This window comes from Myripristis murdjan, chromosome 9 (genome assembly GCF_902150065.1).
Source record: "Myripristis murdjan chromosome 9, fMyrMur1.1, whole genome shotgun sequence".
Classification (NCBI taxonomy): Eukaryota; Metazoa; Chordata; class Actinopteri; order Holocentriformes; family Holocentridae; genus Myripristis; species Myripristis murdjan.
The window spans coordinates 3,050,911-3,111,858 of NC_043988.1; the positions used below are offsets into that span (position 1 = coordinate 3,050,911).

Here is a 60,948-nt window from a genome sequence, read left to right on the forward strand (position 1 = left end):
CACACACATACACACAGACACACACACACACATGCACACATGCACACACACATTTCCAGCTCTTTAAATAGCTCTGGCCCGGCACCTTTTCTGCTCTAGAGGGTCAGCTATGTCCCCTAAACATCACCCCCTTGGCTTTTTTTCTGTGTTTTGTGATGCATGCTGCAGTAAACAAGCTTATCAAAGAGTAATCTTCAATGTGTGTGTTTGTGCGCGTGTGTGTGTTTGTGTGTTTCAAATCCATGCCCGCTTCCCTGCATTGCACCGTCACCAGTAAGCTCACCGCCTCCTCTCTCCTGTTTCAATCCTGCTGGGATCCATACCATAACGCTCAGATCCTGCAGCCACTGGATCTGCATCTCTGTCTGAGCTTCATTCCGGATGGATCCGGCACATGGAGGAAAACGAGAGCGCGTTGTCATAGCAACGGCACTTGCTACAGACCTTGCATGGTATAGGGAGAGAGGAGGAGTGGCACAGGCTAACATACACACAGTCTGCAAAGCTCATTCACACTGAGCAGCTCCTTTAGGTTTGCGGGAGCCGCTTCTTTGTGCTCTGTGTGGAGAGCCTGGAGGTGCAGAAGAAGAAGCCCACATGTCCTGAATGCTTCAAACAGCAGCTGAAACAAAGAGCCACAGATGAAGACTGTGCTTGCAGGACGAACCGTGAGCTTTATTGTTTTTTTTAAAGGGACAGTGCTGTCCCCAGATATTTGCAGGCCCTAAGCAAAAAAAATCATTGGGGGCTGTCGCCTTTTTACCATGAATAGATCAATGCAGATCCACATTCCCAAAACACCAAAAGATTTTTTTTTTTTTCAATATTTTTTTCCAAAATGTTTAATTCAATTTAGGGTAATTTTTTGGTCATATTTCTTGTAATATGATTTTAAATATATGATTAAAATAATGATAAATATAGTTTTTCATCTGGTGATTCTCTGGTAATTTTTGGCTAATTTCAAATAATTTTTTTTGTAATTTCTTACTGATTTTTCCTAATTTTCTGCTCATTTTCTAACAATTTTAGCTTTTAAATTTATTTTCTTTTCTTCTCTCTTTTTTGTTTGTTTGTTTGTTTGTTTGTTTTACTAATTTTAAGATCATTAAACATTTTGCTGTTTTTTTATTTTCAGGTCATTTCCTAATAATTTGTTCATAGCATTTCCCCCTGTAATTTTTTTTTTTTTTTTAAGAAATCTGGTGAATCTTCTCAGGTTTCAAAGGGTTAATTGAGCTTACAAAAGAAAAAAAAAACTGATCGGTTGTGCTGGCCCTATACTGAGGAAGGCAGGGCCCTAGGGCACTGTGCCTGATCTGATGCTCGTGAGCATACACAGAACAATGGCCTATAGCACAGAATCACTATTATATATTTCAGGGAATTGACAGGGCTGTTGATTAATACCAATAATTTTGTGATTACTGGCTTTTAAAACTCACTGTCTAGAATAATCAAGATACTCCCACCCAAGCACACCTTACCTCCTGGCATTTTGAACTGCTCTTACAGGACTGTGCATGGTGCCACATTAGCCCTGCATTTCTGCTGGGCCTGTTTTCTACCCTGAACAAAATGTGACTTTAAAGGGTTAATTGCACCACAGATCAAGGGGACAGGAGGGGTGAGGGAGATGTTGTTCACTAATGACCTTTTTCTACTGACATGGTGCTGGGCTCTACCCTTCTAGGAACCAGCTTTAGATGTGAATGAATAACAACATCTCTGTGTGAATGCTCTTTAAGGTACGACGGCGTATTAGGGCCATTGTAGGGAAAAAAAAATTATGGAGCCAGAGAGGGTAATATTCCAAGAAAAAACTTGGAGATCAAGGTTGTAAAATTGTGAGAAAAAAAACACAAATTTATGAGAAAAATAGAAAATTCTGTGATTATAAAGTCACAAATTTTCGAGAAGAAATGCTTGGAAAAATACTTTTTTATCTTTTTTTTTTTTTTTTTTTTTTTTTTTTTTTGAGCCAAGGCATGGCTTGACTTTGTGAGGTTGGATCAGCCACACACTGCAGATGCTGCTGCTCGCCGTGTATCAGGCCTGCCACCGCTGATGACCTCATCAAATTCTATTTGCAATGGGATTTAGAAAGAGGGAAATCCTGGTGATTTTAGCCCAGAATCGCAATATAGTTTTCTTCTGAATCGGACCAAGTCACGTCAAAGTCTGTTCTAAGCAATGTTGCAGTGTGCAATGTGATGAAAAGCAATACAAAGGCAAGAAAAACACCTTCCTTTTTCAAAATTGTACAGCTGCAGACCACTGCATATTTATGGTTGGGGTTTTCTGGCCCCAGCCCTAGTACTTGTGTTCATTTTGATTTGATTGTAGGCCTAGTCTTTTGACTAAAGCGCATGTAGTTTTAGTGCATTTTAGTCATTTGAATTTGGTTTTAATTTTAATTTTAGTTGGCAAAGTTTTCAGTGGTTTTGGTTGATGAAAATTAAATTTCTCACCTAATTCTGCAGATTTTTTTTTCTTGTAAAATCCTCATGAAATTGTTAGTGATCTTTATGCTTAGATTAGGTCTACATTCCTAATTACAGTTTGCATTTTGTATCTAGCTTTTATTTTAATACTGTTACTTTAAGATCAAAAGTTAATTTGTCCATAAATCTGTTTCCTTCCAAACTGTGGTCAGGAGTCATGTTTTCATTTGTCTTCTGGCATTTTTGTCTCCTTCCGTGTTTCTATGTGGAGAGGTGTCATTGACATTTTTTTGGTCATAGTTTTAGTCAACAAAATCAACACAGGTTCATCTCAATGTGGACGTGTAGCAGAGGCTTTCTAAAGACACCGCTGTTCCCAGAGGTTCTCATTTCTGCATGGGTGGAGACACAGCCATGGGCACTGAATAAAACACCTCTCTTCTTCTGCTTCCTCCTTTATTATTTGCCTCACCATTGTTTCTTCCCTGTCCTCCAGCCTTTCCCTTTTCCCTCCATCCTCCGTCGACTGTTTCCACCATTTAAAGCTTCAAGTCTGCCAAATGTGGAGGAGGGTCCCCTGCTAGTGGCTGGATATTAACATATAGTGGCCCATTGTGATTGGGTGGAATCCATTGGGACTCATTGGCAGGCTGCACACGCGCACGCACATACACACACATTGAAGGAGGGTAGGTGGGTGGCCAGTTGATGACTCACACACTCTCAGATGACTGTGATATACATCTCCCATCCCCCCATTGACTGACACATGCACACACACACACACACACACACACGCACACACACACACACACACACACACCAAAATATATGCATATATTAGCATTACCGTCTTGCACATGGTTTATAATTTTCTGTGTGTGATTTTGCATGCATGTATGTGTGCATATTGGGCTGATGTTAAGCTTTCTTTTAAAATCAGCTGTGGTCCAGTCTGTGTCATTCACCTCTGACATGCAATTTTAGTTATTACATATTTATCTTAGAATTGATCTATACCACACTGGTTGTATATGGGAAGCTCTTAATCTGAGCACATTCTAATTAGACATTAATATGCTGCATTAATATGTTGTATTTTGCTATTAGGATTACTGTCCTGGGTGTCAGTGGAGTTTTAGTGTCTCACAATGGTTTAAATGCTGTTTCAGAGGCTTTTCCGTTGTGATAACTGAACACTGAATAAATGCAAATTTTGTCTTTTTTCCCCAGCATAGCATAAAAAGGGTAGGATTTAAACATATTGAATATCTCCAATTGGTGGTTTCAGTCCCAAAATGTCAATAGAAATATTGGCTTTGCTAATCAATACCAATGGTTTTCAAAAAGGGGTCCGGGGACTACCAGGGAGTCTTAAAATGAGGAATACTTTAATTTCACTGTAATTTAATGTTGTAGAATTTTTTTTTTAATCTTAACATTTTGAATCTACTTGTCAAGCATGAAATTTAAACAAATTTATGTATTATAATGTATATCTATCAATCTGTCTATCTATCTATCTATCTATAGATACAGATATAGATAGTGACCCTGGAAGATATATATACATATATAAGCTACTGGAGAATGTGACTGACGAATGGTCACCTTGCCACTGTGCTTTGCATCCCGGAGGCTATTGTATACACAACCTCCCCGCCCATGAGCACCACACACACACACACACACACACACGTTATGCAAAACAGCCAGTCATGTCCATATATGCCTGCATCTGCTCTGTAGTATGCATCCCTTTCTCTGGGGGATTTGCTGACTCAATGGGCTGCAGGGGAGGGAGGGGTGGTGGGGTCCCGTGGTGTGAGGGGGTGGATGGGGTTGGCTTTGGGGGGGCTAGGATGCATTTAATTGATTACCCACTTTGAAGTGTGGAGGAGGGGGTGGGGATGTGGCCACTCTCTCCCTCTCTCTCTCCCTCTCTCTCTCTTTCCTCCTCAAACCATCTGCCTGGGGGTCAGCACCCCATCACCATCCCAAAAGACAAGCTTCCCCACCCCCTCAGCCTCACTGGTCAGAGACACCCCCCCCCCACCTAACTTAATGCCATATACACACATACACATGCACGCACGCATGCGCGCGCGCACACACACACACACACACAAACACACAGCTCTCCATCTTTTCCCTCTCTCACCCATTTGCCCTCTGTGACCTAGCTGAGCCTCAAGGAGAGGGATGGGGGTGGGAAGGTGTGTGTGAGTGAGTGTGTGTGTATGTGTGTGTGTGTGTGTGTGTGTGTGTGGGTTGGGGGGCGGGTTTGGACAGTAAACAGTGAGGTGACAAGACAGGATTTTCCCACATAGCTGTATGCTCACACGTTAACATTTTGGTCATTTCTGGCACCTGTGCTGCCGCTGCACAGTATGAAGCACTGCTCTCTCCCATGACTTGTAAATGATAATTACCAAAAAGGCTTAAAAGACTCGGTGGTCAGTGACACCAAAACAGGGGCTTGAAATCCAAAATGTGAGCTTTGCAGAGCTGCTTTGCTCACTTGTGCTTTCACAGGTTGGAGAGTACAAACCGTTTTTAGTCATGTACTCTGTAGCCATCTAGTGGCCAGTCTGGAGAACAGCGGGATGGGACCCCAGCAGGCCTGTCCCATTCTGACATTCTGTACCGTACAAAAATGACAAATTATAAATATTTCCCAAATCTTGCACTTATGAAGAGTGTGCAACTATATGAACAAACAATTGGACTTGGCCTGCTTGAAAAATGCAGAAACTGAATGCATGAATAAAAAAAGGAGGGGGCGAAGGGATGAAGGAAAGAATGAAGGGAGGATGAACAAAAAAGGGAAAGAAAGGACAAAGGAAGGAAAGAATATCTATCTATCTATCTATCTATATCTATATATATATATATAGATAGATAGATAGATAGATAGATAGATAGATGTAGATATAGATAGATATAGATATACATATATAGCCTTGTATATACACTCAGTGTCCACTTTCTCAGCTCCACCTGTCCAGTCTAATGCAGTTCAGGTCAGCAGCTCTGCCATAAATTCTACCTTTTTAATAAACTTTATGTTCAGTTTGTGTTGACATTGTGGAGAATGTGTACATTTAATTCTGTGTTTATTATTGAGGTCGTAGTTTGGAGAGGTCTTGTACTGGACTACATTATATTGAGAGGTGTTTCCCATTTTTTGTCCTCCACAATTTATATACATGAGGGGGGACAGAATATTAGAAACACCTCAATAAAACTAACAATAAAACAATAAAACCACTAACTATGAGCTCAATGCCAAACATATAATTGAATTAATACTTCTATTACTGTGACAAAAAGAAAACCTGTCTATCTATATCGATATCTATATATGTTTACATCTACATCTTTAATAACTATCGATAGCCAGAGATTAGGCACACATACAAATATAAAACCTGTGAATTCTAAATATTACTGCAGGGGATGTTCCAAAACAATGAAATAGCCTCTTCGTTTTAATTATAAAAAAAAAAAAAAAAAAAAAAAAAAAAAAAAAAAAAAGAAATAGCCTCTTCGTATAATTATAAGCATTATATTCAATATATATCTATTGGATAGCATACTTTTTAAAGAAAGAAAAAAGAAAACTACGGCGCATCATTTCAGTGTCGTAATGGAGCTTCCTGTGGCACCGGAAGTGAATCCTCAAAAACATGGCAGCTCTTACAATTTATGCTAGAAAGCAAGTGCATTAGATGTGCCTCTGTAACAGTTATATTTCATGTCAGTTTTATTTTATTTTATCGTTTTCTTTATAAAGGCGGGTCGGTATCGTTAAACTCATTCATATGTTTTGAAATAGTGACAAAAAAACCCGTGGTATGTTTTAAGCGGGAAGTGTTTGGGAAGAGGTTAGCTGCAGGCTAACGCTAGCAAGCCAGCAGAGTGCAGCTGTCCCAACTCCAGCCAGGATGAGGACGGTGCTGATGGTGGCAGAGAAGCCTTCCTTGGCTCAGTCCATTGCCAAAATCCTGTCCAAAGGTGAGTAGGAATTTAATGGTATATATTTTGGGATATCGCAAAGTAAGGAATCTAACTTTAGCAACCGGCAAAGCCCAGTAATCTCCTCACTTTCCGTTGTACCAGACTAATTTGTCAAGTACAAGTCTTAATTGAAACAGTTTGATTGTGGTCAGGTGTGTTACAGTCATTCAGCTCGGGGTAGTGATGATCTTCAAGTCCTCTGAGCACAAAGGGGTTGCACTGTTACTAGCAACGATACGCTTTTCCTTAATTCCGGTAGTCATATCTTGCCATAAGTACATTCACCAGAATTTCACATAACTGAACACAAGCCAAAAAACACACCCCAAAACATGTGTGCCGATTTGATGTGTATTGCAATTGTTATGTGTAATTATGATTTATTGCAGTTTCTGTTTTTTGAATTTGAGATGAAATTGAGTTTGTGGCTGTAAGGTTTGATGAGGCTGTGATTATCGTAGAGGTCACTATGAGTCATTTTATACTATTTATACTATATTATAAATTAAAGTTGTGGTTTTATTGGAATAAAATTCTGCATCATGTATTGGATGTATTTCATAATTAGGAGGGTGCCATAATTATTCTTATGTACATGTCTTAAGTCATTTTTGACAATGTGTGTACTTTTATTGATAAGCAAAGTCATAATATTTGAATGGACTTTGGAGTTACTGTTGATGCAGCACACCGGCCTTATTGGGGATACAATACCAAAACATAAATCCACATTTCACTCTGCCGCATCTTGAAGTTACGACAACCAAGCTGTCGGACGTTGTGTGTGGATGTGGTAAAAACACCATGTAATGTAAAATGTTTTTATTTACTATGACAAGCTGTTAACAGGCATGGACTGAATTTTGACATTGTCATTGTATTCTGGAAAATAATAACAGTTGGATGTATCTTTTGCCGATGCTCCTTCTGAATAAACATACATTCCTAACCTTGGTGAAGTAAATCCTAAATTGACATTCAAGCAGTCCCAATCAGCTTTGTCTGGTGGTGGCACATATACAGGCTATGTTGATGGGCTCAAACTCCAGGGAGTAGCTGGTCTTGGGGAAGCAGCTGGGGTTTTTCTTGAGGACAGGCATTCTCAGGGAGATGGGGATGGTCTCGAGGTTGGAAGCATTGTCCACCCCTGAGCAGGAGTGGCTGGTGTGGCAGTTGGCCTCGTGGATGATCTGAGGCACCCGGTTCAAATCGATGTTCTCCCTTTTAAGATGAGGAGCAGGGACAGATCAAAGCCATGTTGTCATTTAGTCTTTCTTTCACTGCTTTGCCAGTTTGTCAGTAAACATGCTACAAAGTACATCCATATGCAGCAGCATCAGCTTTATTAGGCAAGTATGTTTGCACCCACAAGAAATCCTATCAAGCTTAAATGTGTAGCTTATTTGTGAAAGCCTATCTTTAAAAGCAGTCTATAGCGCAATAGAACTTTGGTGGGGTGTTGGGTTGTATAATTACCTGGAAGATAAATGAGTCCACATGGTGGTGAAATATCCTAATGAGTTGCTCTGTGCTCCCTGCTAATCCAGAGTGCTGTATTTCTGTCTCTCCATTTGCCTCCATGGCAAAACAGCTCCCAAATTTACACTTTTTGTGCATAAATGAACATGAACAAAGTGGATTATGCTAATAAAAACAGCAAGCCTTTGTTCCTTTTTTACATGTAATTACAGTTATTTGTTAAAGTACTATCAGGCTATTTTTTTCATAGCATAACACTACTTTTCCAAAGTTTCTTGCAGACTACCTGCTGCATCTGCTTTCCAATTGAAATAGCAGAATAACAAGAAAAGAACTGTTAAATTTCCTCCAAAAAAAAAAAAAAAAAAAGGGCACCGGGGACGTCTTGGCTTTTTTATAATCTGCTTTGTCCATCTTTGTTTATGTGCTAAACTTTTTATTTTGAAAGCTGTTTTCCGTGCTATGGGAGTGAATGGAGTGATAGAAATATTATATTCTGGATAAGCAGCCCAGGGGAGCACAGGGGAACTAATGAAGATATTTAACCATCATGTGGAGGATCTGTTCCAACCTGGTATTAAAATGCGCCTTTGGTAATCTAAACACAACACAAATACAAGAGTATATCTCATCTGTTACAGGCTCAACCTGATCACATTCAGGCTCAGATTATTTCATTATTCCAGTGGGTTTGAGAGGATTCTCCACTTGGGTAGATAAATCAACCTGTAGGCTAATATTTCTGTGGTATTCCTGTAGTAATTGTAATGTGCACAGACGCATGGCTGCCTATAATAATTCTGTAGTACTCCTATAGTAACTCTATTACATCTAGGGTTAGAAAGAGTGTGTTAAATTGCGCCAGGGCACGAAATTTAAGAAAGGCTGCTGCCTCCAAATTTTATTTGGAAGAAAAAACCCTGCATATTGTCAATACATATTTTAGACACCCCTCAAAATTTCTTACATCATGTTTTTAGGGGAGCTCATGTCTTATTAATGGGAGTTTTAAATTCATTAAACAGCTGCTTTATAGCCGACCTGCACTTCAGTTTGCATTTGATCCATCAGCTGACAGTTAAGCTGCTGGGCTTAGTCAGGTCAGATATTTTGTCTGTTGGGAAAGTGACGGTCGTGTTGGTGTAGGGCAGGGGTGTCAAACTGGTGCCATGGAGGGCCAAGAGGCTGCAGGTTTTCATTCCAACCAACAACTCCACCAGGTGATTTCACTGATTACCCTACCTCCAAGCAGAGAGAAGGAACTAATCAGTGAAATCACCTGGTGGAGTTTTCGGCTAGAATGAAAACCTGCAGCCTCTCGGCCCTCCATGGCACCAGTTTGACACCCCTGGTGTAGGGGGTGTTGAGCTGGACAAGACAGAGGACATCAGGTTAGTAGGTGGTCCTTCAGTGCGTCCTGGGACACGTCTGTTTGCGATGCGAACATAAGCTTCCCAGGCCACCTCTGAGTGTGTCCTGAGAACTGATCACTCAGGACGCATTTAGGACACATTGCTGCTGTTTACACCTGTACTCAGAGGTGTCAACTTGTGCTTGGATTTCAGGACGGATGTTAATACCAGATGGGAACAAGGCCGAATTTTGGTTTAAAATAATTTGAAAGCCTCCACGGTGAGGAGTTACTCACACGTAGCTCCAGGTGGCGACACTGCGTTCATTGATGCGGTGAGGCAGGTTGATCAGCTGGCTGTAGTAGTCCTGCAGGCTGGTGGTGCAGAAGGACTCATCAACACACTGGCTGCCCAGCGGCATGGCCAGGCACTGGTGGAGGGCCAGCAGGCACAGCAGAAACACACGCAGCAGCTGCAGACAGGGAAAACACCTTGTCCTGAGCACTGTACAGCACATTTCCCAGCAGGGTCAGTCCATCTCTGTTCACTTTTAGTTAATTTTCTCAGTTAAATGTAAGTGGGTAAAAAATAATCCCACCTGACCATATTAAATTTGCCTCATATTTTTTATATATAAATTCTAATTTTGCAAATAGCACTCTGGGAAAAAAAATTAGTTATGTGGTAGTCCTGTTTTTTTTTTTTTTTTTTTTTTTTTTTTTTTAATTTATTTGTTTTTAATCACCTTTGTTCAGCATCCAGTGTATGGGGCACTATATCTCAAAGACAGTTTGATTTCAGCCTTGAAATTTTGCATGCAAATTGCCATCAAGATGATGGCTTTGAATTTTAATGGTTTCAATGTATTCAGTGTGTTTTTTTTTTTTTTTTTATCAGCCTCCCATTTTGCTTCCCAAATTTAGCCTCCAGATTTTGCCCCTGATTTCCAACTGCTCCAAAGTGAGTGTAAATTTGTCTTAGGTACTTCAAAACTCACTCTCACACAACATGTTACTAACCCCCACCGATTTAGATTTTTTTTCTTGAGTGCTATTTGTAAAATAACTATTTAAATATTAAATTCCATTTTGTTAATAATTCATATTAAAAAATGTAAGGATAATTGAAGAAGGTCAGAACGTAATGAACTGAAATGGACTGACCAACCGATGTTCGCGTTTGATATTTCTTTGGAGCAAATGTGAATAAAATGTTCACAGCATCAAGTCCTGGCTGTTACAGGAAATAAATCAGAAACTAAGCACAAATCAAACTAACTTAACCTACTACAGAGTATAACCCACAACTAATCTGCTCTTAAAGCCTGACGTGACAGTGCCTCAGCCATCATCATTGTCCCTGTGGAGTCTGGTCTTACCTGGAGCTGTTCCATGGCTGAGTTTGAAGTTATGGATGGGTTTCGGAGCGCTGTAGCTTCTGCCGTGGGGACTTTGGTTTTTGAAGAGCTTGGAGGTGATCTGCATCCTGGACAGGGCTCTATTTATGCTCCATGGCCCAAATGGGATTCCCACCTCCCAGCAGAATGATGCATGGGGGTAGGGGTGCTCACGTCAGACGAGGGGGGCCGGAGGTGAAGGTAGGGTTATTGGTCACTTTGATTGCCATCACAATGGCCTCTGCCAATGTACCTGTCATTAGCATTCAGCCTTGAGAGAGAGAGCCATTTGCGGCAGAGAGGACGTCACCATGTAGCATTCAGCCCAGGTAACAAAGGCAGCCCTCCCCCGCCCCCCAGTCCAACCCCACCCAACCAATCACTGTCACACACACAAATGGGAAAAGAGAGGATTCTCTGCCTCAGCATCAAACTGAACTCTTGTCAAACTCTATTTCTGACTCATGCTACCAAGTTTAGGTCCAGTTTTTGGGTAAGATAAAAATGGAGTCACTGCAAAGTTTTCACAGAGTGCTTTTAAAACTTTACCGTGCAATTAATCAAATGGGGTATAGTACCGTTTTTAAACGGTAGAGTATTGCGATACCTTTCTAGTCTTGGTATACTGTGCACTAACACTATTTAGCTTAGTTGAAATCCACAAGTTATGTTGTTGGTTTACATTATCATATTTGTTGTTATTGTTATGAAAAAAGCTTTGGCCCACGGGCACCTACCTGTCCAACAGAAAACGGACCAACACCATGTTGCTTTTCGTCCTCATCCTCTCCTTCAGTGCTCGCCGGCAGGTCAAAGCCAACCCCAGATTCACTCTTGTTGTTGAATGAGCTTTGTTGACTTGCTGTTTTGCCTTGGTAGATTTCCTTTTTTCCATATCCGTGGTTTTCACAGTTTCCTATTGGTTGTCGTGGTATCGATCAGGCACTTCTGTTATTGGCTGGGAGCTACGCACCCAGTGCCCAAAGTCCGAAGCCCAGAAGAGTCCTTAGCTCAGCAAAGCAAGACAACCTAGGCAGAGGGCAGGGTCTCTGCAGATACACACACACCAACACACACTTCCAGTGGCTCAGAAGTCATGATTGAGAGGGATTATTTCTATACATCTGTACATTGTTTTGTAGGACAGTCTCCTCATTCTGTCTTAAGATCAGAAATCTTAAAAATAAATGAATGCCATTTTTCATCAGTCAAGCATGATCGTAACATTCGGAAACTGAGGTGACACAGCTGTGCTTTTAAAATACCTTATCTATAGCCCTTTCATAGGAACTTTCGGAAGCTATGAGAGGCAAAATGGGAATTTTGCCTTGTATCAAATTCAAACTTGTATGCATGAGATATTACCTCATATGTTTGAGATATATGAGATAAGTATAATTTTATTCCTCCATAGCCGCATCTAACGAATGCAAGGGAATGGTTAATTCTTCTGCCTTTTCTGAGATATCAAACAAATTATTGTTAAAATAAAAGCTGCACTGAATGGGATGCCTGGTGAATGGTTATCAGTTAACCATTAACCTTTTGTGTGCTGTATATCATATTGGGAATGTAAGATTTCTCTCTTAAAGGCCTCTATAAACTGTAATGGCCGCTCGGGCCAGTCACTACAGTGATACACACCACTTTCTATGTGAGAGCAAAGTTTCCATGTGATCATGTGCAGCAAAATGACAATGAATGATGGCGAGCCTGTGTCAGCCCCATGTGGAGGGTGAAGTGGAGTCACAGGGGAAAATAGTTACATTTCCCACTGACTAGCACTAGCATTTCAAGCAAGTCCTTATCAGATTTGATCCCAACAAAAACACTGTTGAGAACATACTCTGAATGTACCTCATTGTCAAATGGAATCGGCCTACAAAATGTCAAACCCTACTTTTAAATGGCTGCATCGATTGACTCTGCTTCCTCCTCTGCTGTCCTTGACCCTCAGGAAATTGTGCCAGTCGCAAGGGGCTCAATGGAGCATGCTCAGTGCACGAGTACAGCGGCAGCTTCCAGGGCCAATCTGTGCGCTTTAAGATGACTTCTGTGTGTGGACATGTGATGAGCCTGGATTTCATCGGTGGGTATCAGTTTTACACCCTGTGTCCCCTTCTCCTACCTTTAGTTGATGGCACTGCCCTCAAGTAATGTCCTTCCCCAAGTGCATTTTGCCCATATTTTGCACATATTTAGGACATCCCAGCTCTGTATGACTGTCAAGTTGACTAAGTAGGTTGCCTATTCGTACAAAGGTCGCTCATTCAGCTTACTATATCAGTATATTAAAAATAGTGCTCTGTTTTACCCAGGGGGACGTCATTTAGCTACACCCTTCTGTGCTCTCCTCATTCTTACTTCAGGTTAGCTAGCTGATGCTCATTAGATAACTTGTGAGTTGATGTTGGACTGTTGCATACCAACAAGAATGATGTAATGCTCTGGCCCTATTCAGACTTGGGTTGAACACTGTGATGGTGATCCAGTCACAGCCGGGCAGCCGAAACAGATCACCATCACAGATCACCACACCTCGCATTGTTATCTCATCTCTAGTGACAACTTATGATTAAAATTGGAATCATGGCTTCATATCCATCCATTCCATTCCTCTGTACCACTCTTCTTTCCCTTCACTTCTTTTTTCCATGCTTTCACTATCTTCCCAGTATTTAAAAAAAAAAAGAGCTTGAGAATAACCTCTCCTACATTAGAGAGGGAAGATACGGACATGCCGATATCCAGTATTTTAAAAAACAAAAAACATATATTAGTAAATCAGTCTAACCCGAATCTCCAAGACGCATCGTACTCACATGTCTCATGCATAGTAAAACTACTGTAAACAGGGTCTTCTGTGTCCTAGCTCTTGCCCAGTGTCTTTTGACACTCAACACTTTTGTGTTAAAGCAATAGAAAGAAACTTCCTGTTGGTATCATAGGCGAATGCAAAGCACAAGCACACTCATCCATCACAATTAGCAATCTTTTGTTGCCTTGTCTCTCTATTCCTAAGATAAGTTTTCTTTTATAGTATATAAGTGTTCATTAGTTTGGATTCCTTTTTCAAGGGAAGTACAACAACTGGGACAAGGTGGATCCTGCTGAACTTTTCAGCAAAGCTCCAACAGAGAAGAAGGAAGCCAACCCCAAACTCAACATGGTCAAGTTCCTCCAGGTAATTTTGCTACCTAATCACTACAGGCTGATTGATTGATTGGTTTGGCCCGTTAGTTACAGTCCTCCCCTGCACACTTAGATTTTTTTCAATTTTCATTCATTTGGTCAAGCTTTGGGTCACTGTGGAAAAATTGGGACATACCTAATTTCCTGTCGGAGATCAGTGAAGTATTTCTGATTCTGACATTCAGTACTTGATATCTGTGAGGAAGGCACCAAGGTGAGTCTCATTTTAGAAAGAGATCGGTATTCTGATATTGCAGCTTTGCAAAATGCAGTTATTATCTTCTCATTCACAGTGATGGATTACCATTACCAACCAAATTAGAAGTATTCAGACTTAGTTTCTATGGCATTTGGAATTGAATGAGCCTGAGAAATATGGCAAAACTAATTTCTTCAAAAATATATTTAACTGTGGTACATGCAAAAAATTTCAACTCATGCTAGAACTGTCCTTTAAAAATGTTACATGTAGAATATTTACCTTAGTATGTGTTTGTCAGATGCACTTTGAAAGCATAGGATAGAGGCTGTAATTGGTTCATGAAATGTGTTGCTGTGTGTTTTTCCCTGGTTATTATTTGTTGTGAAATGCTCAGGATTGACTCAGGGCACAAAGTCTCACCAAAACATAAAGCATATTCACTTTGAATGGCTCCTCTTGTTCTATGGAAACAAATATGCAGACAAGTCTGGATGTGTAACCGTCGGGTATAGCTGTGAGCATAAATTGTCATTGCAGATGAAGGTTCTACAGTCCTTGAATAACCAAGATTGCTATATAATTGAATAATTATATAGAAATATGGTGATAATTACACTGTACCTTTTCAAAAATGCATATCCCTTTCAGCTTGAACAGTCCATAACTTCTCAACCAAATGATGAACAAAAAGCAACCTTTTATAACTCTTACATCATCCCTAGAACTGTATCTTTGATTTATCACTTAAATTATATTTTCCACACTTTTTCTAAAATGCCCGATGTTATCTCATGTCAGGTTGAAGCCAAAGGCTGTGATTATGTAGTTTTATGGTTGGACTGCGATAAAGAAGGCGAGAACATCTGTTTTGAGGTAAGCAACATTGATTTTGATTCTCTTTGTCTTGAGACAAAGAGTTGTTCATCAGTTGTTCATAGCTAATGCAGCTAAGCATCATTGCCTGAGCTTCAATGCAAATCTTTGGTTTAACAATTTGAGCTAGCATATAGTGGCTGTGTTTACATGCACAGGGAATTGAGTTCTTAACTCAGTTACAGAGTAATCTGGTTGTGGATCTATGCATGTAAATGTTATAACAGGGTTAAAAAATGTTAGTAAATTACCATGATGCATTGGCTTAGTCCCATAATGAACAGGTTAATGCGGCATGGAAACATCTTTCTGTAACTTAAGGTTATTTGTCAGCAGCATCGAGAAGGTCCTGCAGATTTCTGTTGTGGTCATCCCTCTTCCCCCTGTATTAGAAGTAACCTGCTGCTTAGTCCAAGAGGGAGGGAGAATATTCCAGTAACTGGTTCATTCGTGGCAACAAAGAGACTCAATCACAGGGTATCCAAGACTTTGTAAACCGTTAAACCTGACTAAGACCTTAACCAGAGAGTGGACAATAGCTGGGTTACCCCATCTGCATCCTTCATCTTGTGAGTGCTCATTCACCATTTCTCATGTTTCCCAGGTTTTGGATGCCATCCAGCCAGTGATGAGCAAGGCGCACTTTGGGGAGCGCAGCGTTTACCGGGCAAAGTTCAGCTCCATCACTGACACTGATATCTGGAATGCCATGAACCGCCTGGGGGAGCCCAATCGCAATGAAGCCTTGTCAGTGGATGCACGTCAGGAGCTGGACCTACGCATCGGCTGCGCCTTCACCCGGTAAGCTGCTGTCCTGAACCACCACTTGTGTCCTCATTTAGGGCTATCACTTTTTTTCACTTTTGCCAAAAAGCCACGAGGCAGGCAGAGCTGCATTGTTTTTTAGGGAGGAGGGAGAGGTGGATGTCTTGACTGAGGCTGGTACACACCCTCTGATTCACAGCTTGATGGAGGTGGAGAGCACACAGAATCCCACTGCATCTTTGCCCCAGAGCAAAAGAGAAAGCTCAGTTGGAAGCTCAGACACACACTGGATTCTAATGAGCTAAATTTACCTCTTCATTTCACACCAAAACATAATCGTGAACTGCTTATGAACACATATGGCAGATTAAAGTGCCTAATGAATGCCCCCTCAATATTTCATTACTGCAGCGGTTCTTAATCCTTGTCCTCAGGAGCCCCAGCCGTGTTGTTGTTCTTTTTTTTTTCTCTCTTGTAGTATACTACAGTCACATGGGCTCTGTTCCCACATGGTATTAAAATGTCTTTGCTAATCTAAACACAAGTGGACAGCTGTCAGTCCGTCCATACACACCTGACATGAACATGTGTCTCGCCTGCCCACTTTTGTTTGGATCTCACTTTCCTGCTCTATATGCAAACATGTAACATTTCAGAGAGAGACGGAGACAGAGAGAGAGAGAAATTAAATTCTTTCTCTGCTAGTCCTCCTTCCATGCAAAAAATGAAAATAAAACGGCATTTAACAGGCAGCAGGCACTCCAGCCTTCAATTACTGAAGACTCATTTCACATCTGTTCCAGGCTCAACCTGATCACGTTCAGGCTCAGATTATTTGGTTATTCCAGAGCCTTCGAGAGGGTTCTCTGCTTCGGTGGATAAATCAACCTGTAATATTACTATGGTATTTCTGTACTAACTGCAACACACACAGATGCATGGCTGCTTATAATATTTCTGTAGTATTCTTATAGTATCTATCACACTTACAGTTAGAAAGAATGTGTTTAATTCTGCAGAAATTTAAGAAAGGCTGCTGCCCCCTGAATTTGTCACTACCTATTTTAGAGAACCCCCAAAATTTCTTGCATCGTGTGTAGGGGATCTTCAGGAGATATTTTTTCTGTTGGAAAAGTGATGGTCGTGTTGGTGTAGGGGGTGTTGGGCTAGACGAGAGCTTAAAGACAGAGGATGTCAGGTGAGTGGGCGACCCTTCAATGCGTCCTGGGATGCATGTGTGTTTTAGGGGTGGGTAAAAATATCGATTCATCAGTGCATTGCAATATATTTTTTCGCAATTCAATGTCGATTCAGAAAAGCCTCTGAATCGATTCAAAACACCTCCGTGTGATTTGCGTTGTACGGACACACTGTACACAACTACAACATGGAAGCAAGTAGCAGCAGCGTTAAGTCGGCGCCTACGACTTTAAAATCTGACGTTTGGGATCACTTTGGATTTAAATGTGTAAACTGTGTGTTAACTGTGCTAGGCAGTATTAAAGTACTGCAGTAATACCACGAACCTGCGCAGCCACCTTAGCCGACACCATACCGATGTTATGCAGCAACCTGTGGCTAAACCAAAACAGATGCAACTCGACACATCCTTTTACGCATTATTACACGAGAGAGTGTGCTTGATGCTGACGGAACTCAGCGCAAGTGCCTCGTTTCTGGTCGCGTTACTGAAGTGACAATAATGACGGTCAAGCACACCCTCTCGTGTAATAATGTTATTATACAACTATTACCAACAAAATAAAATGTATAATCAAAATGTATTCATATTGTGAGCATTTCGCCCTCAAAATATCAAAGTTTTTTTTTTGTTTTTTTTTTTGCTAATATTGTCTCAGTTTCAGCGGAAGACATGAGATCTGACGTTAACTAGCCCTTGTCAGCCAGCCAACCTGGGCTTATCATGTTTTCTAGACATCGTGATTCCCCAAAACTGAATAAATACCACACATAGCAACATAAAACTGCTTTGCTAGCTCAATCATGTAACTAGAATATCCGCTGGAAAAAATATTTTTTTCATGGACTGATAGTTACACTGCTTTCCAGTGTCGGTGCCGTAAAAACATCTTTTAATAAACTCACTGGCAGATGTTTTATTTCAGCTGGGGGTGTGTTACTCCAAGTTAACATCAGCTCCGATTAATATGGCTAAGCAGCAAAAATTATTTGTGCATTTCGACTTATTACTGAATTGATATCGAAGTGTTTAAATCAAATCAAATCAAATCGAAATCGAATTGTGAGGTTCTTAACAATACCCAGCCCTAGTCTGTTTACACCTCTAATGCGATGGGGACACAAATTTCCCAGGCCACCTCGGAATGCGTCCTGAGATTTGATCACTCAGGACGCATTTAGGATGCATTGCTACTGTTTACCCCTGTACTTAGAGGTGTCAACTTGTGCTTGGATTTCTCAGGACGGATGTTAATACCAGGTGGGAACAAGGCCATGGTGTCTGGGACTGATAAATGTATTTACATGGGGGGTTGAAACATTTTCAGATACAACTATAAAAAGTTTATTGTCTGCAGGTGTGGAAGTTTGCCTTTGGTTTCACTATAAAAGACACTATACATAAAACAATACATAGGTTATAGGTAAAATGGAAGTCTTGATGAACTCCAGCAGTATTGACCCCTGTAAAGTACATCAGTGCAATATAGTAATGTGGCATAAATGCAAGTGTGCAGGAGATAGACTTATATTGTGCAACAATACTGAGTCTCAGGATAACTGCCACATCCATCTGTATCTGTAGCCTGGATCTGTGGATCTTAGTTTCGTTTAGGACCTTAATAGCCCTTGGGACAAATATTTCTATTAGCCTTCAGTAATCATTAATGTTTCCCCTGAGGGTAAAATTTCAAATTCTATATGTAATGGATGAGAAGAGACCATTCATAATTTTGTAAGCTTTGCCTATTGTTAGTTCTTCAGATCTTATCACAGAGCTGTAATCTGTACAGCGTTACAATTCATCACTTCGTTGAGTGTGAATGTGAATTGTTCTGCAAGACAAACAATAAAGATGTTCTCTTTTCTGCAGTCCCTCTCAAATGGTAAAAATATTCTCTGTCCTACAGTTTGTGCCAAAATGAGTCAAGAATGACATTCTTTATGACAACACTTGCCAGGAAAGTCAGCTCCAGGGTTGATTTTGCCAGCACCAAAAACTTGTTTGAGTAAATGTGCCCTGGCCCAGCACCAGTAGTGGCACCATGTCGGTGAAAAAGGGGTGGTGATACCCAGTGGTTGAGAAACACTGCCAGAAGCCCATGTCCTTGTTCATGAGATCCCTTACAATTAATCAGTGGTAACGATGAATTTAATACTTGACTTTGTCTTGTTGGTCAAATATATTTCAGGTTCCAGACCAAGTATTTCCAAGGTAAGTATGGCAACCTGGATTCCTCCTTGATCTCATTTGGACCCTGCCAGACCCCAACTCTAGGCTTCTGTGTTGAGCGCCATGACAAGATCCAGTCTTTCAAACCAGAGACGTACTGGGTGATTCAGGCAAAGGTAAGATCCCCAGATTCAGTCCCCTGTCGTAATGCAGTTTGACTCACCAGGGTTATAGTAACAGGCACGTGCTGTGTTTGTGTCAGGTGTTCAAAGGAAAGGAGAGCCCTCTGACGCTGGATTGGAATAGGGTGAGGGTCTTCGACAGGGAAGTGGGCCAGATGTTTGTTAACCTGGCCAAGACCTCCAGGGAGGCCCGGGTAAGAGCAGACCCAACACTATACAATTTATTCTCCCTGGAAGACTTTTTTCCCCTCATAGATTCAGTTACAATCAGACACCTCAAAAGAATAAAGATCTTTTCATCAATCTTGGTGTAGCTGATACACCAAAACTAATTTAGATTGTTTCTGTTTCATTTTATTTATTTATTTATTACAAATTATATATATATATTTTTTGATATTGTGTTATATTGATACAGTCAGTTTGATCATTATTTTAATAGGCTAACAGTGTCATTGTTTATTTTTTGTGCATACATTTAACTCTGATTTTAATAAATGTGTATCTTGCAAACACCAGAGTTATTCTCTTGCCTATTCATATTAACACTTTTATTTATTGGCAACAGTACAGCCACGTCTGGAAATGAGTTCAACAGATGAAATGTAAACTCATCGTCATAATGCAGCTAACTTTGGCTAAACTTGCAGTTTTGCAAGATTTCAATCCTCCTTTCAAACAGATTTGGAGCTCACCTCAAAAGTGTGTAATTCTGTCCGTTCTACAGGTGGAGTCAGTGAGTAAAAAGGAGAAGGCCAAGCAGAGGCCTCAGGCCTTGAACACAGTGGAGATGTTGCGAGTAGCCAGCTCAGCCCTAGGTATGTTAGCAGTTACGTAAGTCCCTGATGCTACTGATAAACTTCAACTTGCCTGATTTGTCTCCCATCTTTCTGTTATGTCAAGACAGGCTTTAGTTGTTTGGGTATACTGTTGAGGTCCCAGCAAGTGGCAGAAGTCAGTATTAGTTTAGTGTAACAATGCCTTCATCATGAAGCAGTTAAGTGAGAGCAGCCATTCTGACTGGCTAAAATCTTTGTGCAAAGTCTAAGCACCACTCTTTAAATGGTTTTATATTGTGCTACAGTAATTATAGGGAATTGTGTTGAAAAATATCAGTGAATTTGGTGCAGTATTGGCTTTTCTCAGTGTAAATATTTTGGCAAAATAATGAGAGTCACATATATATGCAGAGCAACCTTTTTTGAGAAATGCTCTTAGGTTCTTGGCTCACTGGCCCTATTCAGACCCGGTGTTTTGTATGCCCACTCCATAAGCAAATACTTACATCACCTCCATTCATTTCTGCTCCTGTGGCCTTCCTTTATTGTGACCAGGGACACACATGGATTAAAACTACAAAATATGTCGATTAATGTGTCCCAGGCGACATCGAATGTGGTTTGAGTGAGCAGATCTCAATGTATTGTCAAACCGTTTTGTGTTCACACCTGCACTTAGTGCCAGGGTTTCCCCCAGAATTTTTTGAAACTGTGGTGCTGAGGTGGACGACGACCCCCCCCCCCCCCCCCCCCCCCCCCCCCCCCAACATTTAGGTTGGGGGGGGGGGGGGCTAAAATATGTATTGACAATATGTTTTTTTCTTCCACATAAAATTCGGAGGCTGCAGCCTTTTTTAAGTTTTGTGCGATTTACATTGCTATATATTGCAAGACTGTATTATTGGCACAGTGTGCAGCCTGGCTGAGAGCACTTCATCTTTCTTTTTTTTTTTGGAAAAAGAGCTCTAAGGCTATATTGTAGTTCAACTCAGCCAGAGGTGGCCCATTGATGCTGAGCAGCATGCATGCTGCCAGATGGTCCCCCTGCAGCCTGTTCCTCAGGTCTGTCTTCACCTACACATAAATACAATTTAAAGTGAGTGGAACTTGGTAAATTGAGAAAAACCAAACCATCTCTGACTTACAGTTTACTATTAACCAAATGGCTAAAAACGGCCCTGCCTCGAGGTAGGGACTCGGAGCGGTCCGAAAACTCCTGGGTGGGGCTTGGGGTTTACTTGGTGCCGACTGGATTTACTCTCGGCGTGATGTGGTGTCAACAGAAAGCAAACAGCCGGGCGCCAGGCGTCCCTAGCAACACGGCCAACACTACCAAGCTAACGCTAACGTGCTAGCTAACGTTAGCTAACAGTAACAACACACTTTTTAGCCGGCATTTTTAGGGACGCTAACGTTTGCTTTAGGGAACGTTAGCTAACGCTAATAACAGGTTTTTTTTAACAACACGCATTTTGATGCCCCGGTCATGGTCGTGCAGCCGCCCGGTAACTTTACAGGAACGTCCTCTCACTCGACCCTCTCAGTGGAGACACGGCAGGTGAGAGGGCAGAGCCAGAGGACGTTCCTGTAGCAGCTCCTGCCCCCCAAATATTACCAGGAACACTGCAGAAGCCCCAGCCACAAGCCATCCACAACCTGAAAAAGCTCCAGCCCCGTCATGTCATATTTGGCTTTGACTATGACTGAACATTTGCTCTCACTATAAGGAAAAAAATTCGGGATATATATCGTATATCTATATTCAGCCAAAATATGTCGGGATATGACTTTTGGTCCATATCGCCCAGCCCTACTGTCGGTCGCAATGCAATGTTAACATTAATAACATTAGGGTCGTTTTCACAGGCTTGAACAAAAAATGGATTAAACTTAATCTTGCTTAGGTACCTTGCTCTCGCCCTTTTCTCTCCCTCTGCTTTTCACCGCCTCCACTCTTGAGCGCGCAGCAGTAGCACAAAGCAGGCGGGTGATAACTCCGGTGCGTTTTCAAAATAAAATTAATTGCGGCGTAGTGTAACATGTCGCGATATTTAATTTATCATTTAAAACTCTGATCATAGTAAGTATATGTGCGCAAATATATGCTATGTGTGTATGTAGGGTCGTTTTCACAGGTCATTCATACAATATACTTTAAATTGTGTTAACACCCGAAAAAAAAAAAAATCATCATTCCCAAGCCGTGGCGGCTTTTATTTAGCCGTGGCGGTGCGCCACGATCAATTACATGTAGCGGAAACCCTGCTTAGTGCTACCTGCTTTTGATTGAATCACCCAACACAGATGTTAATACCATGTCTGAACAGCCCCATAGAAAGTTCTCCTCCCTGTAGAAACCTTTTGTGAATCTGGACCTTGGTTTTATTTCAGGTGCTGTCCTAACCAGCAGTAACGCCTCTTAACTGCATGTAACTTCACTCACTGACAAGTCACCATGTCGTCCATATCCAAATTCATTCATCATGTTGGATTTTTCTCCAGTTTATCTGTATATTGATTGAGTTTCATTCATGTTTTTTCAACTCAAAAGACAAGAGTGATGTTTTGTTGTCTCAGGTATGGGTCCACAGCATGCCATGCAGATTGCAGAGCGCCTGTACACGCAAGGCTACATTAGCTACCCACGCACTGAAACCACCCACTACCCAGAGAACTTTGACCTAAAGGGAACCCTGAAGCAGCAGATGAGCAACCCCCTGTGGGGGCAGGAGGTGAGGGCCACCACAGGACCAACGATACAAAAACCCCCCAAAAAACTCACTTATCAACTGATAGATAAAATACTAGCTTTGCATGGACATATAAGTACACTCATGGGCCTGAACTGCACAGTTTCCTTGAGTACACCGACTGATGAAATCCTTTGGAATGTGCATACACGCAGTTTGTCTTACTTTTCCATCAGGTGAAGGCTCTGTTGTCAGCTGGATTGAATCGACCCAGGAAAGGAATGGATGCAGGAGACCATCCTCCCATCACCCCGATGCGGGCTGCTTCAGAGGGAGAGCTGGGTTTGTTATAACTCTGTTTATGTCTGGTTGTATATCTCATTTTACAGTGATGTTGTCCCCAAGTCTTAAATACCTATTAACAAAGACATCAGCTGGCAATGGCATTCCTCAGTCGCAATGTCGTACTTAAATTCAAGGCCTCAAAAGGTCTCCAACACTGTTGAAGATAGCTTTTCAAGAATTAAAATCAGTTGTCGAAGTCTTAAAAATAATATACACTGGCTTTCCAATGAGAGATCGGGTTTGTCATGAAGACCTGCTTAGGAGTAACAAAGGAAAAAACAGCATAAAGTGTCACAAAGTGTCATAAAGTCACTGCACCTTGGCATAGATCTCTCTCTTTGGAGTCTTTGGAGCTCTACTGGAGCAATGGAACAACATTCTTCCAAAATATACTGTACATATAGAGGGGGATTATGGTTGGGCTGCAATGTGTAAAGCCCTCATTACAAAGACAAATGCACATTTGAAAGTTCAGTGTGCAAAAACATTAGGCAAGACCACTAAGAGAATGCAACAAACCTGAATGCTGGACCCCAACAGTGAGGGGGTCTGCTGGCTCTGTTAATGCTGAGGGGGGGCATTTTCCATTTGTCCCCTTAGAAGGAAGGCTCACTGCAAAGTTATTTGGAGTGATCACCTTTATGATGAAATATTCAATCCCTCCGTTGGGAATGTTCTGTTCCAGGGTGACAACACCCCCAAAGAGCATGAGGGCTCTCGGAATGGTTTGATGAGGCTGAAAATGATGTAAATCATTTGCTGTGGCCTTCACACTCACCACCTCTCAACCCAGCTGGACTCCTATGGGATATTTTGGACTCCACCACCATCATCAAAACACCAAATGAGGGAATATATGTAGGAATAATGATGTTCCATCACTCCAGGAGAGTTCAAGAGACTTGGAGAAACTATGCCAAGGAGCACTGAAGCTGTTCTGGTGGCTCGTAGTGGCCTGACACCTCACTAATGCCCCTTTTCCACTAGTACCTACTCAGCTCGACTCGGCTCGACTCGGCTCGACTCGGCTCGACTCTACTCGGTTTAAGAGCTTTTCCATTAGGTCGTAGTTCCTGCTAGCAGGTCCCATTTTAGCACCTACTCAGCCGGGGTTCCAAGCAAGCTGAGTCGAGCTGAGTCGAGCTGAAAATGTGACGTTAACGCCGTGCAGGCAACTGATTGGACAGAGAGTGACGAGAGCGACTCCTGCACGAAAACAAAACCCGACATTTAAAAAAAAAAAAAAAAAAAAAAAAAGGCAACAGCGGCCGTGCACATTGGTCGTCAGTGAAGTTGTCAACGTCGGAAAATGGCAAGCACACCGCTACCGCGGTCAAATAAAGACGTGGAGACTTTTCTGAGCTTGGTGGCGGCCCAAAGAATCCAGAGGGAGCTGGACGGTGCGCCGCCTTGCTATGACGACTCCACCCACGGCGAGGTGCTACTCAACTGTAATGGAAAACCACCTAAACCGTGTCAAGGCGAGTAGAGTCGAGCCGAGTCGAACCGAGTAGATACTAATGGAAAAGGGCCATAAATCACTCTATTTGTTTTTCCTTCACTTTGTTACCTGTCTGTATATTCCGATAACTCTGAAGTTGTTTTCATTTGCATTTTGGTGTCAAAATTTGTCTTACCTCTCATTGTACCTGGAAGTAAAATGGCCTTAACAGGTCTTAAATTTAACTACATTGAAATTGACGACAACCTGACAGTGCAATTAGGTAATTATTTCTTTTCATACCACCCTGAGATGCATTTACTCGTACGCATTTCAGTGGCACCGTTTGAGTAGGGGTGCCTTGCACACCTAAAGGGTGATCGACAAAATGGTTGATGTAGATGCTGTGACAGATTTAGATCATATTTGTAACATATTTACCCCTTTACCCTGGAACTTTCTGGTCTTGCCTACTTTACAGGAAGTGACGGCTGGCAGCTGTATGAGTACATCACGCGACATTTCATAGCTACTGTCAGCGAAGACTGCAAGTACCTGCAGACCACCATTGACTTTAGCATTGGCACCGAGGCCTTCTCATGCACTGGCAAAACCCTCCTGTCACCAGGTAAGAGCTTCTGGCTAGATCCTGAGCTCGCCCCTGTATGCACCAGTTCCTCTGATTGTTTCTCAAAGCCACTCTATACAGGTTTGTTTCAAATGGCAGCACAAAGTGACAGTTTTAGAAAGTATTAAAGCTTGAGTACACAGAAATCCTGTAACATGACATGAGAAAAACAGTAGTGCACAAAGCCCACTGGTCAACCTTTTGTCTCTCAGTTTCAGACCCGCAGATAAATGCACCATCTCTGGCTACACTGCAGTCTGTTTTTTTTTTTTTTTTTTTTTTTTTTTTTCTTTTCTGGTTTGTTTTTTGTTTTGTTTGTTGTGACTGAAATGACCTGGCGTTGATTCGAATCAACCCTCAATCTTTTGTATTTTCCCTTTTTTATATAAGATAATAATGATTTTTCCATAGCTTGGAGAACAATAATAATAATAATAATTAAAAAAAACTACTGTCAAATCTGCATTTATAAGGACAGTGGAGCTGGCAGTATAATACAGAGAAAGACTGCATACAGTGGCTATAAAAAATATTCACTTCCCTTGACATTTTGTTGTACTACAAAATTAGTGCATTCATATTTGTTGTCAAATCTGGGCAAGAGTGGAATTAATTTGCATATCATTACATACCAGATATAAAAATTCAAAAATAACAGTATAGTTTGTAAAAAAAAAAAAAAAAAAATCTTTACTCACTTGGCTGATATTCTGTCACTACAAAATATTGATTGAAATATTGATTTTTAAAATATATTATTACTTTATTTTGAAGGTACAGTGATACATTTTGAATGCATTTATTTAAAGTTGCTCCAATACATTGCCTGCTGGGAAGTTGTGTACACTGTACTTTCCGTCCTACTTTCTCCAATAACTTACATAGTTGCTTCTGCCAACAGAGCTGGGATGGGGGTTATGTTTTTGCCCCATTCTATTTGCTTGATTGTTTGTTGTTGTTTGTTTGCATAATATCTTAAACTATGAACGCATTTGCATGAAACTTTGTGGAAAGGTTAGTCATGGGCACTGATTTGCCAAAGTGTTGTTTGACAGTAGGTGTAGCTTCTCACAAATACATGTAACTTGCAAATGGATTTACACAACATCATGAAACCTTCTGGACATGTTGGTCATGGGGCAAGGAGGAATGTATTCACTTTTCACACTGATTGGTCAGATACATGTTGCAGTGAGAGTGATTCATGTTTGGTGAATATCCAACACGTGTAATTGGCATATGTGTTGCTTTCTAGTTAAACGAGAGAAGATAACAGAATGGTGGTTTAATTTTTAAAAAAAAAATGCAAAAAGTCAAGGGAGTAATACAGACACTGTCATTATCTAGTTAAAAGTGAAGAAACCAAACTTGTACATTACGTTATGGAATATCAGTCAGTCATTCATTCTAATGGCTGCTAAAAAAACATTTGATAGTATTTTTGTCATTGTATGGTGACTTGACCAACTGTGTAATCTGTCCACAGGTTACACAGAGGTGATGCCATGGCAGGGCATCCCTCAGGAGGAGGCCATGCCAGTTTGTGAGCGTGGAGAAACTTTCACGGTGGACGAAATCAAGCTGGTGGAGAAGCAGACCAGCCCCCCGGACTACCTGACTGAAGCTGAGCTCATCACTTTGATGGAGAAACACGGCATTGGTATGCACCTGACCTGAAAACTGGACATAAGAATGAGGAAAGCAAGATAGAATTCAAGAAGGAAGAAGGAAAGAAATAAACATCTTGATGTTGCTCACGCTATGTATGTCTTTGCTCTTGTGCACTATAGCAAACAAGTCTGACATTACCCTCCTGCAGGTACTGATGCCAGCATCCCCGTCCATATCAACAACATCTGCCAAAGGAACTATGTGACAGTGGAGCATGGACGCAAGCTGAAACCCACAAACCTGGGCATTGTCCTGGTACATGGCTACTACAAGACAGGTCTTTGCCCAATACAGTTTTCTCTTTGCCTTTGTGTTTATTTGTGGTTTGTACCAGTGCATCCCACTAAGTCCATAGGCTTGTAGAGTGTTGCTGAATTGCCAGTGGGACACGGGATTGGTCAAAACAGTCTAGTTCACTGAAATACATTGACTGCATTATGAGAATAAGTGAGAATTCAGATTTCACTCAGAAGTACTTCTTTTTTAAAAAATTTTTGGGCATTTCTGCTTTTATTTGACAGTTACAGTAGAGAGATACATGAAAGGTAGGGGAGAGAGAGGGGATAACATGCAGCAAATGGCCTCGGGTTGGATACGAACCCAGGACACTGCGATCAGGACTCAGTCTTAACAAGGGGTACGCACTCTCTACTAGATTTGTCAAAAATTGCTCACCACAACGAGTGTCAGAGGGTGGAACGGAAAAGAAAAGTGCGGTGTCAGTGGCATAGCAATTGTGGAAGAAGCTGTGGGATGTGATGACAACAAAGCTAAGCAAGCTAGTTTGGAGAAAGAAGAGTAAGGCACCAGGATGGAGCCCTGGGGGATCCCAGTGAGAGAGTCCACTCTGAGGACAGTTAACCTCTGTCTGCTAAGTGTTGTCTAACTGGCAGGAGTCAAATCGTGTTCAGTGTTTTGGAAAGAAAAGAAGGCATCAATTACTGGTCTGTGATTTTTGACATGAGATGGGTCAAAGGTAGGGTTCAGGAGGAGAGGTGTGACTAGCTAACTACAAGGCATATGCTATGTAGACACTGTCCTCTCTAAGCTGCATGACTGTGTATCTGCATATGACTGCTGCAGTTGCCTGTGCAGGTTGAAAGACTTGCTGCACAAGGTAGTTTTATTCAAGAATATTCAAGAATTGTCAAGGATGCGCCAAAATTTGGACTCCACTTGACATATTTATGCCAGTAACACACAACTATTGATCCTGTCCACACCCCCACCACTACCACTGTCATAATAAAGGCTTTAAATGCAAATTTATCGCTTAATTTCAGTTAAAATTGAAATACCAATGTTTTTTCCAGAATTTCCCTGGTTGGGATCAATAAAGTATATCTATCTATCTATCTATCTATTTTCCTGCATGGGCATGCGTTTTGCAGATGCAGAGCTTGTGCTGCCCACCATACGCAGTGCTGTGGAGAAGCAGCTGAACCTGATAGCCTTGGGAAAGGCCAACTACCAGCAGGTCCTGCAGCACACCCTGGACATCTTCAAGAGAAAGTTTCACTACTTTGTGGACTCCATCAGCAGTAAGTCAGCTTTGGTAGAAGTCCATTTGTGCAAGAAAGAGAGGAAGGGAGGGACATGCAGCCATCCAAGGGAAGACTTTTTGGCAAGTGCTGTAGTATAGTAATGAACAACACAAGGAATAATGAAAAACCACAACACACTCCCATTTGTTGATTTATTTGACAATGTTTGTTTTGTATATACATTCTGTACATATTAGGCTAAGCATGAAAAATCACTGGTATGGTCCTTAAGAAAAATTCTATTATTTTAACCTGAGCCTTGCAATTGTACTGCTAAACAAAGTGAAATATTTCTGTTGAGACACATCAGTGTTTACATCCCTAAGCAGCCTCAGTTTAGCATAACATTTGGTTGTGTTTTGCAGGCATGGATGAGCTGATGGAGGTGTCCTTTTCCCCCATTGCTGCCACTGGAAAGCCCCTGTCCCGCTGTGGAAAGTGCCACCGCTTCATGAAGTACATCCAGGTCAGTAACACCACGCTGAGCCACAAAACTATGAGGGACGAAAAATGACAAAACAATAAATAAATGAATAAATAAATAAATACGCATATAAATATATAAATGCATAAATAATTAAATTAATAAATATTTCTACATTTATTTATTTCTTTATTTCTGTTTTTATTCATGCATTTATTTATTTATTTGTGTATTTATACATTTATGCATGTATTTATTTATTTATTTTTACATTTATTTATTTATTTATTTATTCATTTCTACATTTATTTATTCATTTATTTATTTATATATTTATTTTTACATTTATTTATTTATACTTTTATTTATTTCTACATTTATTCATTTATTTATTCCTTCTTTTATTTCTACATTTATTTATTCATTTCTACATTTATTTATTTATTTCTACATTTATTTATTTATTCCTACATTTATTTCTGTATTTCTACATTTCCACATTTATTTATTTCTGTATTTCTGTGTCGTATGTTAATAAGGTGGGCGGTTCTTACATTAGTCTTAAGCACGATTGGTTTGTGGGTGTGATCCTATCCACTGCTACTACCTGGACCATAGACATATGGCCTGGACTGGCAGTAGCAGTGGATAGCAGTGGACTAGCTAGCTACTAGGGCCAGACTTTTCCACGTCGTCGACGTTACGTCGACCCGTCAACACCGGGAGATTTTTGGGGGGCTAGCGGGGCTCTAACCGGAGGGAGGGAGGGGTTGTAGTGGAGCACCGACACACACGGTCGGCGCTCTACTACAGCCTCCTCACCCCCCCGGTCGCCCGGTCGGCGCTCCACTACAACCCCTCCCTCCCTCCGGTTAGAGCCCCGCTAGCCCCCCAAAAATCTCCCGGTGTTGACGGGTCGACGTAACGTCGACGACGTGGAAAAGTCTGGCCCTAGTAGCTAGCTAGTCCACTGCTATCCACTGCTACTGCCAGTCCAGGCCATATGTCTATGGTCCAGGTAGTAGCAGTGGATAGGATCACACCCACAAACCAATCGTGCTTAAGACTAATGTAAGAACCGCCCACCTTATTAACATACGACACAGAAATACAGAAATAAATAAATGTGGAAATGTAGAAATACAGAAATAAATGTAGGAATAAATAAATAAATGTAGAAATAAATAAATAAATGTAGAAATGAATAAATAAATGTAGAAATAAAAGAAGGAATAAATAAATGAATAAATGTAGAAATAAATAAAAGTATAAATAAATAAATGTAAAAATAAATATATAAATAAATAAATGAATAAATAAATGTAGAAATGAATAAATAAATAAATAAATAAATGTAAAAATAAATAAATAAATACATGCATAAATGTATAAATACACAAATAAATAAATAAATGCATGAATAAAAACAGAAATAAAGAAATAAATAAATGTAGAAATATTTATTAATTTAATTATTTATGCATTTATATATTTATATGCGTATTTATTTATTTATTCATTTATTTATTGTTTTGTCATTTTTCGTCCCTCATACAAAACAGACAACTGGATCTGCAAACAAACTTAGTGACCATCCTGTCCTCTTTGGTCTACCACTCAACTGTCCTCTCCTCAGTCATCTTAAATGTCAGCAGCCTGCCCATGGCCTTTAGTACTAATGCTAAGCAGTCAGCAACTCGGCACAGTGAGTCATCATCATGGGCCTGGATGTCTCCCAATTCCTACCCAAGCATCCATGGCACTTCCTCAGTTTAATTTAGTATAACTCCTCTTTGACTGGCATGGGTTACTGACCTGATTAATTTATGCATATATATTTGTTTTCAATGGCATGAGACAGAAAGTGAATTATGGAAAGTTTTCCTGAACAGGCAAGGTTCTACACCATAGGTTTTCACTTCGAACATTTATTTGTGTTATATGTTATTCATCAAGAAATTCTGCTGTCTTAAGGGATGATAAAATTTTCTTGTTTAATATTTGTGAGCACCATCTTCATCATCTACTAAGACTTGAGGTTTGCTTAAAGTCAGTAACTGTAATAAAATGGAATTTTAGGGGCCACGTTTTCTTCAAGTAATCTGCTCCAGCAGGGCTGGGTGGGCTTTAGTTCCCCTCATAAAGTAACAATATTGTTGCAACTCACCCGTCCAAGCAAAAAGGAAAATTACTGAATTACTACCATCTTACTGTCACTGCAACATGAAGTGAACTATGGAAAGATTTCCATATCTTAGCAAATTATTTTTAGCTAACATTGATCAGGAGTCTACTTACTAAAAACTTCCACTTTGAGGCGTGTAGCAGTAGAATTGTGAGAAAGTGCAAGGCACCCTTGGTGCTACATGGCGGCTTTATGTCCATGAACCGCACAAAATTGGTATGCGATGCTAACAAGCCAGCACTTACTGTTACTTACCTCTGTTTTTTAAACCTAGTGGAAAATAGTGGGTGCAGTTGAGGAGTCAGATGAGGACAGGAGGATTAAAAACTGAGGTCATGTTTTGATTGGAACATCCACAGTACCTTCTCATCCCTCTCCAGCAAAAACTGATCATTTGACTCAGGAGAAATCACTCGAGTGGCCCATCTCTGCGTAGAACTGATGTCAGATTATCAGTTTCGTGATTTCTACACTCAGTGATGACAATAAAAAAAAATATTTTTGTGAAAAATGACAATATCTCTTTGAGGAAACATGAATGACTGAAACGAGAACACAAGCTGTTTAAGGCCATTGTGTGATGTGTGACTTATTTGCCGCTGGTGGCATCCAGCAGGAATTGCAGCATCATCAGCAGGTCTGTGGCATAGCCTGCAGAGGCTGGTAATTGATGCATGTGATCAAGTCACATTTTCCTTCTGTAGAAGTATGAGATATATTGGAATAGACACACTACATTTAAAAATGTTCACATTTTGAATTATGGGCACTGTGTGCTATGGTGTAGGTAAAACCATACTTATTGCACCTTTTCAAACTCAATCAAAGTTTTTACAAAAGTTACAGTGGTTGCCTGTGACGCACAACCAGATGCCGAGGCATTACTAATGCTCCTCTCCTGACCACTTGATGTCTGGATGCTGCCTTCAGCCAGCAGCCACATCAAAAAAAGGACCTTTTAACTGCCAAAGCCGTCAAGCTGCCTTTTATCAGCGCTTCCACCTGACCACAGAACTCCATGAATAAATCATGAGAGTGCCGATCTATTGGTCATCATCAATGTAATTATATCTGAAAAAATACATAGTGGATTGCATGTGACTGTTAAGTGGTGTGTTCTGGCAAAACCGCTGCCAAGCAAGGCACAAGGTAACCTCTGGATGACGTCCACTGAGAGATATGTAACATCCGGAACTGACTTTCCAGCACTGTTGTGTGTGTTTGTGTGTGTGTGGTGGAGAGGTGACTCATGTTCATTGTCGATGTACGTTTGTTCTGTTTTGCATTAATTAAATTACAAGGCAGTTTCTCAATGACGTCAGTCATCTGAGTTTATATGAGGAATTCAGCACATGTATAACTCATGTTATAATAGTGCATCTTTGTATTTGTATTTTATTTGTATTTGTATTATTATTATTTCTTATGTTTATTTCTTTTGGTTAGAATTTATACATTGATAAAGTGAAGTATAAAAATCTGTACTCTGAGCCCAGATGATTCTCCGGTGATTTTATCTAATACTGCTCGGTCCTGTGTAGAACCAGTACTGTTCAAACATGTAGTCCACAATCCGGGGCCAAGATCTCCCTGTATGATGAGTGATTAGTTATGTTAATTATTAGCATACTGGTTCTGTATGCAGACAAGAGCAACAGTTTCTCCTGTTTTTCAGCCAGGGCCAAAAAAAAAGATTCCCCTAAATGTTGTAATTTTATATTTGACAATTTTTAAATGCATAGAAGAGGCAGTGCACAGGAGCGTCCCAGTGCATATAGGACAAAGTCTCAAAGTGAGACTTTTTTACATAAATTTTGCAATACATTCAGTTTTTGCGGTGTCAGTCAAACTCTGTTTTAAATGTGTGGCTTTGCATGTCTCACCTCAGAGAGATCTTTCCATCTTTCCAAGTCATTCCTGTGTGATTAAAACACTGCAGTATATTTCATGCAGATTTTACTTCCATATCTCCTGCACAGAAATATGAGCTGTAGCCTCATTTCCCTATCTTAGCTCTTATATTTTTTATTGTAAAATCCATATTTGAACCAGGACGTTGCAGTTACAGGATATAGGTATTATTTAACCTCTTCAACCCTGCTGATCCCATTGGTTGGTTTATTACTCGTGTGTTGCTTTGTTCAAACCCACAGAATTTTATACACCAAATATGTGCTGCTGAATTCCAGGGGAATATCTATAGAATGATGCACAAGAAACTGGGATATAATCTCTTTAATGTAATGCTGCAGCCATAAAACAACAGCATGTTGGACGTGTGATGTAGCTTCAGTGAAGTGTTGCAACCTGCAGATACAGAATATGTGTGATGCAGTTATACAATATGGGGGCAAAAAATGCGTATGTCCAGCCCTCATCATGCCACTAATTCTCCCCTCCAGGCCAAGCCCAGCAGGCTGCACTGCTCCCACTGTGATGAGACCTACAGCCTTCCCCAGAATGGAGCCATCAAGCTGTACAAGGAGCTGCGCTGCCCGCTCGACGACTTTGAGCTGGTGCTGTGGACGTCTGGAGCCCGGGGCAAGAGTTACCCCCTCTGCCCCTACTGCTTCAGCAACCCACCCTTCCGGGACATGAAGAAAGGTGGGGCACAGACTCAGAGTTGAAACTTCTTCTTAAAACGTTTAGAATATAGAGGCGGTTGTTGAAAAGAGAGTGAATGGCTTTTTTTATTTAAAATGACAATCTATTATCTATTATTTCTTCATTAATTTGGTTATATATGTGACAGTATAAATTTTGCAACTACAATCATTCCAGCCTGCTGCTGAGCCATAAAAAATCCCTCTTTGGCTACTTGGCTACTAACCAATTAGCCATGACCTGTTTGTTTTTTAAATCTGCACCGATGGTGTTCAGGTTATAAAAAAATGTTTGCGCATGTACTTGGGGTGTGGGTGGGTGGGTTTTTTTTATTATCCAGAATTCTTGAAAATCCAAACAAATCAGTGACAAATGATGACATGACTTATGAGGCATATAGAGGACATTAGCTTTCTTTCCATCCAGAAAACAAATCAAAACAAATTTCAAATTCTGTGAGTTCTGTTTTAATGTATGTTTGCTCCTTCTACCCCTCATTCCCTGTTTCTCTACTGTCCCAGGTATGGGATGTAATGAGTGCACCCACCCATCCTGCCAGCACTCTCTCAACTCTCTGGGCATTGGACAGTGTGTGGAGTGTGATAGTGGGGTTTTGGTGCTGGATCCCACCTCAGGACCAAAATGGAGGATGGCCTGTAATAAATGCACTGTGGTGGTGCATTTCTTCGAACATGCACACAGGGTGCAGGTAAGAGCATTACTTTTTGTACTGCAAATGGAGACAAAATGAAAGCAAAAAGAATATGGAATAAAAACCATTTTCAACGAGCTGGGATCATTCTCAGCTCTCATTACTGTATGTAACCCTTTGAACAAATTGACTAGAAGAAAAAAATGGGAAAAAAATGACTCATTAGAAAGACATGACTGAAAATGACCAGAAAACAACCAGAAAAACCAGAAAAACCAGAAAAAAATGAAAAAAGACAAAAATCTATTTATAACTATTATGACTATATATTTCAAATTAAATTAAAAGAACATTACCACAGGGCACCCTAGTGGCTCACCTGGTGGAAAGCATGCCACATATCATGGCTGGGTTCTTGGGTTAAATATAGCAGAAATTCAGAAAGCGGGAAAAAAACAAACAAACAAAAAACAACAACAACAAAAAGACCACAAAATTATCCCCAAATTGTGAATTCCAAAATAATCAACCCCCTCCAAGCCAGCCAGGAGGGAGATGGGCACTGGCTGGGCAGGTATTAGCTTGTTATGACCAGCTCAAAGGCCACCACAGAAAGAGGGAGACGCACGCCACACTTGATGATAATAAACTCAAATTTATTAAAATAAGTATCAAATCTGTAAGTGCAGTGAGGTGTGGGCGTCAGAGTCAGTGATGTTTGGAGGTGTATGACTGCAGCAACCTGTATGGGGTGCGTGTTGTTTGAGTAAAACACAAAACAAAATGCAAAAAACAAACAAGCTGGGTTTGTAGGAAGAAGGCAAGTGGATGGTCTCCAGGTAGGCAGGCTTATATGGGCCTCTGGGACACTGGCCAGGAGTTCCCAGTTACTGCTTGTTGGCATCTCAGCTCCACCCCTCCACCCCTCCCAGGACCTGCAACACAACACACCCACACTGGACCAAAGGAAAGACACTTGAGCGACACAAGCTCTAATCAAGTACAAAGAGTTAGTTAAATAAAAACAACTGAAAACAAATCAAATCGATTCAAACAGCTAATCCATCCATTAGATGAATTAAAAAAGCAGCTGAGTCACTTCTGTGCCCTGGTTTTAAGAACTGATAGCGCTGATTAGCTTGTTCTTTTCTCAAGATAGTTATTGCTGGCCATATTTCTTGCTGTCTGCAGACAAAACAAAAAATTCATCCCGCATTTTTCAGATTCTTATAGTCTGCATAATAGTGACAGCATGTCATGCATTTCTGGCAGTTTATTACTCAATAAAAAAAACTGTAAACCACTTGAAAAGTGACTTTGGATTACTTTGGATGCTCATCTGGTGAAAGTCCCCTCTGTTTTATGATAGCCTCTTTGTATTGTCTGCAAAATGTTCTATGATCTCTCCTGACCGCAGAGGAAGCCCTAAACACAGCTTTTTGTGCTCTTTTTTTCTGTTCTGCCGTCCACAGGTTGCTCAGGAGAGCTGTGATGCTTGCGATGCCTCTCTGGTGGCAGTGGACTTCAACAAAACTCGCACTCCGCTCCCTGCCGGCGAGACCCAACACACCGGCTGTGTCTTCTGTGACTCGGTCTTCCAGGACCTGGTGGAGCTCAAACACGCTGCCATGAGGCACCCCATGCACCGGGGCGGGGGGGCCAGACGAGGAGGGCGGGGCAGAGGCCGGGGACGCCGCGGCAACCCCAAAAAACCTAAAGACAAAATGGCTGCCTTAGCAGCTTACTTTGTGTAGAATGTTGACCAGGTTGTTCCCTTTAAACATGTGTAGTACACAGCTGTAGCTGCTTGGACTTTATGTTTTTACATGAGTACATGTCTGCCTGTTACACAAAAGGACAGAAATAAAACATGGATTTAAAAAAGGTTTACTATAAGCCTTCTAATGAACCTTCACCCAATCTTCAGCTATTTTGAGATACAGTTTTCTTCTTGCACTCCCTTCCATCTTTTCCTTAAATTCAGGAGATGTCCAAATTGAAAACAATGGCTTGGTGTTTTAGCAGACCGCTGCACGTTCATTGATTTCTCTGTTGTCTCCATCTTTCCCTGTAGAATAAGATGCCCACTGTTGTTGTCATCACGATTGCTTCTTCAGGTCCTACTATTTGTTGTTTCCAGCTGGGAACTTGGACCAACTTAGTTTTAGTCAAAATACTCAGTTATTCAAAATTAGGTTTTTACAAACCAGAACAGAACCAGTTCCTTGTTGGTTGAAAAAGCCTAAGTGTCAATTTTGATGTATGTTTTGGTCGTTGTCTTGTTGAAAAGTCCATCTATGGCCAAGTCTGCACCCCCTGGTACTGAGCTAAAACATTCTGGTACATAATGGAATTTATTTAGCCATAGATCTTATCAAGAGCCCCTGCACTAGTGACAGCAACTTGTTCCAAAGCATCATTGATCCGTCACCATATTTTACTGTGGCTCTCAGATGCTTTCCTTTGAATTCAGACTGTCACCTTATACACTGACGGTGTGCATGTCCAAAACGTTTGAACTTCCAAAGGCATGATACAATAATATATCCAAAATCCTAGTTATTACTTACCAAAACAGGAGCCGAGACTGAAATATCATAAGGAAAAAATGAGAGATACTCAGAAATATATCTATATATTGGGCTCCAGATGTGAGAGTCCTCTACCAGGTTCCATTGCCAGTTTGTGTGTCATAATTTATCAAAAACTAACCCAAATTTGTTGTCAAATGATAGTTCTCACATGAGATTACACTTTTCACTGATGCAAGTTTTCACTTTTCACCTTTGTAGGTTTTTTTTTTTTTTTTTTAAGTCAAACTTGATCAATATTTGGTATGTGAACCACCTTGATCATAGCTTTCACTGCTGCATTCTACAAAATTTGCAAAATTTGCGAATGCACATTATTCTGAGTCTTTTAGAGAATCCCGGAGAATATTGTGATTTTGAGGAGGTTTCACTTTTTACCTCTTCAAATGACTTAAAATATTTCCCATGGCCTCATGTGAGGCCTGCTGACTGGAGGAAACCCGTGCACGTCTGTACTCCATACTCTTTGTGCTTCCAGTATGCCTGGCACAGCTTTAATGCATGTTTAGCCTCAGTGTCCTGCTGGAGGAGGAATAACTAAGCCAGAGGAGATGGCATGTCTTCTCAGAATTGATCCTGTGCAAGTCACCAACTCCTGGCTAGAATGAAACATGACCTGAATATTTCCATGAGCATCTTTGACTGCACATTGAATTAAACTCTTGCAGCCATCAGTTCACAGAAGCTCTATGATGGTAAGCATGAAGTTCAAACTTTAATTCATCTGTAAACTAGAGAGCACTCAGTTGAGCCCTATGCAATTGTCAAGATATGCCAAGTTCCAAATGTTGGATATTCAGCAAAAGTCCTGCCCATTGCCACACTCGCCTTTGTCCAGTCAGCGTGAAAAGTGAACCAGTTGTTCCTTGCCCTATAACCAACCTTTCTACAAAGTTTTATACAAATTCGTTCTACCTTTTGGAGAAATGCTGCCAACAAATGACAGAATGGGATGTAAACACAACCCGCGTCCAGTTCTGTTGCTGAAAGTAATAGGACTGTCTTCCAGTCCTCAACAAGTTTTTTTTTTTTCGGCTCATGCTAAACCTTTAGATCTAAGTACTAAACAGATTAAGACCTAGTTTAGAATCTGGCAGAAAAGCGGAATAAAATTCTGACCCTGCATGACAAAAATTTAAGACAGATTTATTTTTACAGATAGAATTTTGTATTTGTTTCTTATAGTTTAATAGCAAAGTCTATGACAACAGCCCATAAAACATCAACCATTAGCTTTAATTAAACGACAGTTTTGTTTTCGATGGCACGTTCCTTTAAATATATAGAGGCGGGTGTGTGATTTTGACGTACAAGAGAGTGATCCAATAGGATCGCAGCCTTTGTAGTTGAGACGGGTGTGCCGTTCAGTCCTTGCCTAGATCTGTTAACAGTGAGGATAGTGAACATTTCCGGATTATAACGCCAGCGTCAAGCTGCATCACTTTACTATCAGTCATAGCAGGCGTGTGCGCGTGTCTCTCTCAATGCTTATTGTGTCTCGCTAAAGGGCGTGTGTCGCTGCCGGGGCTCTGTACTACCGTAGGCGTAGTTTGCTAACAGACTACACACATTTAGCTAGCGCAAGGTAAGATAACAATAAAGAATCACTGCTTGTTCACGGCCGATATGATTTATAACTGAATCCACTGCTCGGCAAAAGCGAGACATGTACACATTTTAGCTTTTAGTTGCACTGACTACATGCACGGCGGTGCTGACGGTAGTGATAGTAACGGTACTGTCAACAGAAAAGACGCTGTAAGTAGCTTTAAACTGGCTGCTTTGACTTATTGGTGTTGTGGACTTGTTGGGTCGGTCTTAACCTTCTTAGTATTCAAAATTCTGCTTTCCAGTAAGTCGAAAATGGGACGTTCCTTGTTTGTGGTAACTCTAAATGCCATGTGCAGTGACCAGTCTAGACTGGGACTTGGCCCAGACACATACAATTAGAGAACATGCCAAGTGCCATTGAAAAAAACTGGCATTTTAATGCCTCGTTTATCTGAGTAAGTATAGAAACATGCCAAAGCATATTACCAGTCTACCGTACTTTCTGGAGTATTCGGCATAAGTATAATACTGAAATCCCAGTTGTAAAAGTTTTATTTTATAGAAGTAAGAGCCGCTCTGTGGGTTAGCCATATGAATACATGCGTTTAGCCGAAGACTCAAAGAAACTATAACACGTCTGAATGTATGTTTTCCCACTGCCGTTGAAACTGATGTAGCTGCGTGCGAAGTCACTTCTAGTCGGTTTGGGAGCATTAGGAAACTAACCCACTGAAGCTTTAGCAATAAATTGCCTAAGAGGGTGTGTGTGTATGCGTGTAGTAGCAGTGTTTACTGTTGTGGGACTTGAAACTCCAAGTAATATGACCAGAACTATACTATCTCTTATGCTGTCAGCAAAACTCATAGTAAAGTTGTACATACTGGCTTCCTGTCTGGTAAAATTGAATGGCACAGCCCTATAAGTCAACTTAAACTAAGTAAAGGTTGGCCAGATGTGTTACACCTGAGCTGCCTACATACAGTTACTTGACATCACATCAACATAGACATATATGGGTTACGTTACACATTTATAGACCTTCAGGCTGTCAAAACAGCTGCAAGGTAAATGATCAAACATAACTATGAACTGTAAAGTTTAGCACAGTTGCTTTTACAGTGGAATGTTGAATTATGCTAATTAGGGATGACATTGATTTTCAGGGCCAATACTTAGTAATCCACTGATAAGGGCCAGTATTCATGTGTAGAAAAGTTGAAAATTACCGTGACAAAATGTACAGTATTAGAAACACATACACAAACCTTGCCTTGATTTTTTTTTTTTTTTTTTTAATTTGATTAATATTATTAAATTAGTTTTTTAAAAAAAGTAAAATACCCAATAAATTAGAGGGGGGAAATTCCACAATCAACCTCAACTTTTGTAAAACGAAATAAATGAAAACTAAAAATAGATGTTTAAACTTAAGATCAGAGATGCTGGAACATCAAAATTCTTGTCTTCAAATTCTTGTGAAAGGCCTTTAATAAGCATTTCATAAGCATCCAGTAAGACTGAAATGAAAATGGTAACTCTTTTGTCTTAAAAGGAAATATTTGAGACTGAAAGGTAGCATATGAGTGGTTTTCATAGTCGCCATTATGTAAATCAAAATTGCAGTATCATTTATTAAGAAATTCTCAATATCAGCACCAACATTTTGTCGATCCCTAATGCTAATTTGCTCACTGATGTCCACTGGGCAGAGAAAATCTGATGACCATGTGTTTTTCTCCTGCCTTTTCTGAGCTAGATCACGAGAACGTTCCACGGTTGTAATTGTGGTTGAGCATCTGTGAAGCTTGACCCGTTGACCTGAGACTCGAGAGGGAAGGAGGGTGGGCAGCATTATGGAGGAGGAGGACGCCAAATCTTTCCTGGGGAAGTTTGTGGAGGAGTTCCCAGGTACTCTTGAGCAAGGCAGCCCGCTGCCCGTCAGTCCTCTGAGCCGCAGGGTCAGTGTGGAGGAACTGCATGGAGAGAGCCTGGAGCTGGGCCTGAGGCTGCTGGCTGCCAGGTATGCCTGGAGAGAGAGAGGGGTTTATTGTATGGGTGAGGGAAGTAATTCTTTGTATAAATGTGAGTTTAGCTCAGGGGGAAAAAAAAAGATTGTTTTTTGTTTACCAACCCTTGGCAGCGGAGTAACAAGATAATATGGATTCGGTGACATCATGTTTTTCTGGGAGTCAGTGTTTCGCTGTTACTGCTCATTGCTTGTTGCGTCCACATTTAAAATAACATTTGGCAGCATGGAAAGCTGCCGCTTTTTGTTTTAAATGTGGCTTTCTAAAACTTTAGCAAACCCTTCTCAAGAAAAAATACAAGGAAATGACCTAAAGATGACCATAATATAAACAATAAAAAAGAAAGAAACCTGCAAGAAAATGACCAGAACATTAGCAAAAAGACCAGAACATTAGCAAGTTTGTATTGTAATAACAAGAAAACTATATTTATAATTATAAAGTAAAAAATATAGCCCCAAATTTGGAAGAAAAAATCATTACAAGACCCCCCCCCCAAAAAAAACAAACAAAAAAAAAAAAACTTCTTGCTTTGACAACACCAAGGCAGCAGTGAATTTTGAAAATAAATTGCATCAGTTCAGTGAGCGCAGTTTGCACACCAGCTCATCTCTGCAGCCTGCAGGCATCCACATACCAGGAAGTGGCTCGATTTTCAAACTGCAGAGTCAACGTTTGAATCAAGTATTTTAATCAGCAGTTCTCTTAGTTCTAACAATACTGTGCTCCGACAGCCCTTTGGTGTTAACAGGGGTGGCTGTTAACCAACCCAGCTCTCCAGCCAAGCGCCTAGAAAGCACTTTGTCACAACAGGCTTCTGTCCTTCATTTGACTGCAGCAAATAAGCAGAAATAACATCCATTAGTCCCTTAAACTGAGGGAATGTGAAAACAACTGCATGATGGAATCAAATCCTTTGTCTAGAGGTCTTATTTATAGGCTTAAAATGGAAAATATATATAGTTCCATGCCCGCTTGAAATTAAGAATATCAAATGTCATTAGAATTTGGAGGAAAGGATTCTTGTTTTAAACCCATTGTGATTTAATTACCCACTTCTGATCAAGTCACCTGCTATTGTACAATAGGCTCTAATGCAGGATTCAGTAGTGACATTTACACTTCTCTACCGCTCTGTGTGTTTGTCTGTGTGTGTGAGTGTCTGTTTGTGTGTGTGTGTGGTTGCACTCACATGCCTCACATTCCAGACAGTTCTTTTCCTGCCCTGCCCGTATGCATGGTTGGCTTTGCTGTTAACTACAATCTGCAGGGAGGAACAGAATTAAAGATACAGTGAGATTATATCCAGTAAATTAGAGGGCTGCAGTAGACTGAAAGCCACTGAGCACCGAGTTTTAACATGAAAGAAAAAAATCCCCTCTTGGATTCTTTTACACTTTTAGATATTGACAGTCTGACATTCAGTGCTTTCCAGTTATTTTGTGAAGGCTTATACTTTCTTTTTCATTTTCCCCAACCTGCCTCGTATGTACACCTAAGTTAGTGAGTTCCTTAATTTCTCAGAATGCCTTTCAAAACCACCAGAGAAGGTGCATGAGCTTGTTGCATGTAATGGAAGTCAACTTGATTCTCTGGAACATACAAATATTTGAAAACCACTGAGCTAAGTTACCAAATGTATTACTGTCATTGTCATTTAGCTAAATTCAGTTTTATGTTAACAGGATTGCAAAAAAACGACCAAAATATGAATTTGCTCTACTTGCATATCTTCTCAGATGTACTAACAATTCCCTGGTATCCAAAGGTTTGATAAATGTGGAGAGGTTTTCGTACTGCTGATTTTTACACATAAATATATGAGTAACATATGAACAGTTTTATAAATTAGGTAGACCCATTTGGTGGAAGTAGACCATGCAAGACTGATTGTGAATAATATGCTAATTAAGTGTCAAAATATTCACATGAGATTTCTGATAAACAGTCATTAGTAATGTGGATATGATGATCAAGCAGGTAAAGGCAAATAACAGAACAGCAGCAGCAGTCGATTGGAAAAAGCTTCATCCCTTTTACTGTAATGCAGCCTTTATACAGTTATACCTCACCACGTGTATGTTTTGGTGGAATATTTTGCAATTGGCCAGAGGCGGTGCTACCTCCAGCTGCATTATGGACCATGAAGGATGGAGCGATTTTGGAGATGGAGAACCAACACCCCAACCTTATTAAAATATAGTGGAATTATAGTGGAACTGAATTTTCCCCATTTTGCTCAGGACCCCCTGGAAATCCGTCAGGGACCCCTGCGGGTCCTCAGACCCCAGTTTTAAAACCACTGACTTGGCTCAACTGAAGTGCCAGACGCTTTACGGATTACGTTACGCCTCAGTTGTGATTGATTACACCATAAAGGAAGCAGCAGCTTGTGTGCTCCATTTTCTGCTTGCACTCTTCCCCAGAGCTACTTCCTGTCAGGAAGACCTAACTTCCTGTCTATAGAAACACCATTGTTCTCCCCACTTCCTGTGCTGCCCGGTCCCACTCTCCTCCGCAGCCAAAAGCTAATTTTGGAAAGGAGAAAAAGAGAAAGATCTGACGTGATGTCACATTTATACAAGGATTTTCTACCTGTACTTAACGCCATGGTCATCAGCTGGGCCAGTTCAGATTGTACTCATTGTCGTGTTTGTGCTTATACTTGGTTGTCCACATGTGTTTTGTGTGTTGGTGGTTCTGTGGGCTCTAGTTGTACAGTTGTGTGCCACTGCATCAGCTGGCAGGGTGAAAGGAACTAATTACGTTTACTACTTTTACTAATGTTACTGTAATGGCCTAGTTTTTTTTGTGTGTGTGTGTATTCTTTTGATTCTTTTTTTAAGTTAGTAGTTTCACATCTTCCTGAAGTTCTGTACTTCAACTTCAATTCCAAGTACAGTTTTTTTTAGCTTTAGCCTTCAGCATCACAAACTGGACCAACATAAACTGACAAAGCCTTCCTTGGAAAAAGTTAGCTGAGATAAGGACAATCTGCCTTTGCTTGGTTACTGTACTTTCCACATTTCCAGTTAAAAGAATCTAGTGCAAACTTTGTGCTGTCATCCTTTTAGAATTCTTTGTAACTTTGTAGAACAAAGTTATCTCTAAAGCAACTTTTCAAATGAGCTACTTTTTACTTGTACTTAAGTAGATTTTTATACATTTTTTATTTTTTTATTTTTATTTTTATTTAAAAAAAGAAAGAAAGAAAGAAAGAAAAATAGAAAAAAAGAAAACATTGAAAAATATTGCTGTTGAGTCCAATAATATCCTGGTAATGTTAATGTCTAAGTTTGTTGTGACTAATAGTCATGTAAAAAAGCAGATATTTTCCCGCTAACATGATCTAGGAAATATGATTTATCTGCAGACATCACATTGAACACAGACCATAATCCAGTCAAGAAATTAAAGTGCAGAGTTATGAAATGGAAACTGCGGGAAGGATGACTCTCCTGTATTCATCCTCTTGTTTTGTTTGCTTCAGGGATGCTCCTGCAGGCCTCAGTGCCCTCTTGTGCCAGGCAGCTCTGTCCCAGCTGCTGCTGTGTGACCTTTCACCCTGCCACTGCCCCCAGGAGGCTGAGGCCAGCCAGGACGAGGAACAGGAAGGAGTCTGTAAGTGGTTCTTTCCATGATATCATGTTACACGGCGGCCAGGACAGCTCCTCCTGGTGTCCGCTGCTGCTCACACTATCTGCTGTTTTGTTCACAACATGAGCACAACAATGTTCTGGTGTTTCAAATCTGTCAACTTTTCAACAAGAAAAGCAGCTTTGCTTTTAACTTTGTTTTGCTCAGTGGCTTTGAAAAGCTTTCAACCCAAACCCAAAGGTTGTAGAATTCTTTCATCATAAAGAGGAGCATGAAATCTTTCAACTCTCACCGTGTCTTAACTGAATGAAGTAACAGAGCAAGCAAACTGATTTCTTGCTGATGCCCAGTTATCCACTGGAATGTCTGAACTAGCTGTGAGCGACACAGTGTGACACAGCGTGCCGATTTGAGCTGAACTTTTGTTTCTATTTAGTTACTGTAGCTCATGTTGAAAAGCGCAGTGGGCGGACAAGGAACAGCTCATTCATTTAGTTATAGTTGGAGGCTCACTTGCTGTTAAGACGTGGTGTTAAGTTAAAAATCAAACTTGGAGTTGTATGGTGTTTTCACCTTGTTTTGCCTTTCACTTTGTAGTTTTTATTCCCTGTTGAAGTCAGCAGTACTAATGCTCTGTTTTTTTGTTTTGTTTTGTTTATTAATTTTCAAATAATTTCCCCCCAATTTTGTTTTACTAATGATCAGGTAATTTGTTGCTAATTTGCTCACCACCATTTTCCCCATGTTTTGAAAGAAGTCAAGTGAATTTGCTCAGGTTTCAAGGGGTTAACTGACTGACATCCATACTGTAACAAACTGCATCAACAGTAAATCCTAGTGAAAAAGTATTTCCACTGTTTGTTTAACTGGTGATCTCTGGAAAGTGCAGTGCAGAAACACCACAGCAGTGAGCACTTAGCACCAAAGATATCACAACAAGTAAATAAAAGATTTAAAAACTGTTGTGTTTCATCTAATCTTACTCAGTGCTGCAGTCAGAGGCAGCCCAGCATCTCTTCCTCAATAAGCTGATTGAGGTTGCGCTGGCCTGGCACAAAAACCTCCCCAGTCTCCCTGCCGTGTCCTCCCAGTTCCTCCGTTGTTCAGTTCATGCCATCAAGAACACAAGAAGAAAGATGGAGGACAAGCACGTAGAGCTGGCCGAGTTCAATCAGCTCTTCGGTTTCCAGGTGGGACACTGCCTGTGGAATAAACATTTGGTGCTCAGTGAGTTTCTTTGTCTTGTTCTTTTCCAAGGTATCCATGGGTCCCATAAAAGGCTGGAAAAATCTTAAAGGACCGTACCAGTGATTTCTAAATGTTTAGCGTAATATCTACAAAATGGATATATTTCATGTTTGTGTTCATCTTTTTTGTATTATTTTCCTACCTTTTCATCCAGCCGTTGGTTTCCATTCATTCCACTAAGACATGAAAATGAACTTGCAGAATTTTCACTCATGGTGGTTTGACCCTGTGGATTTCAGCTTACAGCTATATTTAAATGTAGTTATTTTGCATCTTAAGTAGTTTGTCCAGGTTCATTGTAAAATTGTTTCATTTTTCTACACCAGCAAAATTAGAGCTATTCATCAGGGCAGATTAAACTTAGCAAATGCTATGAATTGTGTGGTTTGAGAAAAATTTGAAATTCAGCTGGCAGTGGTATCACTTTTATTCTCCTAGGTTGTAAGATGTTACTTCTTCAGCATCTGCCTCATTCCCTCTCTCTGTCATGTTGTCCAGGATGGGGTGCACCGCGCCTACTTTGCTGTGTTTGATGGCCACGGTGGAGTGGACGCTGCGACGTATGCTGCCACGCACCTTCACGTCACTCTCAGCCAGCAGGAGACGCTGCAGAGCGACGCAGCTGCAGCTCTCAAAGCTGCTTTCAAACGCACTGATGACATGTTCAGAGGCAAAGCCAGGAGAGAGGTACTGAAACATCCTGAACAAAGCTTCAGGAGACAAAACACAGTTGCCTGTGGTCATATTGGAAGTCCACAACTCTCGACTCCAAATATACAAAAATACCATTGAATAAAGAGGTTTATTTCTGTGCTGTGATATTTCAAAATTGACCCTATGAAAAGAATGTCTGTTTAGTTTCCAAATGTCTCTGTTCCTTTTTTCAGCAACAAAGAAAATAGTGTTCCCCGTACAAGATAAAAAAGAACTCAACCATATTGGTATTTATTGATAATGTCACTTGGTTCTTACCAGCTAGCTACTATTGTATAATGGAAATTTCTGTTGCATTCACATTTTTCACCATGGGAGTTGCTCAGCTCTTTCTTGGTCTACAGGCCTTTAAAACTGAAAGTGCACTTGGATGCTGAAAGTAAATAGATGTTTTGGAAATCACCCCATTCATAGTTTGACATGCTGTTTTTACAATACAGCAGATATCAAGAGCAGTGTCATCATGTGGGTAAGGCTGTGAAAAAAAGAGATGTAAAAGTTGAGGTTTAAATTTTCCAGACCCCTCTTCCTCTCTGTGTTGTTAAAAAAACAAAATTCTTGGCATGGAACTTAGTTATCCAGCTGCAAGGTGAGCCAATATGTTAATAATGGGCACAGGATGTGAGTATTGTCTGGTTGTCCTGGTCCACTGCTGTGGAAAAACCAAGCTGATGTGTATGTGTGTGTTTTTGTTTTGTGTTGGCAGCGTCTGCGGAGTGGCAGTACGGGCGTCACTGTCCTGCTTCAAGGTCAGGATCTGAACGTGGCCTGGCTGGGAGACTCCCAGGCCGTATTGGTCAGACGGGGACAAGCTGTAGCACTCATGGACCCCCATAAACCAGACAGAGAGGTGAGAACACACACATACACACACAGAGACACACGCCATGGTTCCCATCAGTCACTAAACTCCTGGAATATCATGGAGTTTTGTGTCACAGACAGGGAAGGTCAGAATTTGATCGATTCTCTGGGGAAGTCCAGGGCAGTGAGCCATTTAACAAAAGTGTCACTGCGCAGAAATATATCAGTTTTCCATTTTGTTTCAAATCTTCCTTGCCTTACAATACCCCATTAGCTGTAATGGAAGCACGCATAGATATGGGAGATCATAGAAAAGTTATGGAATTTGTTCTTGACAGAAATGCAGATACACACAAACTGCCACCCAACTTTTTCTTAAATAAACGGTTAACTGTCTGGTTAATGGTCTGTACGGGCCAGCAACCTTGATAGTGAATTCATTTAACTGATTTAGTTTGTGCCCTATTTGCAGGGGACTCATGTTACATGATGTTATCATATAATTAAAGAATTACCCCATTAATTATTTTAAAGCTTTCCTCTATAGATTCCACTTCTGCTGCCATTTTTTAGGACAAGAGAAAATAGAAATTGCATGTCTACAGGAAAAAAAAGAACCTGCACACCAAAATCAAACATGTAAACATGCTTGTCCCCACAGTTGATGTAAGGACCAATCAGTAAACAGACCTCATAGCAGCCCCTGAAGGCCAGTGAGTGTAATTTTTAACAAAGACACATTTCGCTCCCTTCAGTTTTGTCAGACTCCAGTCAGAGGCATCAGAGATGCTGTGGGCGATGGACCGACACCTGGATGGACCAATCGACCCCTTCCTTGATTTCATTCTGAGCGATAACTATGACTGCAATTAGAGTTTGATTTTACTATTATCTAGACTTTCTGTCTTCAGTTGGCCTATGGTCGAGTTTTTTTTATAGTTATGAGTGTGAGTCGAGTCCACCTGGTGGTGAAATCTCCTCATTAGTTACTCTGTGCTCCTCTGGTCTGCCAATCCACAATACTGGATTTCTATCTCTCCCTGCATTTCCATTCACTTCCATAGCAAAACAAAGAGGATTATGCCAATATAAAAAATCCAGGTACCCATTTTTGTTTTTTTTTTTAGGAAATTACGTGGCTCTTTGTATGTTAGTTTCCTATTTGAATTGGAAAGTATATCACTATTTGAATCCAGCAGGTACTGTTTGCAGGAAAGTTTTGCATAGTAGCATTGCAGCAGAAAGAAATTACCTGATAATCCTTTCATAAATAATTGTAATTACACAAGAAATAAAGGGTTACTGGGACTGTTTTTTAATCCACTTTGTTTGCATTTGATTATGTTTAAAAGTGGACAGATAGAAATCCAGTATTGTGGATTAAAAGCACAGAGGAGCACAGAGCAACTAATGAGGAGATTTCACCACCATATGGATTCATAATGCCCAGGTAACTTTCTATCAAAGCTCAAGTTCAGTTTTGCTTTAACAAATTACAGAGATGGCAGATTTGCAACGATTAAAATCGGTTTACAAACCACCTGGACATCTCCAGATAGTATTAATAAGAATAAAGACAGTGAGCTGCCTGTGTTTGTCCTCCACCACTCAGGATGAGAAACAGAGGATTGAGGATCTTGGTGGGTGCATCACCTTCATGGGCTGCTGGCGTGTTAATGGGACCTACGCTGTATCCAGAGCTATAGGTGAGTGAGCCCCAACCAAGAAGAACATAACAACATAGCAAAATCCACAGTGCCACCCTGTGGATTCAGAAGGAATTGCAAGATTCAGCCAAAGGGTTTAGTGCAGGGGTGTCAAACTCGTGCCATGGAGGGCCGAGAGGCTGCAGGTTTTCATTCCAACCAACAACTCCTCCAGGTGATTTCACTGATCACCCTACCTCCAAACAGAGAGGCGGGACTAATCAGTGAAATCACCTGGTGGAGTTGTTGGTTGGAATGAAAACCTGCAGCCTCTCGGCCCTCCATGGCACCAGTTTGACACCCCTGGTTTAGTGGGAAGCAGGGTAATATTTCTTTCTTTTCTGTCTCAGATAAACAAAATCACGTTGCCAATTTCAAGTAATATTTTTCTAGTCAAGTAGTTGGTTACATAAAGAATACTCATTCCCATCCCTAGTACAATATATGCACAAATAATTTAAGACCTATGGTCATATACTTTTGAAAATTGAAACTGCATTTTGTAGATAATAAACATGACAAACATGACAGTCAGTTTTTATGTTTCAGTAAACATTTGGAGAAAATTGTCCCTAAACCCAAGTAATTGGTGATGTGTGCTTCTTCCAGTTTTGATATTGTCATATTGGTTATAAATTTAATTCTGAGTGGCATTAAAAAAAAATCTTCATCTAGCTTGGCTAAACCCACAGATACCTTTTTAAATAAATTATCCACATTCCCCAATCCACCCAGGTGATTTTGACCAAAAGCCCTACGTGTCTGGAGATGCAGACTGCTCAACAACGCAGCTGGCGGGGGACGAGGACTATGTGCTGTTGGCATGTGATGGCTTCTTCGATACAGTGAAACCTTCAGAGGTTCCAGAGCTGGTTCTTGAGGCCCTCCGGGAGCCCGGTGACCCCGAGGGAGGTGGAGATGCTCCGCTGGAACTGTCCAAGGACGCCTTAGCACGGAGTGTTGCTCAGAAGCTGGTAGCCCAAGCCAAAGCAGCCGGTTCTAATGATAATATTACAGTAATGCTTGTGTTTCTCCGCCCCCCTGAGCAGCTCCTGGCTGAAGACTCCACCACAGGAGTGAAGGTAACTCAGGACTCGTCCTCCCAGGAAACAGCAGGGCAGTGAGGCTGTATGCCCGCTACCCAGACTGCTGCGTGCCAAGCTACTGACTGAGCATTTTTCAGCCTTTGTGTTTGTTTCCTGGTGCTAATCTAGACTGCTTACAGACTGACAATGCTAATGCAATACACAGCCTAAATAAAATAGTTTGAAGGGAACACCCAACCATTTTGAAAAAAAATTATAGAATTTCACTTAACTGTATAGAACAATAGTGGTGCTACACATCATCTGTCTCACTCCTGTATCAACGGTTGAGTGGAAGTTATTTTTCAGACTGTTAGCTGGGGGGAAGTCCAGCTCAATGGCAGGAGGCTAATAGTTAGCATTGGAGCATCCAGCCAGTATCCAGCACTCAGTAACAATGAGAGGAAGAGAGCACCACTACTGTCCTACACAACAGCTGGGGGTAAAGAGAAGTAGTTTCAAGTTTTTCAAAGTGGGTGAACTATCCCTTTAACACAGCAGCTGTGTTATTACATACATTTGGGTGTATTCATATTATTCCACTCTTTATGGGGTAACAATACTGCCTCTGTTGCAGCTGTTGTCAGTCAGCTGAAAACACAGCAGAAAACATGAAAAGTGCTTAATATTAGGTGGTGTCCTCTTCATAAATAGAAAACTTTGCCTAGAAAGACACGAGGCCCAGCTCGTCTCCAGCTAGTCACCTCTCATTGGCTTTAATCTAAAAGAGGCAGTGGCAGATTGAAACAAGTGGAATACTGTTAATACACCCAAGCCTCTGAGATATAATGGATTCATTGGCTGTTTTACAACAATATTATGGGACCAGTCAGCACAGACACTGGGTGGTTCTGAATTATGTCAAATCCAGTTCTGTTGCCTTTTTATGACTTTTTAAAGAAATCATGCAATCCTGTTTTTACCTTAAGTATTGATCAACTTATTTGATATTGACTCTTTCAAAGGGCTTGGTTGTTTTCGGCGGGGAAGAAAGCACTAAAATGACTAACAAACCTCTTCAGCATAAAAACCTCTCTGTCAGTGTTAGCACGCAGGAAGGACATTTTGAGATTCTGATAAGTTTGTCATACGTCTTTTTATATTGCACGTCTTTGCATCGAATAAGAAAATCAAGTTTGTTCTTCCCCCGTAAGAAACAGCATAGCATTTTGGAATGAAACCCTAGACTAGTGGTTGTTTTGTGCCATAAAGGACAGCTTATCTCTTCTGTCCTAAAGACTGTTCAGACAGACTGTTACCGTAAAGTGTCTCTTCCTCTGAATCAGTATTTGGGGCAGGCTCTAGTTCTCATACACAGCCTCTTTCCTGCACATATTCTGTGCATCATCAGTATTAAATTTGATGTGATTAACAAGACACAGCAGACAGCACCTGCTTTTTGGATCACACCGTTTTGTATAAGAGGTCTTGATGTGCCAAATGCAAAGAGAAGTGTTTTTGCAGTGGATATGCTTCACCAAAAGGTCATTAATAGATATCATATCTCCTCATGAGTTTACTTCTACAAAGCCTTTTTTAGTCTCAGCTCTGAAATGTCTCTCCTTCTGTCCAATGTGATGTCCTGTAGAGGATCAACAGATACCAGTTTGCTGATATGTGGCCTTTTATTACAAATCAGGTTATGCAGGTTATGCCAGTTTCATAAACCTATATAACTGACAATAAATATTAAAGCAAAATTTAATTTTGGTAGAGTGTTGGGTTGTATGGGCATTATTTCACCACATGGTGGCGAAATTTCCTCATTAGTTGCTCTGTGCTCCCCTGGGCTGCTAAGCACTGGATGTCTGTTTCACTTCCATAGAGTGCCAAACCGGTCTTAAAATAATGTGTTTAGAATACAGATGAACATGAAACAGCTAATTTTGACAATATAAAAAGCAACAAATTCCAGTACTTAATGTAATTACAATTATTTGTGAAAATGCTATCAGTTTTTATCTTCCCAGTGTAAGGTTACGATGCAGATGCTACCTGCCGGATCTACTTTCCAATTCAAATAAGAAAATAACAAGAAAAGATCCGTTAAATTTCCTCACAAAAATTGGCTTGCTCTTCATCTAGGCATAATCTGCTTTGTTTGCATTTGTTTGTGTACTAAAAGTGGCATGTGAGCTGAGACCGAGAAATCTAGTATTGTGGATTAGCAGTGCAGGGGGAGCGCAGAGCAGCAGAGATTTCACCACCATGTGGACTCATAAAGACCAAGGCAACTAGACAAGCCAACACTTGCCCACAGTTCAGTTTTGCTTGAATTGCATAGCGATATTTTGTCCTGTGGTGGTCTAAATTCTGTTTCTGATCGTTTTTTTTGCTATATAAATGTCAAATTTGAATATAATCCCAATATTTGCTACTGGCAGCTTCAGTCCAAAGATATCACTATTGGCCTAACTTTCCAAAAGCTAACACAAGTCAGTGGCTGATTAAAAGCAGGCCACAGTCCTTTGGGTTAGTGTTTTTCCTGTTACAGCGACATGACCGCTCAGTCGCTGCTGAACAGTCCTGGCTCAGCCGTGTGCCAGAGCCGACGCTGGCCTGGGATTTCCAAGTCAGGGGAAGGAAGTGACATCAGTGGAAAACCTCATGGATAGCCTGTTGACATAGTGGAGGTGAAAGCAGGATGTTTCTGCTGTATTCAAACTTTTAGGGTGTGGAGCCTCTATATTTACTAGATCCCAGAATCTGACAGCAACCCCTTGTTTCATGTCACGATGCAGCGGTTCTTTTCAGTCTTTCAACTGTAATGATTTTGGGATGTGATGATATGGCAATGTAGCTGTGTTTGTGGACAGGATGGTGTATTATTAATGATCAAGTCTGAATTAAAACCAGTGTGATATGAAAATATGTGGTATGTGTGTATTAATTAGAAGGAAAATAGACCCATGGGTGTTTTTTGCTTTTATTGCAACTTCACGTTTTTATTTACAATTTTTGAGGTGATTTCATGATAATTTTCTTTGTTTTCTTAGAGTAATTAATTTATTTTTTAAAATGCATATTTACAATAATTATAGTTTTCTTGTCATTTTTACTAACGTTTTGCTGATTTTCCAATAATATTTAACTCATTTTCTAGTCTTTTTGTCTGATTTGCTTATCATTTCCGAGTGACTTTTTACTAATTTCTACTTTCTACTAATTTGTTCCTTATCGTTAGGTAGGTTTCAAAGAGCACACACATGTAAAATGAATGATCAGTACATTATTTGGGGTACTTTCTCTTTTTTATTTCTTCCTTCCTTTTCTACTTACAGCATCTGGATCTCAGAAACTTTAAGCCACATATGTTCTTACTAGATCCACGAATACATGATCCCAGTTCATGTTTCAGTTGATGCTTAAATTTTGGTTATGATTGGTTAAAGTGGGTGTGGCTTACTGGAACAAATCTTAAATTCGAAACATTTCACTTTCCAAACTTCAAAAAAAGCATTAAAATTACACCATAGAAGTCAGTCTCTCTGTAGTTTTCAAAATATGCAAAAAAAATTAGAAGGGAAAACACCAGTGGACAAAGCACAGCTGACAATAAATAAAAAAATTTGGACTATCCATGTGACTTTGTGGAACATCCTGCCTCCCTCGTCTGCTGATGTGTTGCTGCACCTCTCATCACTGTTGCTGCAGCAAAGAGTTTTCTTTTTCTCTCTGTCTAATAGTTGACAGAGAAACAAGTTGTGAGTTCTTAGATTTTAATCCTGAGAAGAGGAACACAAATTGAAGGTGAAGCAATATTGTGTGTCGAGGTTAACAACGCACTTACCCATGAATCACTTGGCTCTGCTTCCCCTTCTCCAAAATAAGCCTGTTTTCACTGGAAGCTGTATTCAACTGACCTCATCATATTTCATTCAGACAAAAAAAAAAAAAAAAAAAAAGAACTATTTTGTTTTTCAATATGTTAATGTCCATTTAGCTATTGAATTAATTTGGGAATTGTGCCCTGTGATGGACTGGTGACCTGTCTGGGGTGTTCCCCTGCCTTCTGCCCAGTGAGCCATGTGGTTTGTGGTTTCGAAAATGAACGAATGAAACAATGATTTAGGAATTGTCTTATAATATTTTCAAGGTGATTTTCATTCATTTTAAATTCATAATTATACTAATTGTAAATATAGTTTTGATGTATTTACTTTTTTTTGTAATTTACTTTACACTTCTGGATTCTGGCACCTTCTTTATCTTCAGCATTGGTCTAAACACAATCAGCCTTTTTCGGAGGACAATATCCAGCCATCTGAACAGCTGGCATCAGAAAGTGAGGCTACAGCAGAGAGGAGTATCTCATCCCTCACATCTCAGACTCTGCACATTCAGGGATGGACCCTTCTCCGTCTGCAGGAAGTGACGGATCAAAACCAAACCGTTGTTTTCCAGAAAAGTCCCGTTGATGCTGTTCATTTGACTCTGTTTAGCCCAGTTTTAGTGCTCTGTGTGGCCCCTGGAGGTGGAAACACATGTTGAGGGTGGAATGTGTCCCAACACACACTGACTCCTCTCTTACTCAGCTAAGACACCTGGGACTGAATCATCTGTGGTCTGCAAGTCCTGGAGGAGTACGTCTAATTAGCTGCCTCTCAGTTCAGAACCGGCCTACTGCTTACAGTGAGAGTGTCAGCTAAACACCTCAAATTCCAAAGAAATCCCATCAGAAAAGGTGTGTGTGTAGGTATGGAGGAATGAGCACATGCAGGTCTCTGGCATGCAGCCAATTCCCAGTGGTGTGACACATGGCCAGGCAGGAGGGAATTTCCCGTCAGAGGAAAAGACCATCTGAAAGTGAAACTGTCACAACTGGCCCCACTCAGCCATGACAAATATTTCAAAAGAATAATTCTACTTACTCAACACTAAGAGGATTTACTTTGTAGATTTGGCTCAGATTAATGTTTTAGGAATTACAGAACATTCTTTGATCAGTGAGGTTTTTTCCTTTAGTGTCACCTTGACTTGTGTTTCTGCTCGGTCTTTGTCTGTCTACCTTTTGTGTTTGTCAAACCACAGGCAGTATTCATTCATTCATTCAGTTTGCTCACGTTTTGACTTCAGTTACCTACAGCTTGTTTCAGCCTAAGACGGAGTCATTCCGGGAAATCCAGTTGAGGAAGGAAGAGAGTGAGTGTCAGAGCCCAGACAAAACGGAGAGTGAAAGCACTCTGTCTTTTGGACAGCAGCCAGCATGTGTGTGTGGGGGCGGTTGTCAGTGTATAAAAGAGAGAACAAACTCGGTCCAGAGCATTGCTACCCCAGCGGCTCAGACTGAACACTGAAGACACAGCAGAGTCCCAGGCAGCATCAGTCCACAGCCGGCACAATGAAGTCAGCGCTCATCGTCCTCCTGGCCTGCCTGCTTGTCCTCTGTGTACAAGGTAAGGAGGCGTTTACTTCATTCATACAGAGCAGCAGCGCAGATTTCCACTTCACATCAACTTGAGGAGAGTGTTGGCTCATGTTGTTACCTGGGTGTGATATCAGTCCACTGCTAAAACACTTGTGTTTTGTCCTTTGTGCTCCTCTGGGCTGCTCATCCACAACACTGCACTGCAAAAAGTCAAAATCTTACCAAGATTATTTGTCTTATTTCAAGTAAAAATGTCTTATTTCTAGTCAAAATATCTCATTACACTTAAAATAAGAAATGATCAGCTCAGAAATAACTTGTCTTTAGACAATTTTCACTTGTTTCAAGTGAAAATCTACTTGAAACAAGTGAAAATTATCTTGAAACAAGAAACAAATTTTGCCAATGGAACAAGCACATTTTATGAGAAAAAATTTGCTTGTTCCATTGGCAAAATTTGTTTCTTGTTTCAAGATAATTTTCACTTGTTTCAAGTAGATTTTCACTTGAAACAAGTGAAAATTGTCTAAAGACAAGTTATTTCTGAGCTGATCATTTCTTATTTTAAGTGTAATGAGATATTTTGACTAGAAATAAGACATTTTTACTTGAAATAAGACAAATAATCCTGGTAAGATTTTGACTTTTTGCAGTGTGTTTTATCTCTCCATTCACTTCCATAGCAGAACAGCTCCCTAAATTACACCTTTAGTGCATAAATGAGTGTCCAGGGAACTAGACAACCCAACACGCTGCCAAAGTTCAATTCTGTGTGTCACATCAAACTCACTCGTCTTTCCTGCCATGTATCTGGTCCAAGTTGCCCTGAGGGTGCTGTGTTGTGAAATAGTTTCCAATGCTGTGACTGTACAGATGACTAACATGCTGACTTAGTGTGCGTGTGCTTTGTGTTCTGTGCAGATTGCAGTTTTAGATCTTCCTCCAGAGCGGCTCTGTAGAACTAAAACAGTGAATTCTCCTGTCAAATGCTCCGTTCTGACTTCATAACTTTCCCTAACAATCATCTGTCCTTATTCCACACAGGGCAAAGGCAAGCTAAAATTAGATGCAAATGTCTGGATGGTGCCATCAATTATATCAACCCAAAACTCATCACGGATTGTCAGGGATACGACTCAAGTCCTTTCTGTCCAAAGGCAGAGCTTATGTGAGTAAATTAGCCAAACTCAGTGAAAACTGTCGACATGTCATTGTCATTCTTTTCTCGGGCTGCGCTCTGTCCTCTGGCTCTAACACTGTTCTTCTCCTCTTCTCCAGTGTTGTGACAAAGCATACCAGGAAATGTGTGAATCTAGAGTCCCCATTTGGCAAGCGGATCTTTCAGAGATGTAAGGACAGGTAAGAGGAGCCTGGCTGTGCTGCCACTGCAGATGACAGATGACACATTCACCTGAAAGCTGACAGTCTCTAAGACAACATGTGTTTTATTGCATCTCCATTGCTTTGAGGTAACAGTGCATTTGCATCTCTTGTTTCAGGGTCAATGGTGTGAGCCCCAACACTCCCAGCCAGCCAGCAGCAGTGACCGTGACCTCATCAGCCGCCCCCACAACATCTAAGCTGTAGCTCTGTGGGAGAACAATCACCTCAGCCTTTGCACTGAAGACGGGATTACGCCACTGAAGGACTTTTCATCAGGAGAAGCAACATTTCCAAAGTCTTGTAGCAAGTGGATTACACTGTCCACAACATTTTCCATGGCCAGTTTGGTTCTCTTCACTGAAAAATTCCATGTACATATCTAGTAAATAATTTGTATATTTGTATATTTATATAATCTGTGAAGTGTTTCTAAACAATAAAACATACTTATTTGTACCTTTGGGTGCATGGTTTTTTCCTGGTTGTCTGATCCATTCATACAAAGACAGACGTGCACAGGCACATTGTCTTGCTATCCCACCATCAGTCATAGCACTGCTCTACAAATCAACAAACAGTGATGGCTATATGTCTGTATAAAATTGTAATTTAATAACAACAACAGCAATGATAATACTAACACTAATACAAATAATACTGATAATACTACTACTAATAATAACAATTTTATTTATGCCGCACCTTTCATACAGAAGTGTAGCTCAAAGTGCTTTACAATGACAGTAATGAGACAACAATAAAAGAACAATAAAAATGAAAGAGGAATAAAACAAAGGAAAAGTGACAATTCGTTAAAAGCAATGTTGAATAAACAAGGCTTTACAGACTAAATATTGTGTCCTTCCTGTGTTCAGTATTGAACACCACACATCCAGAACATGCAGACTGCACTGGATGATACTAAAAATGATTAATTAAAGGGATACTTTGCCCATTTTGATATTATTTGGTATATGATATTATTTCACTTCCCCCCAGCTGTTGTGTAGGGCAGTAGTGGTGCTCTCTTCCTCTCATTGTTACTGAGTGCTGGATACTGGCTGGATGCTCCAATGCTAACTGTTAGCCTCCTGCCATTGAGGTGGACTTCCCCCCAGCTAACAGTCTGAAAAATATCTTCCTTAATCCACTCCAAAAATAGCTTAATATCATTGTATACATAACTACTTAACAGCTAGAAGGTAAGTGAAACAATAACACATTTTCAAAAAGGGTGAACTATCCCTTTAACATTTGAATTCTGAATCTTAGCCTTTCACTCAACATGATGGATGCTAAAGTGTTTGCATGGAGAAGTGGAGCTGTCAGGAACATATGGATGATTTTGGTGTCCAGGCTCTCATCCTGCAACAGCTCAGTGGGGCAGCCCACCAGAAACGTGGGTGTTTTCCTATGAGCCGAAATATGGTGCCAAACCACCAAACTTCTGATTCTTGGGCGAAGGGCACGACTTTTCAATGGGACAATTATACCAAACACAATCGCTGGTCTTTCATGCTTTTCTCAGAGCACAGAAGAAAGGAGGAGTAAATGTTAAGGTCAGAGGTTTTTGTCTAAAGGGTTATTGTGAATTTTCAGATAGTCTATTGTTGCAAAGACTTGGCAGGATGGACCTTTTGGAGATATATTCTTGGCATGTTGATATTCTACACTTTCACACAAAACTCAATTGACCTTATGACCAACCCCACCTCAAAGACAACTTGGAGACAGCAGTGAAAAACAAATACCTATGTGCTCTCAGTTCATGAGTATAGATTCAGAGATTAACATTTTGTTTTGTATAAGCAAATGATAATGAATATAGCCATGAAGAGCAATGGAGGGGTTCCAGCACAATAAGCAGACTTCCGTTCAATGTGGCCTTTACAGGAATTTGAAAACATGCCACATGTATGAATAGACTCATTGTTAACAAGTAGGACTTGGACATCCTGGGACTTCACCCCTATTTGTATCCCAAGGGAAGGTGACTAGGGAGACCTGGTTTTCCTTATAAGTTCTGATATGTTGAGGCAATAAAATCCCATGTCATCTGTGTTGGCTTCAACATGACATGTTTACAACAGTAAATATGTTGGTGATAAAATTCTGAAAAAACTCACACATCATTCTCCAGGTTTGAGGTGTATTGTCACATACATGGGTTAAGGTTGATCCAATACCAAAAACAAAAATGTTGTGCAGTATTGTAAAAATTACAGTAATAACATTATTAAATTACAGCAAAATTACAGTATTGAGAATTAATAGTACAGTGTTAAGAATCAATTACAGAAATATGGTATTAAATTACAGCAAAATATCACAGCGGACTTACAGTTTGACCAATCTGAACATCATTTAAAACACTTTATATCTACGATCTGCAGACTATCTGTGTCAATTGTGGCAGTATTTGAAACAGCAACAGCTCCCAAAAAGTGAAGCCAAAACACGTTGATTGCCCCTTAGTGGTCTTTTATACAGTCTTTTTTTTAAACACACCAAATCTCTTCTCTGAATCCCCCCTTTAGAATTACCTTTAGACCCATCTCCAAGATGTCATTTTTAAGTAAGATTTTAGAAGAAAAAAAAAAGTCTCAGTTCAATTGATCTCTTTTATGAATGGTAATTCATAAATCTCCATTCAAAGAATGGAGATTTTTGGAAATTTCCAATCTTGTTTTTGCAATCTGAGACTGCTCTGGTCAAGGTCTCCAATGATGTACTGCTTGATGCCATAGCAGATTGTTATTCAGTTTGACTTCCTCTTGGTCTTGATCTTTTGACACAGTGGACCACAATATCTTTATCTACCTTCTAAAAACTGTTGTTGGCATCAGTGACGTGGCACTGGAATGGCTCATGTCCTATCTGACAAAGCGGTCCTTCTCTGTACAGATCGGTGGAGTCTCTTCTTGTGCCTCACTCGCATGTGGGGGCCCCCAGGGTTGTGTCTGAGGCCTCCTATTATTCTGTATTTTTATGCTCTTGTAGCCCAGATGTAAAAAAGGGATCAAAAGGGATTAAAATAAACAATTTAGTTCCTAAAAACTCCACATGGAGAATATTCATTAAGGAAATCAAATTGAAAATGCTTTAGTTTAACAAGAAAGGGGAAAATGATTAACTAAAATTAAGGTAATTTCTTATTTCCTAAGAAGTAAAAAAGTTTAATGTGTGGTTAAAATAAGCAGTTGTAAATAATAGTGAAAAAACAAAAACAAAAACAAAAACAGATTGTACCCTTACTTTTGTTTTGTGTTATTGGTTGCTTGAAGTGTCAATCAGAGTTACCTGTGGCCATTGGCCAGAGTAAGAGAAGAGACCGGGAGAGGGCGGTGTAAAAAAACAAAAACAAAAACAAAAACAAAAAAAAAAACGGACATGCAGAGAAACGAAGAAAGGGATACGGGAGAAAAAAGGTGTGTGAAACTGAACATAAAACACGGACTATTGTGGTGTTGAAAGCGTTTGGATAAAAGTATCCCTGCAGTATAAAGTCACAGTGAGTCACTGTCACTGCGCTAAGTTAAATGCCGTAGTTTATTTCAGTTTGCTGAAGTTTATTGTTTGTTTTTTTCGGCCAAGCTGATAGCCGCTAAGGTAATAGCTGCTAAGTGATAGCGTTAGTTGTTAGCCGCCAAGCTAGCGCCGTGGACATTGAACTTTGGCGCTAAAACCAGCTAGCACCCTGGGGCCTATTCCATCAAGCTGGCTAACGGGATAGCCTGGCTTATTTCGATGAGTCTCGCTAATTTAAGTGAGAGTTCCGTTCCATCAAAGTGGCTTATATGAGTTGCAGCTCAATAACCATGGCAACTTAGTCAGCAGAACTAGCCTGCTCCGTGGCAGGCTTACAGCCAAGCTTAGCTCAGCTGCTGTCAGAGAATGTCCGACAGACGCAAACAGACCCCCAAATGACGGCTCCGTCACGTCTATATTGTTGCCCCAGCATCACATATTCAATTTAATTAAGTTCAAATTTAATTATGTAGCACCATGTCCGTGTTCGGAAATATAAATTCAGACTTAGCCTATTTCCCACAATGTGACCAAGCATGAATGTACGTGTTTACTTAATAAAAATAAACGTAATGAAAATCATGTGTTATCACTGTCAGTCTCCGAAATCAACCGAATAAACAATCAATTACTCAATCAAATTTTATTCATATAGCACAAGTCATACATCAAATGCAACAACAAGCGTTGAACATAAAAGGGTTGAAAAGAACATGAGGTTAAATTAAAAAAAAGACGTCTTATTTTATTTCCCACCCGCAATTTGCGATGACCCGCCTCTATTCTGCCTGAAGCCAATAGATTAGTTGACATAGGTGAGGGACATAAGAACACATATTTCAGTTAATCCCAACTGGATTCATGGTCATCCCACTTTTTGAATGATCCCTTTATATTTGGATTTTTACATGTAGCCTACCTATAATTTCATATGTAATGTAAATTCCTAAGTTTTGAAATCATTTAGCCTATTAACCATTAAAAAAACAACAACAAAACAAACTCAATAATCATCATTTTGTTCAAGCTGTGAAGACAAAGAATGAAAGCATTAAATACAGTCCAAACCATGGCTTTCTGCTGTGTTTAAATTTATAGGCTACT

General features: G+C 40.4%; 3 protein-coding genes across 4 annotated transcripts; all 3 read left to right on the forward strand.

The window, feature by feature from the left end:
• Window positions 1-6,106: 6,106 nt before the first annotated feature.
• Window positions 6,107-36,131, forward strand: top3b (DNA topoisomerase III beta). Its single transcript, XM_030060889.1, has 18 exons — window positions 6,107-6,461; window positions 12,649-12,780; window positions 13,769-13,875; window positions 14,884-14,958; window positions 15,563-15,759; window positions 19,116-19,272; window positions 19,359-19,472; window positions 20,006-20,096; window positions 22,635-22,789; window positions 22,984-23,089; window positions 25,015-25,161; window positions 26,648-26,821; window positions 26,981-27,109; window positions 28,224-28,373; window positions 28,742-28,842; window positions 33,388-33,589; window positions 34,111-34,298; window positions 35,714-36,131. The coding sequence occupies exons 1-18, from the start codon at window positions 6,392-6,394 to the stop codon at window positions 35,993-35,995; spliced, it is 2,577 nt and encodes an 858-aa protein (XP_029916749.1). The 5' UTR covers window positions 6,107-6,391; the 3' UTR covers window positions 35,996-36,131.
• Window positions 36,132-38,208: 2,077 nt separating this feature from the next.
• Window positions 38,209-50,589, forward strand: ppm1f (protein phosphatase, Mg2+/Mn2+ dependent, 1F). 2 transcript variants are annotated; one of them, XM_030060685.1, is made up of 8 exons: window positions 38,209-38,417; window positions 40,141-40,404; window positions 43,902-44,032; window positions 44,996-45,198; window positions 45,755-45,943; window positions 46,677-46,820; window positions 48,387-48,480; window positions 49,216-50,589. In XM_030060685.1, exons 2-8 carry the CDS (start codon window positions 40,238-40,240, stop codon window positions 49,602-49,604), a joined length of 1,317 nt encoding a protein of 438 aa, XP_029916545.1. In that variant the 5' UTR covers window positions 38,209-38,417; window positions 40,141-40,237; the 3' UTR covers window positions 49,605-50,589. The 2 variants fall into 2 exon arrangements, with proteins under 2 accessions (XP_029916545.1, XP_029916546.1); XM_030060686.1 differs by lacking the exon at window positions 38,209-38,417 and adding an exon at window positions 38,457-38,590.
• Window positions 50,590-54,858: 4,269 nt separating this feature from the next.
• Window positions 54,859-56,671, forward strand: LOC115365600 (interleukin-8-like). The gene is made up of 4 exons (XM_030060687.1): window positions 54,859-54,961; window positions 55,978-56,101; window positions 56,212-56,292; window positions 56,433-56,671. Exons 1-4 carry the CDS (start codon window positions 54,907-54,909, stop codon window positions 56,518-56,520), a joined length of 348 nt encoding a protein of 115 aa, XP_029916547.1. The 5' UTR covers window positions 54,859-54,906; the 3' UTR covers window positions 56,521-56,671.
• Window positions 56,672-60,948: the final 4,277 nt, after the last annotated feature.

Coding starts and splice junctions, on each gene's coding strand:
- top3b (XM_030060889.1), top strand. CDS start 6,392: ATGAGGACGGTGCTGATGGTGGCAGAGAAGCCTTCCTTGGCTCAGTCC. Junction 19,473..20,005: donor AGACCTCCAGGGAGGCCCGG/GTAAGAGCAGAC, acceptor TCCGTTCTACAG/GTGGAGTCAGTGAGTAAAAA. Junction 26,822..26,980: donor GATGGAGAAACACGGCATTG/GTATGCACCTGA, acceptor ACCCTCCTGCAG/GTACTGATGCCAGCATCCCC.
- LOC115365600 (XM_030060687.1), top strand. CDS start 54,907: ATGAAGTCAGCGCTCATCGTCCTCCTGGCCTGCCTGCTTGTCCTCTGT. Junction 54,962..55,977: donor GCTTGTCCTCTGTGTACAAG/GTAAGGAGGCGT, acceptor TATTCCACACAG/GGCAAAGGCAAGCTAAAATT. Junction 56,293..56,432: donor TTTCAGAGATGTAAGGACAG/GTAAGAGGAGCC, acceptor CTCTTGTTTCAG/GGTCAATGGTGTGAGCCCCA.
- ppm1f (XM_030060685.1), top strand. CDS start 40,238: ATGGAGGAGGAGGACGCCAAATCTTTCCTGGGGAAGTTTGTGGAGGAG. Junction 44,033..44,995: donor CGAGGAACAGGAAGGAGTCT/GTAAGTGGTTCT, acceptor AATCTTACTCAG/TGCTGCAGTCAGAGGCAGCC. Junction 45,944..46,676: donor GAGGCAAAGCCAGGAGAGAG/GTACTGAAACAT, acceptor TTGTGTTGGCAG/CGTCTGCGGAGTGGCAGTAC.